Source organism: Nycticebus coucang, chromosome 20 (assembly GCF_027406575.1).
Source record: "Nycticebus coucang isolate mNycCou1 chromosome 20, mNycCou1.pri, whole genome shotgun sequence".
Classification (NCBI taxonomy): Eukaryota; Metazoa; Chordata; class Mammalia; order Primates; family Lorisidae; genus Nycticebus; species Nycticebus coucang.
The window spans coordinates 59,336,130-59,406,342 of NC_069799.1; the positions used below are offsets into that span (position 1 = coordinate 59,336,130).

Below are 70,213 nucleotides of genomic sequence, written 5' to 3' on the forward strand. Positions count from 1 at the left end.
CCCCCCCCCAAAAAAAAAACAACTCCAGGACCAAAAATGCAGTATCTATTTTAAAAGGGGAAGGAGGGCGCAGTAAAGAGATCTGCACCCTTATTCTCTGATGCTGGTGTCACATAGGACTTTGTGTGTCCTTCCAGATGATTCCGAGGCAAATCCAAGCAAGTCAACGACAGAAACATGCCAGGCCCACAAAAGTACCGTATCACACTAAAGAACCCAGTGTTCTTTCCAAACTTTAGGGCACGGAGAAAGGACATAAAGCCAGGGGGAGCCAGCATCCACCCGGTCTTCCAGGTGGCCTCACATTTGCCTTCACACCTAGATGAAAACCCCAGGGAAATGGCAAGCAGAACCTTTCAGAACGTAGCGTGCAAACGGTAACCCAGAACATTGCTGACCCCAGCATTTGCAAAACGCTGACCCAGTTCCTAGAAAAAAGTTTGGTGGGCCTTCCTCCACACCAGTTTTAAGGGAAGCCCTAAAAGACGTCGACTTAAATAAAGCATTTGCTTTATTTTTCATCAGCAATGCATTAGACCCTCGGAAACCCTCAAAGAAGTTATTTCACCAACCGAAGCCCGCCCCATCTCGACGTCAATTCAAACACATACAGTTGATCAGGTCGCCACGTTTACTGGAATGTGTGAAAGACAGGGTAACGGGGAAGCTTGTTTTTGGCCAAGATTTCCTACCAAGAGTATGCTCAGTGTTCAAGAAACTTTGCAGGGCACTTCCACATTTCACTGAGACTCCGGGCAGTTTCGAGGCCGAGCTAAACAATAGGAGGGAGAGTTGATGGGAGTCACCGCGCACCAAGCGCGCTGTGTTTTGAAATCTCTCCCTAGCGCAGAGGCCGCTTTTCCTGGGCTCCGTGGCAGATTGTTCCCGTAGCCATTGTCCTCCAGGGCGGTCAGGCGGCAACGCGCGGGGAGCGAGGGACAGCGTCCCGCAGAGCGCGGCGCGGTCCAGCCCGACCGGGCGGCGGAAGCCGTTCCCGGCCCTTCCAGCGGGCCCGGGCGCCAAAGGCTGCTGCCAATGCAACTCGCAACTTTTGAAATCAGTCCTTTTTGCATCATGCAACGGATGCCACCGCTCCTTGGGTTTGCAACCCCCCACCCCTCCCCCGAGACCAATCATTGCCGCGCTCGGGCCTGCACAGCGCCCCCGCCCCCTTCCCGGGCCGCAAGCAGCCACCGAGCCGCCCCAGCCGCGGCCCGCCGCCTCTTAAAGGGAGGTGGCCGGCCTTAAAGGACCCTTGACTCTCAGCTGGCGGGAGCGCAGCCGCCCGGTTGGCGCAGGGCCGCGCCGAGCCAGGCGAGCTCCCGCGGCGCCCCGGCGCAGACCCGGACCCCGCCGCCGCCGCCGCCGGAGCCGCATTTTTATTCAGGCGACGCTTAAGGGAGCCCGGCCGCGCCCGGTGCATTGTGGGAGCGGCCCGCGGCCCGCTCTCGGGAGGAGGCGGAGGGCGCAAAGCGAGCCGGTAAGCGGCGGGCCTGGCGAGGGGGGGCGAGACACCAGGCTTAAAGGGGAACATTGGTCCACAGGCCCGCGGCGGCCGTTGCAAATCCCCCTCCGGGCCGCCCGGGACCGTCGGGGAGCGGTGCACGGCCGGCTCCGCTAGTCCTGCCTGGAGAGGGGCAGAGCCGGGCTTGGTGGGGCCGCTTTAAAAAAGAAGCGCCGCCCGCGCCGCCGCCGCCGCCGCCGCGCGGGGCCGGGGAAGGAGGGAGGGAGGGCGGGGAGGAGTGGAGGGGAGGGCGGCGGCGGCCACGCAGGGGTTAATTTTTTCGCCCGCCGACATTTTTGCGCGGCGGCGGCGGCCCGTGCGCGCGGCTGGGGGAGCCGGCCCCGGTGTCCGGGGCGAGGCGCCCGGCGCCTCCGGGCCCTCCCCGCCCCCAAGCGGGCCCCGCCGGCCCCGGGAGCCCCGCCGGACCGCTGGGCCGCGAGCGCCTCGAGCCCTCCCCTCGCCGGGGGCCGCGCGCGCCTCCCGCCGCCCCCGGGCGCCCAGAGCGGGATGGCCGGGCCCGGGGCTTCGCGCCTCCTCCGCCGGCCCACCGGCACGCGGAGCCTTTAAAGGCGGCAGCCTGAGACTTAAGGTGTCCCCGAGTGTCATCCTCCCGCGGGCTTCATGGAGAGCGCCGGGCCCTGCGCCAACGCCGCGGGGGCCGCCACTTTGTGCACTTGCGGGGCCCGGGGGTAGGTAGGTCCTGGGCCGGTGGGGGTCGCAGCCATCCCCGGGCCGCTCCGCTGACCGGGCTCCCCGGCTCCGCGCTGGTCTGAACAAAATAGAAACGTCTCCGGCTGGCAAGGGTTAAAAGTTAGCTTTACATATTCATGTCATTGTTTTAAAGGTGTAAACATGTGGCTTCTGGGTCCGAGTTGACCATCTCTCATTTTGCACCTTCGCTCCCCTCTTTTTGTTTAATTTCTCCAAATTTCCCCCAAGCACCTCCTCTCTCTTCCCAACCGCTCCAAAAGTGTAAGCATTTGTTTTCTTTTAAGGTTGGAATGTGAGTCTGTGATTTCTGTCCCTTGTTGCATTTGGAATCTTAAAACTCCTGAGCACCTTGTTGACTGAGGGTGTTTAAGACTTTTTTTCCCCTTAAAACTAGGGAAGTTAGTCCCCCAAATTCTCTTCCTCACCTTTTCGAGGGTGGGGAGAGGGATAGGGCTGGGAGGTAAGAAAATAACTGGATACCTCGTGAGCTGGATTTGGTTGAGGCCGTGATAAATGCGAGGCATTTGTGAGGAAAGGACTTGCTGTTTTTGTTCCAACGCCTCCAAGTCAAAGTGGCATTCAAACTTTTTTCCTAACTTCTCAAGTCTCATCTCTTGTGACTTGCTTTGCGTGCTCCCTCTTTTCATGCAGGTTGTTTTGTGGGAATCCTGTTGGAGGGTTTGCCCCTGTCCATTTCCCCCTGGAATGCCTGCTAAGCTGCTCATCGCAAACTTGTTTTTATACCGAAGATGTTCTGAATGTGAGATTTATTTTAAATGAGCTATGTACTTCCCTGGGGATGGAAGACTCTATAAATGAGAATTATGTTCTTAATCATAAGTTTTATGAGGGAAGCTGACCCAGAAACTTGGGGTGTCTGTAATTCTATGCCCAATAAAGTGTGGAGGTTTGTAAACCCTAGGAGCACAGGCTGGCTTTTGCTTGAGCCCCAAAGTCTAAAAAAATGAAGAAGGTCTCATTCCGGAGACTCATGGTAGTACCCAGTAGTATAAATGCTATGATTTAGTATGGTTAGATTTATTGTTTTAGTTCTACAATGAAATGGTAACGAGCGCTAGCATCTTTTGTTAGTGATATGTGTACTGGTTGGTTGGGTGGCATGTTTGCTTTCTAGGAAATAGCATTGCATTATAATGTCAGAGGACTTCCCAAGTATTCCCTTGAAAAACACAAACTTTGCTGTGCTAAACATCCGTTCCAATTTTAAGTTGTGCCCTTGAGTGAAGCCTCCTATTAGGTTTGGATTATGTTATATCCTCCTGGCTCAGAGGCAAAACATGTTTTGTCTTAAATTAGGACTTAGTGTCAAAAGGAATTTAGTCCAAAACATTTGCATTATTGTCCTTTTCCACCGTTTCTATTGGGAGGTTCGTTTTTCCTACGTGAGATACCAAAAGATATCGGAAGGTTTTCTGGAAAAGTCACATTACTGAGGACCTCTACTTTGTGGTGAAAGGACCAGTGGTACAATTGTAATGCTGCACCGTAGAAGAAATTTTGAGACTTACTGTTCTAGGTGGCATGTGTCATGTGAGCCTGCTGGCCTGGCCTGCCTTCTTCAGAGGAAATCTTCCTTGCTGGCTCTCTTACCACAGTTACCCAGTATAACCTCACATCAGGTGTCAGATCTTTTCTGTAGGTGTCCACATTTTTTAAATGATTTATTTTGGCATGTGCATCGCTATGGTGAGAGATCAGTACCCCTGAATCACATCTACTTTTCCCTATCTTATGTTCACTTGACTTGTTGACAGTAGCATCAGAATTCTTTGATGTCTTTGTGTTTTGGCAATACCCAGGTGGATCTGTCAAGAACTCAGCCAGCCAGGAGAGGGAGGGGAGGGGCTGAGCGTGAGGAGTGGGCCCAAGAACCATGTCTACTCGGGAGTCCTTTAACCCGGAGAGTTACGAGTTGGACAAGAGCTTCCGGCTAACCAGATTCACCGAGCTGAAGGGCACAGGCTGCAAGGTGCCCCAGGATGTCCTGCAGAAATTGCTGGAACCCTTGCAAGAGAACCACTTCCAAGAAGATGAGCAGTTTCTGGGAGCCGTTATGCCAAGGCTTGGTACGTACACTGTTGTTTCTTTGATAGTCTGCAATCCATCAATTAGTCAAAAAACAGACTTCTATCCCACATTCCCTATTTTTTCCCCCTTTCAGATTTTGTAAGGATTCAAAGAACCATCAATGGTAACTTACGTTGTTGTAACTCATTTGGAGGAAGTACTTGTTGGATAAGCATCAAGATGCGTATAACAACAGTTATTAAAAAGCTGTGAAATATGCAATTGAGATAATTATACTATAGTAAAAGCATTTTTTAATTAAATCAGATTTTCTGCCTAGCAAAAGATTAAGCAGAAACTGCTTTATGTCCTGTTCTTGAAATGACCCCTCAAATATTTACGTTTTTTTCCTTGCCCCAGCAATGTTGGGGGAGTCCTCTGCAGTGTGCATTCATTGAAAATCTGCTACGGGGGTTGGCTCACACCAACCTAGCACTCTGTGTAATCCTAGCACTCTGGGAGGTCAAGGCAGGTGGATTGCCTGAGCTCAGGAGTTCAAGACCAGCCTGAGCAAAAGCCAGACATCATCTCTAAAAATAGCCAGGCATTATGGCCGGCACCTGTAGTCTCAGCTACTTGTAAGGCTGAGGCAAGAGAATCACTTGAGCCCAGGAGTTTGAGGGTGCTGTGAGCTGTGACACCACGGCACTCTACCCAGGGGGACAAAATAAGATTCTGTCTCAAAAAAAAAAAAAAGAAAAGAAAATTGAAAATCTAGGTGGAGGGAAGCAGAAGGAGTAGAGACTGGATGAATCTGTACTTGACTCCAGGGTGTCATCTGGAATCGGGGGCAGTTCTTTTTTCCTTACTAAATTCCCAATCAGTTGTGGTTTCTTTTTTCCTAAACACAGAGCTCAGAAGTTCTAAGTTCTTGGGATATGGTTTGTTATTGTTATTGTGTGGGTTTTTTAAGTACACATTGCATGACCATAATCATTTTGCCTGTGTGTGTTTGACTGTTCTAGGGGTTTAGATGTTCTGTAGTAACCTTGTGACTTGATCAGCTTTCTTACATAAGTTTTCATTTCTTTTGGCACATTATTTTGTTGTGAAGTCCTGTCTTACCACACTGGTTCTGAGCCCAGGGTACTCCTTTCTTCCTGGTATAGATAAAACGTTGCCTTGGTTGGGAAGGAGAAAAACTCACTCCCCAGGTTCCAGTGGCCTGTAGGACTGCACCGGCTCAGTTTGAAAACAGCCCTGCTTGCTTGTCAAGAAATGAGGGAAGCTCTTAGATACCTGTCAAGAAAAATAAGCTACTTAATGGTCAAAACAAATGAAATAGAAACTTTATAGATGAATTAATAATTCCTATTAGTAACTCCCCCCCTGCACTTTTGTTTACTAGTAGTCACTAATGTACTTAACCTCTTGAGTCTCAGTTTCCTATCTATAAAGAATAACTATTAGATACTGTGTGGGTACCAGATGTACCGTGTGCGTTTGTACCTGCACGCATATTAGTGTGTATGCGTGGACATGTATATACATATGTATGTTTATATTTTTAACTTTTTCCATTGAATGTCATATTTCCTGGATTAAGAGATGGTATTGATTGAAGGATGAACCAAAACAGCTTTTAGACGTGCACATGCTTACTAGATGTATCCTAACTAAAGAACTGTTACAGTAAGAGCATGTTAGAACCTGGTACATCTGTTGCCTGTTACTTTAGAGCCATCAGGTATTAATTGCTACTGCTGGTGGCAGTGGCGGTAGTGTAATTTATTTTTCTTGATGGGTAGTGCCCGTCTTGCTGGAAGTGTTCTGGAATTCCTCATTACCTCTTGATAATCAAAGGCCAAGGCTTCCCCATACTCCTTGGCCTTTTCCTGTTTGCCCTCTACCTGGACTGTCCCTCTCTTTCAGTTTGAAACCCTAGTTTTTCAAGGTCTGTGACCCATCTCAGGCTCATGCCTTCTCTTCCTTCCTTGAAATTTAGTAGGTGATTTCTAAACCAGTTGCTTTAGACCAGTGCTGTCCAAAAGAAATAAGAGACAAGCCACTGTGTAATTTAAATTTTTTCTGGTGGTCACATTACACTGTTTTCCAAAGTAAATAATATTAGACCCAGAATAACCAGGTGTTGGCCTTATCAATTTAGGGAGAATCCGTGGAGTTTAAAGTGTGATTCTTGTCCTATTTCCACTTAAGTGCTGAAGAGCATTGTTGGAAGTGACACATTTCTGAGAGGCTATGCCAGTACTGTTTACGTGAATTATGCATGTGCTCATCCGACAAATGAAAACAGATCACCAGTAAAGTATGTTTCTTATCTCAGATTTGTGAGATTTACTATTCTGAAATTAAATTCTGCATTCCCAAGCTGGGCCTTTCACCAAGAGTTTCTGCTTTGCGATCCAATTGAGTAAAAAAATCAGCCTGTCTTCATCGTCCATGGCTTTTTTTTTTTTTGGAATAATGAACATTTATTACATGAACTAAGACAGGAAAGAGGAAGGCTTCTTGCCTGTAGCACAGTGGGTACGGCGCCAGCCATGTGCATGAAGGCTGGTGGGTTCAAATCCAGGGCCAGCTAAAAAATGACAACGGCAACCAAAAAAAAGGAGAGAGGAAGAATTATTTGCCTTTCTGGGCCTTGATTTTCCTCAGAACTCCAGCTCTTTGCCTTCTAGCATATAGCCATCTGCTCGGCCACACTGGCCTGGTCTTGATGCAATGCATGCTAGAAGCTTGCCCTGCTGGAGCTGCTCCTCCAGAAGACTGCAGTCCATGGCTTTTTATTAAACTTAGTCTAACTCTGACACCCTCGCGTGCAGTGCAATGTCATTATTATAGCTCACAGCAACCCCAAACTTTGGGGCTTCAAGAGATCCTCTTGCCTTAGCCTCTCGAGGAGCTGGGACTACAGGAGCCAGCCACTATGCCCCGCTAGTTTTTCTGTTTTATTTTTTCTATTTTTAGTAGAGATGGTGTCTCACTCTTGCTCTGTCTGGTCTCCTAACTCCTGAACTTAAGCAGTCCATCTGCCTCAGCCTCCCAGAGAGCTGAGATTAGAAGCGTGAGCCTTTACACCCGGCTCTTTCCAAATATTTAGAAATGACTTTTATTTCTAAAATTTTCCCCGACTTGTTTAGCAGTTTTCTTTTTGATGGACAGAAGGTAAACTTTTTTATTTTATTTTATTTTATTTTTGGCCGGGGCCAGGTTTGAACCCGCCACCTCCCGTATTTGGGGCCAGCGCCCTACTCCTTTGAGCCACAGGTGCCGCCCAACAGAAGGTAAACTTAAGGCTAGTCCCTAAGTTAGTAAAAGTGGTATTTATAAATTTTTCACTAGGGGAGGGAATATTTAAGAGGAAATTTTAAGATTTCCTTTTAAAAAAAAGCTTTTGGGCTGGGCGTGATAGCTCATATCTGTAATCCTAGCACTCTGGGAGGCTGAGGCTGGTGGATTGCTTAAGCTTAGGACTTTAAGACCAGCCTGAGCAAGAGCAAGACCCTGTCTCTACTAAAAATAGAAAAACTAGTCGGGCATTATAGCAGGCACCTGTAGTTCCAGCTACTTGAGAGGCTGAGGTAGGAGGAATCTCTTGACCCAAAGAGTTTGAGGTTGTTGTGAGCTGTGATGCCACCGCACTCTACCCAGGGCTATAAAGTGAGACTCTGTCTCAAAAAGGTGGGGAGGGGCTTTGGGCGCTTATAAAACAAATGAATTGCAGAGGTGATAGAGTGGTTATATACATGGTTTTTTGTTTGTTTGTTTGTTTTTTTGAGCCAGAGTCTTAACTTGTCACCCGTGGTAGAGTGCTGTGGCGTCATAGCTCACAGCAACCTTAAATTCTTAGGCTCAAGTGATTCTCTTGCCTCTGCCTCCCAACTAGGTGAGACTACAGGTGTCCACCACAACACCCAGCTATTTTTAGAGATGAGGTCTTGCTCCAACTCAGGCTGGTCTTGAACCTGGGAGTTCAGGCAATCCACCCACCTCGGCCTCCCAGAGTGCTAGGATTGCAGGCATGAGCCACCTCGCCCGGCAATATATACATGCTTATTGGAAATGAGGACACCACTGATCTGGCTATGTCCTTTTCTTTTTTGTCATTTTAATACTTGACTAAGATGTAAAAATGAAAGCATTTTCTATGTAAAATATTTTACAGATTTTCTGTTGGGAAAACAGAACAATAGCTAAAGGTGTACGCAAAGTAACTCTAGGTAAAATAACCCAAGTTCTGTTTGTTATTCTCATCATTAAAGAAAGTCTGTATGGTGCCAGTCACATGATACAGTAATGCAGTCAAATAATACAAAGAAAACGCTACAGTAAAAAAGAAAAGTTTTATTCATCACTGAAATTTAAAAATTATACCATATTGAGATTAAGTCTTGGTGACTCCATTTGTGTGCGTATTTTCTCTCTCAAGCTGGGTACAGCTCAGTCTAGTTCAGTAACCCGTCTTGATAGGAAACACATGGGCTGGTTGTGCTATCCAGGGCTCTTCCCACTGAGCCCTGCGCTGACTGTTGTCTGGAATGGCTGTCCCTGTTCGTGTTCGGGTGCTGATGACTTCCATCCCCACAGGCATTGGAATGGATACTTGCGTCATTCCTCTGAGGCACGGTGGTCTTTCCTTGGTGCAAACCACAGATTACATTTATCCTATCGTAGACGACCCCTACATGATGGTAAGTTTGACCTGATGTGTTTCTGTAACTGAAGCTGCTTATTTGTTTGGGTTTTGGTTATGGCTGAGATTTTTTTGTCTATGTCTGTGGGTTGGGTTTTGGTTTTGTTTCTGTAACATCTAGATTACACTACTCTCCTCCCTCCCTCCCACATCAGGCTGTCTGACCCCTTCCTGCTCACACAGGGCTCACACAGGGCGTCAGGCAAAAAGCAGTTATGGTGGAAGCAGGGAAGTCGTTCTGCCGCTGCTGCAGCTGAGCCTCCGTGTGCACATGAGAACACCCGTTGCTGAGTGTCCGTGGGCTAACATCTCTGTCATCTCTCTCCTTCTTTCCTGGTGCTTTTTTTTCTGACGCTCCTGTGTTTTAGGATGGAGATGTTCCTATACTATGTAATAGGACTGATCCTAAATGTTCTTTCTAGAAATACAGGGCTCAGCATCTCGTCACAGTTAGACTTCTTTAACATTTATCCTGATACCCAGTTGTTTCCTTCTGTCTGGCCACACACGTACCCACCCACTGTGGTGTTACAGGCCACTGTGAACATACACATCTGGGCCAGGGGTAAAGCCCAGCTGCTGGCCGCACGCTGGAGGTGTGTTTCTCAGGTGTTCTCTGCCAGCCAAGAGGAGCCAGTGAACAGACTGAGAATATCCCATTTTCTTTTTTTCTTTTTTTTTTTTTTTTTTTTTTTTTGGTTTTTGGCCAGGGCTGGGTTTGAACCCACCACCTCCAGCATATGGGACCGGCACCCTACCCCTTGAGCCACAGGCACCGCCCAAGAATATCCCATTTTCTATAAAATGCCAGATGTCTTTCCTGGGAAGCAAGGACAGTGGGACAGAGCTGCACCCACAGGGACTTCACCATGAGGTGGCCAAATAGATGTTCACGTTTCAGGTGCCAGTGACAAGTAAACAGGTTATTAGAAACCTGTATTCCCTCTTCATCCCCATCTGTTCTCTCCTGTAGGGCAATACTATTGAGACTGGAAAGGTAAGCCACACCCTTGTCCCTCTTGACCAGGTGGAGAGATGGCTAGAACCAGATTCATCCTTTCTGCAGCATCTCTCAAAGTGAGAGTGCCCAGCGCAGAAGGGGTGTCAATCACTGCTGCCATGCTAAGCAGTGTCTGGCGTCTCCAAGTTGCAGACCATCCGTTGGCCTTAGAGATTAGCTTGGTGATACTGAAAATGTGTCTACAGCAAATCATAGAGTTGCATCACTGATCTGTTAGGAATTTGTAAGAGAGCAATGGGACAGCTGTTGGGTATGATAATATTTATCCTTATGTCAGAAGAAAAAATTGTCATTTTCTCTTGCTGTCTGTAAAAAATAAGGCAACTTAGATTTTTAAAAATCTTCAGTGACCGTAATAAAAACTTCATTACCATATTTCTATTGAATTATATTTTCAAGTTCCTAATAAAATGGTATCGCTTATTGGGAAGAGCGTCTCTTTTTCTTTAGAAATCAGTATGACTTCAGCTCTGGATGTTTTTTATTTTTTTGCTTCTCAAACAAGATGATTTTCCTGTTTATCTTCTACAACCTCAAAAAGAAGCTATAAGCATTTCTCAACCCAAGTGCACAAAACCATTTCCTTCTCTATAACCACTAAAATCAACATCTTTTAGAATCTGTTTAGGATAAGTGGCTGTTTCTAAGTTTGCTTCAGGACAGTTGTTTGTGGAATTTTCACTACATACCTCCCCTAGACCTCTGATTCTAGCCTCCTGTCATTACTCCCCCTCACAGCCTCCCCGGTCTAGGTAAGCTGCAGGCTTCTGGTAATATTTAGAATGGGAAAGAACTCTCTATTTTACATAAGAAGGAAGAGGTGGTAACAGGAACATCTGAGAAAAAGTGAGTGGCTTAGTGGCAGGTACCTGTGACCTGTCCGTAGCTGCTCCTCTTGGAAAGTCCCCAAGTTCTCCTTGGAGGTCACTCCGTGGCTTCACACTTTGTCTCTGCAGATGGAAACTCCCTGCTCATCCTCTCTCACATTTTCCCCTCTCTTCCCAGGGCAGAATAGCATGTGCCAACGTCCTCAGCGACCTCTATGCAATGGGGGTCACAGAATGTGACAATATGCTGATGCTCCTTGGAGTCAGTAACAAAATGACCGACAGGGTGAGTAGGAGGCATCCAGCTGCTCCCTGGTCCTCGATGTTGTGGTTGAGTTGTTGGACTAGGTTAGACAACGTCTCCCATCTGGAAATGAGGCGCCTGGGCCATATGGCTTCTCGGGTTCCTTCCGGCTCTCCACTTTTTGGCAGTTACCAATAAATTAAAATGAGAGTCTGGCCTGTTCATCTTTTCATTTCTGCCACCTGCTCCCTTTCTCTCTCCGGGTAGACGGAAACCAAGACATTTTTGTCTGTTTGTTTAATAAAGTTTCAGCCATAGTAATATTGTGGCTTGGTGCCAGGCCTGTGGCTCAGCCACAGCCCTAGGAATCCAGGACACGTGGCTCTTAGGCCCCGGCCCCCTGTTTGTTGGGGGCTGGGGCCATCCTGTGCTCGTGCCTTGGTGTCACTTTGCCTGGCAGCGTTTGTGTTCTTGCTGCCTGTACCTGTTCTTTGAACCAGAGATGAATTCCCATTTAGGTTATTCTTGATAGGTACTTGTTTTTGTTCAAAAAGACCCCAACAGTTTGCCCTGCCTTACAGAAATGCGAGTTTTCAGTAGGCCCTTTTCTGCCCTAGAATGTGTGCTGTGGTCATCGCTTGTGCACAGTGGCCTCAGCGAGGGCTTTGCGGGTGTGCGTTGTTCATAGCCCTCAGCCGATCTTCGCACTCCTTGGTAAGACGGAAGCCTCCTCGAGGGCAGGGGTTCATGTATGTAGTAAGCAAGTCTTGGGATTCATATGGAACGTTAGAGAGCTGACTTCTAGTGGCCATCAAACTTGGGGCCGTTCCTGCAGACTGAGTCACATGCGGTGTTGTCTGGGCTCGGTTCACATTGTTACCTAGAACATCTTCCAGCATTTGATAAAATGATCACAGTGTGAGATACTCCCTAGCTTTTGTTACCCCCTGCCCTGTCTGTAAACTTTCAGGGCTCCCTTTAGGACTTTACCATCCTTTTATAACTGCAAGTGTAGAACCCTTTTGCTGGGTTCTGAGAGGAACTATTTGACTTTTCATCTGTGTCCTTTTAAACCCTAGGAAAGGGATAAAGTGATGCCCCTGATTATACAGGGTTTTAAAGATGCAGCAGAGGAAGCAGGAACATCTGTAACAGGCGGCCAAACAGTGCTAAACCCCTGGATTGTCTTGGGAGGAGTCGCAACTACTGTCTGCCAGCCAAATGAGTTTATCATGTAAGCTGATTTTTGTTCTTTCATTCTCTTTCTTGCTTTCTTTTTTTTTGGCCGGGACTGGGTTTGAACCCGCCACCTCCGGCATATGGGACCGGCGCCCTACCCCTTGAGCCACAGGCGCCGCCCTCTTGCTTTCTTTTTAAAAATAGGTGAATTGAGGCTGGGCACAGCGTCTCATGCCTATAATCCCAGCACTTTGGGAGTCTTGCGGCAGGAAGGTGTCTTGAGGCCAGGAGTTGGAGGCAACAGTGAGCTATGATCGCACGGCTGCCCTCCAGCCTGGGCAATATAGTGAGACCCTGTCTTTACAAATAAAGTTAGTAAGGGATGATAGCACATGCTCGTAGTCTCAGCTACTAGGGAACCTGAGGCGGGAGGATCCCTTAAGCCCAGGAGTTCTAGGCACTAGTGAGCTATGATCACATGACTGCACTCTAGCCTGGGAAACAGAGCAAGATTCTATTTCTTAAAAATAAATAAATACTACTTGGGAGGCTGAGGCAAGGGGATCGCTTGAGCCCAAGGGTTTAAGGTTGCTGTGAACTATGGCACCATGGCACTGTACCCAAGGTGACAGAGTGACTCTGCCTCAAAAATAAATCAGTAAGTAAACAGACAAATAGGTGAATTGAGATATAATTTTTGTATCATATAATTCACCCACTTAAAAGTGTATGATTTAGGGCGGCGCCCGTGGCTCAGTCGGTAGGGCGCCGGCCCCATATACCGAGGGTGGCGGGTTCAAACCCGGCCCCGGCCAAACTGCAACCAAAAAATAGCCGGGCATTGTGGCGGGCGCCTGTAGTCCCAGCTGCTCGGGAGGCTGAGGCAAGAAAATCGCTTAAGCCCAGGAGTTGGAGGTTGCTGTGAGCTGTGTGAGGCCACGGCACTCTACCGAGGGCCATAAAGTGAGACTCTGTCTCTACAAAAAAAAAAAAAAAAAGTGTATGATTTAGTTGTTTTTGGTATATTCACAGAGTTGTGCAATTGTCACCAGAATTGATTTTAGAACATTTTTATTGCCCCAACAAGAAAACCTCCACTTAGCACTGCCCCTCCCCCAACCCCATCCCTGATCAGAATGTAATAATAGCATAACTTTTTTTTTTTTTTTTTTTTTCTGAGACAGAGCCTTACTTTGTTGCCTTGGGTAGAGTGCTATGGCGTCACAGCTCATACCAACCTCAAACTCTTGGATTTAAGCGATTCTCTTGCCTCAGCCTACCAAGTAGCTGGGACTACAGGCACCCGCCACAACGCTGGGCTATTTTTTGGTTATAGTGTCATTGTTGTTTGGCAGGCCTGGGTAGATTCAATGGACCCCACCAGCTCCGGTGTATGTGGCTGGCACCCTAGCAGCTGAGCTACAGGCAAGGAACAAGTAGCATAACATTTTTAAGGCTCATTTACTTTGTTGTGTGTCAGTACTTCACGCCTCTTCTTAAAGCGTTGTAGATTTTTGTTTGTTAGTTTTGGAGACAAGAGTCTCAAGCTGTCACCCTGAGTAGAGTGCCATGGTGTCACAGCTCACAGCAACTTCAAACTCTTGGGCTAAAGCGATTCTCTTGCCTCAGCCTCCCTAGTAGCTGGGACTACAGGCACCCACCACAGTGCCTGGCTGTTTTTTTGTTGTGGTTGTCATTGTTGCTTAGCTGGCCCGGGCTGGGTTCGAACCCGCCAGCCTCAGTGTATGTGGCCGTTGCCCTACCCACTGAGCTATGGGCAACTGCCCATTGGATTTTTTGTTAAAGTTTAATTCGTATAAAAACATTTGAAATAACATATAATTCAGCATTTAAAAATATATAGTTTGTTGGTTTTTAGTATTTTTTTTTTTGGTGGGGGCTGGGTTTGAACCTGCCTACTCCTTTGAGCCACAGGCACCGCCTTGGTTTTTAGTATTCACAGAGTTGTGTGACCGTTACCACTGTCCAATTCCAGAACATTTCCATCACCCCAAAAAGAAACCCCAGGTCCATTAGCAGTCACTCTCATTTCCCTCCTCCCCCATCCCCTGACAAATAGTAATGCACTTTTCGTCTCTGGGGATTTGCCTTTTCTAGACACTTTATATAAAATGGAATCATGTAATATGTGACACTTGGGTATAAGGCTTCATTACCTTACAGAACGTTTTTTCAGTGTTCATCCATGTTGAACCTTAAAAAATAAATCAGGACTTCATTCCCTTTTGTGATAATTTATGGTGGGGGTACACCACATGTTTATCTGTTCCATCAGGTAATGGGCTTTGGGGTTGTTTCTGCCTATTATGTTGCTCTGAACATTCAGGTGTAAGTTTTTCTTTTTTCTTTTTTTTTTGCCCTGGGTAGAGGGCTGTGGCATCAAAGCTCACAGCAACCTCAAACTCTTTGGCCCAGGCGATTCTCCTGGCTCAGCCTCCCAAGTAGATAGTACTATAGGCGCCTGCCACAATGTCACCATTTTTTGGTTGCAGTTGTCATTGTTGTTTGGCAGGCCCAGGCTGGATTCAGACCTACCGGCTCTGGTATATGTGGCTGGCGCCCTAGCTGCTGACTCACAAATTTGAGTGTCATCCTTGCGCAGGGGCCATGTTAATCTTTTCTGTATTGTTCCAGTTTTAGTATATGTGCTGCTGAAGCAAACACCAGGTGTAAGTTTTTCATGGGGACTTAAGTTCTAGTTCTCTTGGGTCTATACCTAAGAATGGACTGGGTCATATGTTAGGTTTCCAAAGTGGCTTTGCTATTTTACATTCTCAGCATCAGGGTGTAAGGATTCCAGTTGCTCCACCTCCCCTCCAATTGCTTATATTTTGTCTGTCCATGTGATTCTTGACATCCTGCTAGGTGTGAAATGTTATTCCGTGTGGTTTTCATCTGCATTTGCCTGATGACCAGCACTGCTGAGAGTCTTTTTACATACTTAACGCCCATTTGTGTGTCTTCTTTGGAGAATTTTCTCTCCTTTTTTATTTATTATATATTTTTTGAGACAGAGTCTCATTTGTTGCCCTCAGTAGAGTACGGTAATGTTATAGCTCACAGCAACCTCAAACTCTTGGGCTCAAGCAATCATCTTGCCTCAAGCTCCTAAGTAGCTGGGACTACAGGCACCTTCCACAATGTTAAACTAGTTTCTTTTTAGAGACTGTTTTGTTTTTGTTTTGTTTTTTTCGAGGTCTCTGTCTTGCTCAGGAAACAGGCTGGTCTCCCAACTCCTGAGCTCAGGCAATCCACCTGTTTCAGCCTCAGAGGGTTAGGATTGAGGATTGAGCCACCACGCCCAGCCAGAATTTTCTCTCATAACTGAAGTGGTCACTTTCCACAGTTGATGTTTTGTTAAGAAAAGCTACCTGTCCTGTTTTCTGAAGGAAGTAGAAACTTGAATTATTTTATTTTTTGAATAGGCACTAATAAGGTACTGTGTTCACATGGTTCAGAATTCAGAAGGTATGAAAATGGTCTGTGATGCAAAGGCCTTACTTGTGCCTGGGCCATCTCCCCCCCCCATTCCCCAACCCCCTGCCCCAGAGGCATCTCATTACTAGTCTCTATATCTCTAGCCACTTTTCTATTGACATTTACAATATTTTTAATTATTTTGACATTACGAATAACACTCCAGTGAATTACTACTTAGATCATTTTTTGCAAGTGTGAAGCTATCGGTGAGAAATTTTTTTTTTTTAAGACATTCTCATTATGTCACCCTCAGTAGAGTGCTGTGGCATCACAGCTCACAGCAACTTCAAACTCCTGGGGTTAAGTGATTCTCTTGCCTCAGCCTCCCAAGTAGCTGGGACTACAGGTGCCTGCCACAACACCCAGCTATTTTTTTGTTGTTGTCATCATTGTTGTTTAGTGGACTGGGCTGGGTTTGAACCCGCCAGCCCCCAGTGTATGTGGCCGGCGTCCTAACCACTGAGCTACAGGCACCGAGCCATATTTTCACTTTTTAATTGATGGGAGCTCCTTTCAGGGTTGGTATCTGACAGCTTTCCTGGTAAGGGTGTTGCACTTTCCTTACATCATGGTTTTATTTTCCCAGGGCATGTTTTATGTCAGTAGTTTTCAAACTTTTCACTTAAATGGGGGCAAAAGCCCTAAAAATTCTATCTATATCACCCATTCCAGTTTTCTGGTAGAAAAAAAAATGGTAATAAAAAACTTGGGGGGGGGGAATGACTAAACTAGTTTTAAGAACTTTTTGTTAATCTGAGCAAGTGCAAGACCCTGTCTCTACTAAAACAGAAAAAATTACCTGAGTGTTGTGGCAGGTGCCTGTAGTCCCAGTTACCTGGGAGGCTGAGGTATGATGAGCACTTAAGTCTAAGAGTTTGTGGTTGCTGTGAGCTATGATACCACAGCACTCTGTCTCAAAAAAAAAAGAATTTTTGCCAATGCATGTATGTTTACTTTGTAAAAGATAATGAGCCTGTGCACATAATTGTATTTTGTCTGATATTACTCACAAACTTAAAAATAACTGAATAGTTTTATTACACTGAATTGGCATGAATTCATAGGTTACACACAACCAGAGAAGTGCAAGACACCAGCTTCCCAGGATAGCTGAGTCTGGAGTGAAAGGCATTCACGTGCTCAGGTCTAGTTTTTGGAAAACGAATTTCTTGTGTCACAAGAGTATTTTTCAAAGCTGAGGGTGGGTACAAATAGTCCAGGTCGTCCAGGTTGAGCTGGGGAGCAAGGTGCTGGTGTGAAATCTGCCCCGGCCTTTGACTTTGGCGCGTAGTGGAGGAGTCTCAAGTCAGCCCGAGCTGCCACGTGGTAGCTCCTGGGGCTGGGAAGGGCAGAACTGGCAGATCTGTGTTCCGGCAGTGAGGACACAAATGCGACAGATGTTTTCTTTCTTTAGGGATCAGTCATCTTTTTAGGGTTGCCTTTGTAGTATTGCACTCTGTCACACTTTAGAGGGAGCTGAGTGCCAGGTAGGAAATGCATGCATGTTAGTCTGAGTTTGACAACCTGAATTCAGAATTACCAAGACATCAGACCCACGGGTTCCAGCCACATCCTATAGCCCTTCAAATCACACCTGAGTCTATCAGATAAACGATTATAAACACAGCAGTCATTGTCACAGAGGTCTGATTGCCTCAGTCCCTTTGGAACTTGGTGGGTCTACGTTGAAACTTACACACAAGCTCAGAGATGCCGGGTTGGGGGGTGGGGAATGCCGCTGATGGGACCTCTGAGGGCTAAGTGTTCGGCTTCTTTGTACACTTTTTAAAATCTTGTCAGTAATCGACTTATATGTGTAATGTTTTATTCCACAGTAGTCCTAGTATCAAGTTGCAAGGCACCATCACATGCGGTAGTTGGCCTAAATTTAAGTACAAAGACAAAATAGGAGCAGGAAAATTGTGTTTGAAACATTTAATAGTGATGAGTTTTCCTCCTTGGTTACTTGGACTAGAGCTGCCCGTTTTCTTTCCTTCAGGCCAGATAATGCAGTGCCCGGGGATGTGCTGGTGCTGACGAAACCCCTGGGGACACAGGTCGCCGTGGCCGTGCACCAGTGGCTGGATATTGTGAGTAAACCACTGTGTGCGATGGGCGGGAGCGTGAACAAGTTTTCAGGTAAATTAAGTGAAATTTTCAGGTACTGAACGCTTGATTAGAACAGGTAAGCCCCAGCTTGGGGGCTCAAAGACTTCTGTAAAGAATTCGGGAGGCTTTGTGTGTTTCTTTGTTGCCAGATAGCTTTCTTTCACCTCTTAAACATAATGAAAAAGTAAGGTGGAGGAGAATTTGTGGAAAGTGTAATGGTTTGAATATAAAGCTAGGGTTTTTGACACTTTAAATTGTTTTAGTGGGCAGCGCCTGTGGCTCAGTGGGTAAGGCGCTGGCCCATATACCGAGGGTGGCAGGTTCAAACCCGGCCCAGGCCAAACTGCAACAAAAAAATAGCCAGGCGTTGTGGTGGGTGCCTGTATGTAGTCCCAGCTACTTGGGAGGCTTGAGGCAAGAGAACCGCCTAAGCCCAGGATTTAGAGGTTGCTATGAGCAGTGTGACACCACCGCACTCTACCGAGGGTGATAAAGTAAGACTCTGTTTCTATTAAAAAAAAATTTTTTTTTTTGTTTTAGTCGTGGGGTTTTTGGTGGTTTTTGCTTGGTAGTTTTGTCTTTTTAAACTGATTAGTGACTCAGAACATTTTCATGATTAATTCTCTTATGGAGAATGAATCTAGAATATGAGGGTATTTCTCCTGAGCCATTTTTGCATTATACTGAGCTATAATCATACTTTACTTAAGATTGACTTAATTGTCATTGCCACAAGAACTCACAAATTAATAAGATTGTGGTATATTCACACACAGCATGGTGCATTTCATTTCTGTAACTGTGATCTCGAATTACTAGTCCTGAGAAACAGTTAAAAAGGAATAATCAATAATTTTAAGTAAATCGGGCACAGTGGCTCATGCCTGTAATCCTGGCACTCTGGGAGGCCAAGGCTGGTGGCTTGCTTAAGCTCAGGACTTGGAGACCACACTGAGCAAGAGCAAGACCCCACCTCTGAAAATGGCTGGGTGCTGTGGCAGGTGCCTGTAGTCCCAGCTACTGGGAGGGCTAGGGCAAGAGGCAAGAGGATTGCTTGAGCTCAAGAGTTTGAGGTTGGGCAGCATCTGTGGCTCAGTGAGTAGGGCACCAGCCCCATACACTGAGGCTGACGGGTTCAAACCCATCCTGGCCAAACTGCAACAAAAAAAAAAAAATAGCCAGGGGTTAATAGCCGGGCGTTGTGGTGGGCGCCTGTAATCCCAGCTGCTTGGGAGGCTGAGGCAGGAGAATCGCGGAAGCCCAAGAGCTAGAGGTTGCTGTGAGTCCTGTGTACATCATGGCACTCTACTGAAGGCGGTAAGGTGAGACTCTGTCTCTACAAAAAAAAAAAAAAAAAATAGCCAGGGGTTGTGGCAGGTGTCTGTAGTCCCAGCTACTTAGGAGGCTGAGGCAAGATAATCGCCTAATCCCAAGAGCTGGAGGTTGTTGTGAGCTATGATACCACAACACTCTACCGAGGGTGACAAAGTACGGCTCTGTCTCTTAAAAAAAAAAAAAAGAGGGTGGTGCCTGTGGTTCAAAGGAATAGGGCGTGGGCCCCATATGCCGGAGGTGGCGGGTTCAAACCCAGCCCCGGCCAAAAACTGCAAAAAAAAAAAGTTTGAGGTTGTTGTGAGCTACGACACCTTGGTACTCTACCGAGGATGACAGAGTGAGAATCTGTCTCAAAACAAAGAAGAGAAACATCCAAAGGGTGTACAGCTTAGTCATTTATTAGGAGAATACTATGTCCCCCTGGGTAGAGTGCCATCGTGTCATAGCTCACAGCAACCTCAAACTCTTGGACTTAAGTGATTCTTTTGCCTCAGCCTCCCAAGTAGGTGGGACTACAGGTGCCCACCACACCACCCAGCTATTTTTTGGCTGGAGTTGTCATTGTTTAGCTGGCCTGGGCCAGGTGCCGGGCCAAGAATACTATTTTTTAAAAGGGAGGGGAGGCCAGGTGCAGTGGCTCACACTTGTAATCCTAGCACTCTGGAAGGCTGAAGTGGGTAGATTGCTTGATCTCATGAGTTCGAGACCAGCCTGAGCAAGAGCAAGATCCCATCTCTACTAAAAATAGAAAAACTAGCCAGGTGTTGTGATAAGTGGCAGCTGTGATTCCAGCTACTCGGGAGGCTGAGGCAGGAGGATCACGTGAGCCCAAGAGTTTGAGATTGCTGTGAGCTGTGATGAGCACTCTACCTGGATGACAAAAGACTGTCTCAAATAAAAATAAATAAAAGGAAGGGGAGTGAGTGCAAAATTCAGAATAATTGTTACCGCTCAGGAAGTGATGAGGACAACAGGGGGAGGGTGGACAGAAGTTCAGGCCACTTCTAATGACTGCACTGGGTGGTAGATGATTGGATTTCCTTAATATTATTGAAAAGTAAACAGCAAATGCATGGGTTTGGGTGGTTAATGGACTGTGAGGCTAGTGTGCCAGGAACCCAGGACCACAATGCTCAATATTCTTTAAAAATCTTCCTCATTTAAAAAATGAGGAAGAAAGAGAATGACGGGGTCTTTTGGTACCCAAGGCTGTCCTCAGAGTGTTTGCAATTAAAGTTGTTTTCATTTCCACTGATTCAGTCAAGATAGTTTGACTCCAAAATTCAGTTAAGGTTAGTGAAGGTATAATTATAGTACGAAAAGTGAAAGCTGGCAGCTTAACAAAGGAGATACGGAGGAGAGGCAGAGGATGCTCAGAGCGGCTGTGAGGACAGGCTGCAGTGAGCATCCTGCTGGCATTTACACGCCCAGCAACCATGAGGCTTGATTACAGAAGTGGAATGAGAACTGAAGACACCGTACTGACAGTTCTAATGGACACTTAAAATACTAATCATAAAGTACCAAGAGTCAGAAGACTTAATTTCTCTTGAAAATTAGATAAATAAAACTCCCCAGAAAATGACTAGGAAAATTTTCTTGCTCTTTTTATCAGTGGCTAAAAGTAAAGATTAACGGCATTTTTCTCTTTTTTCCCCCTCCTGTATTCCTATTATTAGCCAGAAAAATGGAATAAAATTAAACTAGTGGTCACCCAAGAAGATGTCGAGTTGGCATACCAAGAAGCGATGATGAACATGGCGAGACTCAACAGGACAGGTAAGACGTGGAGGGGGCAGACTTCTCAGCAGCGCCAAGCAGTGAATGTTCCAGGCTTTGGGGGTCACATGTGGTCTCCATTGCATATTGATCCCCCACAACTCTTGAAGCATGTAAGAAGCCATTCTTAGGGCGGCGCCTGTGGCTCAGTGAGTAGGGCGCCGGCCCCATATGCCGAGGGTGGCGGGTTCAAACCCAGCCCCAGCCAAACTGCAATAAAAAAATAGCCGGGTGTTGTGGCGCACGCCTGTAGTCCCAGGTGCTGGGGAGGCTGAGGCAAGAGAATCGTGTAAGCCCAAGAGTATAGGTTGCTGTGAGCCGTGTGACGCCACGGCACTCTACCCGAGGGCGGTACAGTGAGACTCTGTCTCTACAAAAAAAAAAAAAAAAAAAGGAAGCCATTCTTAGCTGGGACACAGCCGCATGCCAGATTGGGCCAGTGACTTGAGACCATCTTCTGCTGGCACCTGTTTGGCTTTGTTCCATAGTTGGTGGTCCCCAACTTAACGATGGTGCACCTTGTGATTTTTGACTTTACTGCAATGAAGAAGCTTTACACATCAGTAGGAGCTGTGCTTTGAGCATCTATACAGCCATCCTGTCTGTAATTGTCTGTGGAGTATTAAGGGAATTCCATGAGATGTGTAACATTTTATTATAAAATAGGCTTTGTGTTCAGTGATTTTTGCCCAACCATAGGCTAATGTCTCAAAAAGAAACTGAAGGCAATTCACCTAATTCCTTTCTGTTGAGAGTAACCTGGATTTTTTTTTTTTTTTTTTTTTTACTGTAGAATTATCTTTTTGTTTTGGGTAAAAACCCACAGTCATTTTGAGGAGCTGTAATTAAGATTTAACAGCATTATAATTCTAACAAATAACTTAAATATCCTTGTGAGATAAATATAGTAATATTTTATGGGTATTTTGGAACCCGACAGTATTAAGACTACAAATCACACTAGCCTACATCTATCACCAATGACTCAGACTGCTTCTTTCTAATGAATTGACCATTACATTTCCAAAGTTCTGAAATGGCCAACAGACCACAGAAAGATAATTCTTTAGGCTCCTGCTTGAAACCAACAGCTTCAGCAAACTGCTGGCCTTGATTCAGGGCCAAGAGAGTAACCTGGATTTTAAGTCAGCCATTCTTAAAAAGTCCCGTTTGATTTCAGGACGATCTTTATAGGCTTATCTTCCATTGAGATTATAATTCCTCTGCACAGCTTTTTTTACTGAAAAATTACTATTAACTGAATCTTCTGACAGTTTCCAGGTGGTTCAAGTTGAAGTAAAAATCAGAATTTTACTCTGATTTGTATTGATGTTACAACATTAACATTCCCACTATTTCTGTGTGTCCTCTCCCTGACACATAAGGAATTTGCAGTCATGTAGGTGAGATATTGGGGTTGAGGAAAGGTGGTTTTTCCCTAGAGTCACCCCTGTGCCTTCTCTCAGCTGCAGGACTCATGCACACGTTCAATGCCCATGCAGCCACCGACATCACCGGCTTTGGGATTCTGGGCCACGCACAGAACCTGGCCAAGCAGCAGAGGAATGAGGTGTCCTTTGTGATCCACAACCTTCCCGTGCTGGCCAAGATGGCTGCGGTGAGCAAGGCCTGTGGGAACATGTTTGGCCTCATGCACGGGACCTGCCCAGAGACATCAGGTATAAGAACACTGGGCCCAGTCTGAAGAATAAACTAAGGAGGCTGCCAGAAAGTTCATGAGGAAGAAGCAGCCTAGCCCATGAGTAGGACCCCACTTTGTAGGAGGGCATTCCTGGAGGCCTGGGCTCCTCAGCACCTCAGCACGGGTTCCCCATGCCGCCTCCTGGGGTGGGCTGCAGTCCCTGTTGTCCTGGGTGTCATTGAGCGGTGTTTAAGTTGAGTGACCTGTACTCTCCTCTCTGATGTAGAAATACGGCAATGGGGGGAGAGGGAGAAGAGAGAGAAAATAAGGTCTTTATTCAGTTTTCGCTGGAAGCTTATCGTGTGAAATAAGCTGTAATACCTACAGATTACGTTGAACAGGCAGTTATTTTAAGAATAAAATAATATTTCAGGAACCCTTTATGGTTTTTAGTTTAAATTAAAGGAGACATTATTGTGGTGGGAATAAAAAAAAAAAAGAAAAGGGGCTGCTCCTGTGGCTCAAAGGAGTAGGGCGCCGGCCCCATATGCCGGAGGTGGCGGGTTCAAACCCAGCCCCTGCCAAAAACTGCAAAAAAAAAAAAAAAAAAAAAGAATAAAATAATATATTATGTCTTCAAAGTCCCATTTTTATCTTTGCCCTCTTTTTCTCTTCTCTTTACCTTAACTCTTCTGTTTCATCTTTTAAAGCGCCCTACCTTTTCTTCCTGGTTTTTAATTTCTCTCTTATTTCCATTTCCTTACCTCCAGAATTCTAGAGTGTTTTTTTTTGGGGGGGGGGGCAGAATCTCACTTTGTCACCCTCAGTAAAGTGCTATGGCTTCATAGTTCACAGCAACCTCAAAACTCTTGGGCTCAAGCGATTCTCTTGCCTCAGCCTCCCAAGTAGCTGGGACTATAGGTACCTGCCACAATGCCCAGGTATTTTTAGAGATGAGGTCTCACTCTGGCTTATGCTAGTCTCGAACCTGTGAGCTCAGGCAATCCACCTGCCTCGGCCTCCCAGAGTGCTAACTAGGATTACATGAGCTACCACGTCTAGCCCCCAGAATTCTAGTTTTTACCTTTGCAAAGTAATGGAATCACCTGGGAATTTTAAAAAGTCACAGGCCTAGACACAGCCCCGGGAAAACCTGGTATGATCTGGCTGTGGTGGGCCTGGGCCTCAGTCACAGTAAAAGCTGCTGGGGAGATTCCACTGTGGGACCAGAGGCCTGACCACACTGCTGGGACTACAAAGCCCTGCCCTTATTAGCCCTGTATCCTGGTGTGGGGTTTCAGAACCCTACTAAGCCATTCATAGACTCTAGAGAGAGAAGACCCTTTAAATTCCTGGTTTTCAAAGGTCTGTTTTCTTTTTTTTTTTTTGTAGAGACAGTCTCACTGTACCGCCCTTGGTAGAGTGCCGTGGCGTCACACGGCTCACAGCAACCTCTAACTCTTGGGCTTACGCGATTCTCTTGCCTCAGCTTCCCAAGCAGCTGGGACTACAGGCGCCCGCCACAACGCCCGGCTATTTTTTTTTGTTGCAGTTTGGCCGGGGCTGGGTTTGAACCCACGACCCTCAGCATATGGGGCCGGTGCCCTACTCACTGAACCACAGGTGCCGCCCCAAAGGTCTTGTTTTCTGGAAGTGAGAAGACAGAGATTGTTTTCCCTGCTGGTGGACTGTCTAGAGCAGTGTCTGCCATCTAGTGGGAACTGAGTGAATGTTGAATTAGTGAATATTACCATTCGTTTCCTTCATAAATAGGACAGTCTCATTTTATTGCCCTCAGTAGAGTACTGTGATGTCACAGCTCACAGCAACCTCCAGCTCTTGGGCTTCCGCGATTCTCCTGCCTCAGCCTCCTGAGTAGCTGGGACTACAGGCGCCCACCACAATGCCCGGCTATTTTCGTTGTTGTTGTTGCAGTTTGGCTGGGGCCAGGTTTGAACCCGCCACTCTACCCACTGAACCACAGACACAGCCCAAGTTTTTACTTTTTTGTAGAATACATATAAATATTTTTCTGCTTATGTTATTACTACTTAGAAATAAAATTTTTCAGCCTAGCTTCTACAAATAGCAACAAAGGTTTATTTAATTAATTGATTATTTTGAGTCAGAGTCTTGCTTTGTCACCAAAGCTGGAATATAGTAGTATGATCTTAGCTCCCTGCAGCCTTGGACTCCTGGGCTTAAGTGATACCCCTGCCTCAGCCTCCCAAGTAGCTGAGACTACAGGTCAGAGAGAGACTGTGCCTAGCTAATTTTTTAATTTTCTTTTTAAGAGGTAGGTCTCACTATGTTGTCCAGGTTGGTCTTGAACTCCTGGCCTCAAGCAGTCCTCCTACCTCTGCCTCCTAAAGTGCCGGGATTATGGGGATGAGCCACCGTGCCTGGCAATAAAAGTTTATTTTAATGTATTTTATACTTCTCTTCTGTTTTGAAGATAGTCAACAGAGTTAGGAATAGATTCCAGATACTCTGAGGCAAACGCTCTTTCATGAGTCTTAGAATTAAAACAAAAGACGGTAATATGAAGGAAGCCATGTGGAGTCAAATTGAAAAGCAAAAGTTCTTATGGCTCTGTGCCGTAGCACAGTGATTAGGGCATCAGCCACATACACCAAGGTTGACGGGTTTGAATCCAACCTGGGCCAACTAAAACAATAATGACAACTGCAATAAAAAATAACCAGGTAGGGCGGCGCCTGTGGCTCAAGGAGTAGGGTGCCGGTCCCATATGCCGGAGGTGGCGGGTTCAAACCTAGCCCCGGCCAAAAAAAAAAAAAATAACCAGGTGTTGTGGTGGGTGCCTGTGGTCCCAGCTACTTGAGGGGCTGATGAAGACAATCGCGTAAGCTCAAGAGTTTGAGGTTGCTGTGAGCTGTGACACCATGGCACTCTACCAGGGGCAACATAATGAGACTCTGTCTAAAAAAAAAAAGTTCTCCTTGTTTGTCAGCATTTCCTTCGGTGTAGCATGGAGGAAAGTGCCGCCCGGTGCAGTACCCAGGCCCCACACCCTACTCCTAAGTGGTTCACAGAGAGGTCATTTCTCATTGTAAACTTTGTTGGTTTGTGAGTACGTGTGTGTTATATTAGGAATTTACCCAAATATTGCCTGATTTCTTGGTGATTCTACAAAACAAAGCAGGCTTCTTAGTTGAACAAAAACAACTCACCAATAGAGAGCCACGAGTTGGTGATGGGACATGGATCTGTGCAGAACAGAGGCAGAGAAGCAGCTCTCATTTCACAACTAATGACGTTTCTTTTTTTTTCCCCCTTTGCCAGGAGGCCTTCTGATCTGTTTACCACGAGAGCAAGCAGCTCGGTTTTGTGCAGAGATAAAGTCCCCTAAATACGGTGAAGGTCACCAAGCATGGATTATTGGGATTGTAGAGAAGGGCAACCGCACAGCCAGGATCATAGACAAACCCCGGATCATCGAAGTCGCACCACAAGTGGCCACTCAAAATGTGAATCCCACACCTGGGGCCACCTCTTAATCTAGACAGAAATAGCTGTTTGGTTTTGTTTTTAAATAGATCTATTTCCTTTATCATCACTTCAATTAAAGACTATAAACAACAAAAATCTCATTGTGTCTCCACATCTGGTGACCTTAGGTCGATTTGTGAGTGGATACAATTAATAAAATAAAATCCATTGCCTTTTTTCCTGTTACATTAACTGAAGATGCACCTAATCTTGAGGCAGCTTCTGAGTTGAGAATTATATTGTTATCCAATACTGTTGATTCATTTTGAATCTTTAGACACTTATCTCTTGCCGCATAGGCTCTTTTCAAAGGTGCTTTCACATAGCACAGACATTACCAATAGTAGTGTCAAATAGCGGTCATGTCTTTTCATTTTATGTGTATTTATCATATGAGTCTCATCTTTTTTAAGTGTCTTGAATGGTATTCTGGAAAGACAGCATTGGTAAGTGGCATGGGACGGTCTCCCAGGAGTAGGAGGGCTGCATGATTCCTTGGAGTCTTTGATTTGTAAAGCCTAGTCTTGTCATTCAAGGGCAGCGTCTCGGACCCAGGACATCCTCTAGTAGTGCATTCAGTCCCACGAGGCAAGTGCTTCACGCTGCATGGAAAGCACTTGGAAGACTAAAAAGAAATCTTACTTTTTTTTTTTTGTAGTCTTCCTGATATTTACAGTAATACCATTAACTGTTTTCTTTGATAGCAAAAAAAGGATACTTTTTGCCATGTAATTAGATGTTCTATAGTGCAGCAAGGAATTGCCTTCCGAAAGGGGGCTCATGTATAATACTCATTTACAATTCAATATCTCATTAACTACACAAATAATTTTTAAATATAATCAATAATAAAGACTGTTCTGTGGATGGTAGTGTTAAATACATTTTATATTTTGTATAGTGATTTCAGGCCTTTTGTTCTCTCAAAATCAGTGGCTATTGAGCCTAATTCTTAGCATTATTTTGTCTTTTGCGCCAGCTACTTTTTCCGTGCACGCTTTTTGTGATCTGTGTTAAAAATCTGCATTGCCAACATTGCAGCTTGAACTTGTTATTCTAATAAATATTTAATTTTTTTAATTGCTCTTGTATAATCAGATGCCCCTTTTTAGTATTTTAGAAGCACTGGGAGGATTTTGCCTAAAGTACAACTTACTGGGGGAAAACTAGATTTTAGTTTTATAAAACTTTCAAGTCTTTCATGGGACTTATATTTTCTTGAATTAAATTTTGTAGTTCTAGAATAAATAGGCGATCTAAAAAGGTGTAACCTGTGTTACTTAAAACCAGAGGCTTTCTTATATTTTAACCTATTAAACAGCTGGGGGTGGGATTCCTGTCATTAAGCAAAAGGGCACTAAATCCTCAAGTGTCTGTCTTCGTAAGAGAAAAACCACCACGTCTTTCAAGTTTCTGAATGCTTCCTGCTTACAGGCACCAAAGCCGTACGTGTAAACCGATCCACTTCTTGCCAAAGGAAACCACCACTGGGAAGATGACGCTCCCTGGAAGAGGCTTTAGCATGGATTCGCCCTCCTCTCTCAGGACCCAACAGGCAGCCTTTATGCATGTGCAGCTGGACCTCGGGCCATCAGTGTGGAGTGCAGTACAGGAGAGGCTGCTGTGGAACTGAAATTAACTGGACATTTGATAGGAATTTAAACAGATGTTGGTTCTCAAAAGCTACAAACCAGTGGTCTGCAAAATAAAATGTGTTGGAAACCTCTGAGTAAGATAAACGTACTGTTGAGCTTTTTCTTTTTCCTTCCCCAAACAGTGATGACTGAATCTGAAGGGCTTTCAATGTGGATGCTAGCATTTTCCTTAGTGTCTGGCCTGGTGAAAAGAAGTGAGCTAAGTGGTGTATGCACTTTAAGGAAATCATCTTTATGAAGATGCATAATTATCAGGAAAAAACCGGGTACTTAAAGATGCATGTAATTCATGTGATATAGGGAGGAAGAATGTCTTTATGGTGATGTCTTTCAGAGAGTGGTCTAGATCCACCTGCCTTAGAATGACCTGGGGGCGTTTGTCCAAAGGTATGCTCCTGTACCTATTCTCCAGGCCTACTGAATGAGAAGTGAGTGGTTTGGGATAATCCACTGTTGTTGGAGAACCTGATCTCAAAATGAATGTTGCAGAGGAAAGGGAGGGAAAGAAAGTAGACTGGCTTTTGTAATATTTTGTTGAGATTTTTCTTTTAAATCTTGACCATTCTGTTTATTTCCTGTCTCTGAGTTGTGGTCCACCAAGTAAGGGAAAAAAAGACCTGTATCTTTATTTTTCTTTTTGAGACAGTCTCACTCTGTCACCCTGAGTATCGTGGCATCATAGCTCACAGCAGCCTCAAACTCTGGGCTCAAGCAATCCCCTTGCCTCAGCCACCAGAGTGGCTGGGACTACAGGTGCCTGTCACTACACTTGGCTAATTACTCTATTTTAGTAGAAACAGGATCTCTTGCTCAGGCTGGTCTTGAACTCCTGAGCTGAAGAGATCCACCCACCTCAGCCTCCCAGCGTGTTAGGATCACAGGTGTAAACCACCACACCTGGCTAAAAGACCTCTATCTTGAAAGTTCCTTGAAGAATCAGTTTTTTTCACTGAGGGTAGCATTTGAGTTAGTTGCAAAATTGGTGTGAAGTATTTTAAAATTCAATATTAACAATAAATAGATAACTACTTGATTTCCTGGTAGCACTTTAAAACTTCACATGGAAGTATATCTTGGTATACCGAATTCATCTATGACATAGTCGCATCCAAAAATGCAGTCTGTTAGAATTCACAGAATTAGCAAATACAGCCTAATCCCTTTTAGGCATCAGGAATGTTTTGCAAAGGAATATCAAAGCTTAGCTGGTTACTTGCACAGAATTGGTTGTGTCTCAGTCCAAGAAAAATGGAAGTATTGTGTAAGCAGTATGTACTTTTTGGCTCAGTTTTAAAAAATAAGTACATTATCGTCTTCCAACTTTCATATGCCTTAATGAATAAATCTGAATGTTTTAAATTGTTCTGTTTGTAAATGTAGGAGTCAGCCGTTTTCAGTTTTAATTTTGCATTCCCTTTAAAAGAGTTATATCTGAGTTCTAAATCATTTTCATTCATTAGCGATCAGATAGCTACACTATATGGTGTTTTTAGAAGTAATAGAGTAAGCATACACTTGTATGCAGATACAAACCATGCAATCATGTTAAATGAGCCAGAGTTCATAATGAAAATCTTACTAGAAGTTGAGCATGGGAATATCAGCTTGCTTATGCTTAAATCTTTTTTTTTTTTTTTTTTTTTTTGAGACAAAATCTCACTCTGCCCTGGGTAGAGTGCTGTGCCCTCATCAGAGCTCACAGCAACCTCAAACCCTAGTAGTCAAGAGATGCTCTTTCCTCACCCTCCCAAGTAGCTGCGGTTACAGGCATACATCACAATACCTGGGTAGTTTTTTTTTTTTTTTTCTTCGCCATTTCTGGCCAGGGCTGAGTCTGAACCTGCCACCTCCAGCATATAGGGCCAGCACCCTACCTGGGTAGTTTTTTAGGAGAGACAGGGTCTTACTCTTGCTCAGGCTCACCTTGAACTGAGCTCAAGTAATCTACCTGCCTCCGTCTCCCAGAGTGTTAGGACTACATGTGTGAGCCACGTCGTCCTGCCATCTAAATGAATGAAGATGGGGAGTGGATGGATTAGACGGGCCTTCTTTAAGTAGAACAGGGTGCTGCCAGGTGTCTAGACATGTTTGAGAATCGCTGGAGTCCCAGCTTGCCTTTGGTGCCATACGCTTTGTTGCATGCAGGGTAAACAGGTGTTTGGAGCTGTTCTCTGCGGGACTTCCTGTGTCTCACTGTTCTTAACTGTGACCTACAATTCTGTGAACACAGCTGATGTTTTCAATGGCCTCTTCTTTCTTTTTTTTTGCAGTTTTGGGCCAGGGCCGGCTTTGAACCTGCCACTTCTGGTATATGAGGCCGGTGCCCTACTCCTTAAGCCACATGCACTGCCCTAAAAAAATTTTTTTCTCACTATTTTTCCCAGGCTAGACTCAAATTCCTGGACCCACAGGACCCACCCTTCTCAGCCACCCAAGTAGCTGGGATTACAAGCACGTGCTAGCACACCTGGCTTTTCACACAGTGGTTTTTAATTGTCCTAGGTTCTATTGACTATAATTATAGAGTTTTAGGCTTAGGAGACTTGCATGTAATAAAGCCCATCAAAGCTTCACAGGAAGAAATAGAAAATTCCTTATATTACTACTGTATTTCTATATAAGCGTTAGGAGGATTTATGTTGATCATTATCCATGATCTACTATATTTTGCCTAGTTCTTAAGCAGAGTTGTGTAAAATTTCTCTTGAGAACATAGCCCTATTTTGGTTCCTTTTGAAAAGTTGAGAAAATTATAGTGTTGAACCCTTCTATTTTTACTTATTTATTATTATTTTGAGACAGAATCTCACTTTGTCACCCGCAGTAGAGTGCCGTGGCATCATACCCCACGGCAACTTCAAACTCTTGGGCTCAAGTGATTCTCTTGCCTCAGCCTCCTGAGTAGCTGGGACTACAGGCACCTGCCACAATGCCCCACTTTCTTTGACTCTGGCTCAGGCTGGTCTCACACCCATGAGCTCAAGCAATCCGCCCACCTTGGCCTCCCAAGTGCTAGGATTATAGGCATGAGCCACCACACTCAGCCTGTTTTTACTTTTTAAATAAAAGCTAGATTTCATCTGTAGTGTACTATGAAGTAATAAAAGAAATCTGAACGACTTACCTATAAATAGTTCACCTGCACAATTTTGAAAACTACAAAATTAAGCAGCCATGGCCCACCTCATGCCAAGTCAAAGCAGTCTAGTAGACCTGCTTGCATTAAGTTTCACAGTGTCCCATATCTTTTTATTTTGCAAAATTTTAGAGAAGCGCAAAAAATTGTAGGATGTATTCTCCTAAGAATGTAATCTCTTGATATATTTTACCACATTTGCTTTTTCCATGTCTGACATGAAGGCGCACATAGACAGGCACACATCCTTCCTCTGGGTAGAGCCGCTGCCTGAGTTTCATGGTCAGGGAGATGGGGGTATCCGTGCTCAGGCAGTAAGATTGCCCTGCACGTGGCCATACTGTTTTCTTGGCAGTTTTTATAGTTTTAAGGGAAGAATAAAAGAATTTATATAGAGAGTATAAAATAACTGAGGTGTGTAACACTGGAAGTCCCCAGTGAAGACGGGGACTTTGTAAAAATGAGCATCTACTGTATACTTCTGTGCCACTTGCTTCTCATTACTTATAGTCTGGACATAACCTTATTGTTGTATTTAAGGACAGAACTGTCCTCATTCATTTAAACCCTAGAATGGTATTTTACTCCATCCACCGTGTGACTGTAGGATCCTTGGTCCCCGAGGTATAGGGACTGAAGATGTTTCCGTGCCTAGTTCTCTCAAGTTTTGTTGAATTACAGGAATGTTGAGAACCTGAAGAGATGTTGAGGACTTGTATTTCTATGCCCTGGCTGGTAAATTTCAGATTTTTTTTTTTTTTTTGTAGAGACAGAGTCTCACTGTACCGCCCTCGGTAGAGTGTCGTGGTGTCACACGGCTCACAGCAACCTCTAACTCTTGGGCTTACGTGATTCTCTTGTCTCAGCCTCCCGAGCAAATTTGAGATTTTTTAAAAGTAGCTATTTACGTAGCCCGCTGTGGCAGAATGGATCTGTTCAACACAACAAGTGTTCACTGAACCTTGTTATCTGCTGGACATTCTATTTTGCTGGGTATTAGGATGGCCACATGAATTACAAAAAATAAAAACCAAGGGGCGGCGCCTGTGGCTCAAAGGAGTAGGGCGCCGGCCCCATATACTGGAAATGGCGGGTTCAAACCCAACCCTGGCCAAAAACTGCAAAAAAAACATAAAAGCCCGAAAACTTGGGTAACAAAGCTATTGAACTTCCTCTAAATTCTTCTCATCTTCTTTAGCAATGAAGTTCTTTCAAGCCCTAAAATCAGGGCTGAGGCAGTAGAGGCATTCAGCCCAGGGGTGGGTGGGTTGCAGTAGAGAACCGACTTGCTTTCTATTGCTGATACAGCGAATTACGACAAACTCACTGGCTTAAAACCACACAAATTTATCATGTCGCAGTTCATTTCAGTTCTGCAGGCCTGAAGGCTGAACTGGGCCTCACTCCCTGGACCAAAATCGAGCTGTTGGCAGGGTCAGGTCCTTTCTGCAGGCTGTAGGGAGCGTCCATGCTTTTCCTTTCCCACCTTCTAGTCAACCAGAAATCTACTGAGTTCCCCTTCCGGTGCCTCCTTCCTCCACCCTCAAAGGACCTCTGACCCTGCTTCCTTCTGCATATCTTTAACCACAACCGGGAGCAGTTTTCCAGTTTTAAGGACTGGTGATTATTGGGCTCACTGCTTAATACAGGATAATCCCCCATGTCAAAGTCTTTTGCCTTAATCACATTTGCAAAATCCCTTTTGCCACGTAAGGTAACAGCCACAGATTCCAGGGATTAAGATATGGACATCTTTCAAGAGGACCAATATTCTGCCTAACACAAGGCCAGATACCCATGGGGAAGATTTTCACAGCCATGAAGCAGAGCTGTTGGCCCAAACTCTATTCATCCCAGGAGGAAAGGCCACGAAAAGTACATTTTCCAGCAAGATTTACAGGTCCCTTTCTGTGCTTTTGGGCAATTTAGAATTAAAACAGCACCTCTCTCTTCCCCAAGCAGTCTGATTCCAGCCTCCTCACCCCCTCTCTCGCACATGCTCCGGTGCTCAGAGCCACCTGTCCTGTGTTGCTAGGGTCTTGTCTCGCACTGCCTCCGCACACTGCCTTTTACCCAGGTAGACTGTGAGCCCTTTGCTGACATGGATCATTGCTGTTCTATTTTCCCTTATACTATGCAGACAGCAAAAATTGTGTAAAGCTTTGCTCGTGGATTTATTTTCATTTCATGATAGATAATGTACCCTGGTCATCTTTATTTCTCCATCCAAATAATCCCATAAGTGATAATTTTATCTTTCACCTCCTCCCAGATATATACATACATTTTTTTAGTTTCCACTTTATGTTGAAAGATTAGAACTTCCTTTGCCCCACACGCAGTAGTAATTCTTCAGACTTGTTTTCATTATGGCTGACATCACAAATGGGGTTGGAGACAATGAGCTCTCATGTTTCCGTGCAGAAAAGAGATTTATAGAAAGTCTGTCTTACAACCACAACATACAGCTTAATTGTATGTGTGCCCTTAGAAATATCTTTATCCTATTTTTCTTAAATCATTGTTAGAAGATCATGATTTTTATGGGACAGATGCTGAAATTGTATTCCTATCCAAAGGAATGGCATGAATGAATGAAAAGTGTGTGCGTTTCTCTATGATTCCTTTCTCCCTACCACAACATACCTTATTTCAGTGGCTCTCAACAGCATAGGAGTGGGGGTAGGAGTAGATTAAAGTCACCAGAGAGAATTTTTGCTGGGTTTAAGGCCTATCCAGATACTCAGCAATGAGTTCATCTGGACATCCTTAACTTAATCACACCTGCAAAGACCTTTTTCCCAAATAAGATCACAACCACCCTTTCCTGGGAGTTAGGATGTGGACGTATTTGGGGGAGAAACCTCATCTTTTGTGGGGAGAGATCAGGAATTCTATTTTGAGGTATCTGTTAGAAATTTAGTACCAGTGTGAGGTAGACAGTGGGATATAGACTCCGGAGTTTAACAGAGTCCAGACCAGAGATATAAATAAGAGGATCGTCAGTTTGAAGAAGGAACATGAAGTCATAAGAATGGACTGGAGGGCGGCACCTGTGGTTCAAACAGTAGGGCATCGGCCCCATAGACAGGAAATAGTGGGTTCAAACCTAGCCCTGGCCAAAAAACTGCAAAAAAAAAAAAAGAAAGAAAGAAAAGAATGGACTGGAAAATGTGCTTCTGTGGCCTTTCAGAGTCAACTGAGAAAAACAGTGTTTAAAGAAAAGAAGTGTCCAAGGACAAGAATCCAGAGGTCCAGATAATCAGCAAGGAGGTGGTCAGAGAGCGGGGCAGAGGAAGCCTGGTGCCCTGAGGTCCACTCTGCCGATGAGCCAGGAAGCTGTGGAATGAGAATCATTCTGCACACGGTCATGGTGGCTGCTGGGGACCTTGACGAGAGCACCTTCAGAGAAGAGATGAGGGTGAAAGCTTGACTGTTTTCAAAGACAATGAGGCGAGAGAGACTGGAAGTAGTAAATAGATGCAATTCTTTCAGGATTTGCTGCAAAAGGATGAAGAAAATTATAAATGGTAACTGGAAGGGCAGTGGATCAAGAGAGACAGCATGCTTGTGTTTTGTTGTTGTTGGGTTTTTTTTTTTTTTTGCTGTTTTTGGCTGGGCCAGGTTTGAACCTGTCACCTCTGGCATATGGGGCCAGCATCCTACTCCTTGAACCACAGGCTCCACCTAATAGTGTGCTTGCATTTTGATGAGGAAGAGGAAAAGTGCTAGGAGGAGGTGCTCAAACGGGCAAGACTGGGATGGGAGTGAAAGTTCAAGCCCAGGGCGGGCTCTTACTAGGAGCACTGGACAGTCCTACGGAAGAGGAGAAGGTTGGTAGGCACAGACTTGGGGGTGGAAGGCGCAGGTGTGATTCAAATGAACTTTAAAACTTGCAGACAAATGATCTGCCCTACAGTCCTATCTATTCTTCTCAGAATTTTTTTATTCATAGAATAAAATTTTCTTAAGTGTGCATAACACTTGAACAATTTTATTTATTTTTAATATGTATTTTATTTTTTTACGGTTTTTGGCTGGGGCTGGGTTTGAACCCACCACCTCCGGCATATGGGGCTGGCACCCTACTCCTTGAGCCACAGGCACCGCCCTATTTTTAATATTTTTAACTATTTTTATTGTTTGGGATTCATGGAGGGTACAAAGAATTAGGTTACACTTATTGCATTTGTCAGATGAAGTCCCTCTTATACTTGTGTCCCATCCCCAAGAGGTGTGCCGTACACTGTGTCCCCATCTCCCCACCATCCTCCCTGCTCCCTCATTCCCCTACCCCACCACTTGTATTAGCCCATCTGCTGCCTCCATATTAGAAGTGAGTACTTTGGATTCATGCTTCTCCATTCTTGTGATGCTTTACTAAGAAGAATGTGTTCCACCTGCATCTAGGTTAATACAAAAGATTGTAAAGTCTCCTTATCACAAGTCATACATTTAAGGAAAACTATTCCTTAGATAATTTTGAAAATTGTTGTGTGTGTGGTTTTTTTTTTTTTTTTTGACAGTTTCACTTTGTTGCCCTTGGTAGAGTGCCATGGCGTCACAGCTCGCAGCAACCTCAAACTCTTCGGCTTAACTCTTGCCTCAGCCTCCCAAGTAGCTGGGACTACAGGTGCCTGCCACAATGCCCAGCTATTTTTTTGTTATAGTTGTCATTGTTGTTTAGTAGGTCTGGGCTGGGTTCAAACCCGTCAGCCCCTGTGTATGTGGCTGGCGCCCTAGTCACTGAGCTACGGGTGCCAAGCCTTAAAATCTTTTGAGCCTTTTTTTTTTGCAGTTTTTGGCTGGGTCTGGGTTTGAACCTGCCACCTCCAGCATATGGGGCCGGCGCCCTACCCCTTTGAAAATCTTTTAGTTTTAATAACACAATAACTAAAGATGCCTACGTAGGAAATTTCCAAATAATCTGAATTAACATTTAAAAGAAAATGAGTAACACTTGTTAGGGTGAAAGAAAATCAGGCCTAACTCCATTTTGTTGTAACTCTTATTCCTGAAAATCAGTGGGGAGGCAAAGCAGGCCTGACTCTATTCTTTTGTTCTATTTTATTGCTTGAAAAAAAAAAAACATTTCTGCTTGCCTCCCCACCCATTGCATGGTATTTTAAGTGCACCTGGTTAGAACTGTTAGAATTATTAGTATTATACAGAAAGTCACTAACTACCCTCATGACAACAACCCTGGTGTTTGTTAAGGTGGTCTTCATACCATCCGTATATTACATTGAAATGGTAAAAGAACAAGCTTGATTTCATTTTACTATTTATTCCCTTTTACCTTCAAAACTAGTTCCTCTTGTTTGCCCTCCCATTGTGTAACTGTAGATGCATTTACTTGTGATTGTGGCCCTAGGGATCATAGCTTTTTTATGATCATGCCCTTTATGCTCTCGTGATCATAGTGTTGTATAAAACAACTAAACGCCCTGCCCTAGTGATTCCCCCTACCCCTTTAACTGCTATTTTCACTTCTGTAGTAACGATTGCTTCCCCCCAGAAAAGTTTTACCAGAGCCACAGACCACTCGGGGATGCTCTCAGAAACCCCATGTGGGGACAGTGAGGCAGGCACCGGCCAGCTCTTCAATAAAAGGATTCCTCCTCTTCAAATTTGACTTGTCTGGTGGTGTGGTCTTGACTCCTGGGCATAACACCCTTGTTGAATTATCTCCTAAGGAGAAATTCTTAGTTTAATTCCCTCATGAGATCTTAAATAAAAAATTTTAAACCCTGCATTTGTCTATAAAAAGGCAGATAATGATTGAGGGCATTCAAGGATTTCCTCCCTGTCTCAGTAGCAATGATCTTTTGTGTAAATACCTTTTTCGCGCCTGTGAAAAGAGGGCGTTTTAAAGGTGCATAAAGAACGCTGCTGTGGGTAGCATCATCTCATTGGAATTTCTCCACTGGCCACAAGAGCCATTTTCAAGGCTTGTGACGGGTAAGGTCCCAATTTTTTTTTTGTTTTTTTTTTGCAGTTTTTGGCTGGGGCTGGGCTTGAACCCACCACCCCTGGTATATGGGGCTGGCGCCCTACTCCTTGAGCCACAGGAACCACTGGATCTTTTAATAATTCGGAGAGTGAACTGAATTCCTGTCTCCCGTTTTATCTCTTGTCCGCAGTGCCCACTTTTCACCAGGCGAGGGCAGAAAGGGGTCACCTAACAGCCTGTCCCAAGGCGCGGAGGAGCCGTCTCAGATGCAGGAGGAGGCGGACTCTTCCCTGCAACCAACCGCCCAAGGCCAGACGCGTCCCTGCACAGTGTGATAAATAAATGTGGACTCGGGGGCTCACGCTAGTAATCCTGGCAGTTTGGGAGGCCGAGGCGGGAGGATCTCTTGAGCCCTGGAGTCCGAGGCTGGAGTGAGCTGCGATCGCTCCACTGCACTCCAGCTTGGGCGACAGAGCGAGACCCTGTTTTAAAGAAACAAAAATAAATAAGCATAAGTGTCCCCTCTGAGAAAGAAGGAATCCTAGAAAAGGGTAAAGGGCCCCAAAGGAAAAGCGGAGGAGGAAACCAGGAAGCAGTTAGTGACGCTGGCTGCTGGCGGTTCTCTCTCCTGAACTACGTTCCCGTCACCAAGTTCCCTGTCATTTAAAAAAATGATAACGATGGGGCGGCGCCTGTGGCTCAAGGAGTAGGGCGTGGGCCCCCTTTGCTGGAGGTGGTGGGTTCAAACCCAGCCACGGCCAAAAGCTGCAAAAAAATAATTAAAAAAAAAAGATGCAAAGCAGACATTCTAAAAGGAGCTCTTTAAACACACATTCAGAGAAGAGATAAAAAGCCAAAAAGATGCTGTGTGAGAAGACAATGTAACTATGGAACAGAAAAGAGATCTCAGGAAGGATCCATTTTTAGTTCTATAAGAAATTTAGAACTATATTAGACTGTGTGAACCAGACTTTGGGGGAGTCGTTTGTTTCATTCACTTTTTTTTGATAATGACTAACCAAACTGTTTCTAACATCTGGGGCACTAAATGCAATGTCTCCTTCGAACAGCTTGTCAGATTTAGGGATGATCTATTTATTTATGTATGTATTTATGTATTTTTGGGGGGTCCAGGTGTCACTGGAAAGAACAGGCATGGGGGTGGGGGCTATAGAGTTAGGAGCGTGGGTCTCCTCTCGGCCACTTGTTTATAGGAGACCTCGCCAGGTCATGGAGCCCCCAGGCCCGAGTGCTGCAGGCGGGATCCTGGAGACGGTTAGAAACAGGGTGAGCGAGGGGGACGCCAGCCCAGCCCGGCTGCCCGGCGCGCTGGCTCCGGGAGGCCTGGGAGTCTCCGCGCAGCCCCGCAGGCCCGGATCGGAGGCGGCGCTGCTCGGAGTCCCTTCCGCCCAAGTCCTGCCCTTGGCCTCATCGCCCTCCCGAGCCGGGAGGCGGAGCCGCCCGAAGAGTTAAATGGGAACGGAGGCCCGCCCTCCAGTCTCGGCGCCGCCGCCATGTACCAGCCCCGCGCTGTCGTCCGCCTGCGCACCGTGCTGGGACACCTTGGTGGCCTCCCGGCCGAGGCCGTTGTATCCTTTGGGCTGCGCGGAGATCGGGCCGGACCCGCTGCCGCCACCGCCTCCGCGGTGCCAATGGAGGTGGCCCCGGCCAGCCGCCGGCTCTGCCCCTTCATCCTCTCGCCTGTCCCCGCAGTGGTGACAGCTTTTAAGGGAGCCCAAAGGAGAGAGGAGGAGGCTGCATTCCCAGGCGCCAAAGGCCCGTAAGTCCCCAGTGGACCCTTGCCGAGTCAGCAGGGGTGTGGCCGCCCTGACCTCGGTGGCCTATTTGGCGTCTCTCTGCCCTTCTGGGCTCACTTGGGGTCTGTGTTGCTCTCTTCACTTGTGAACAGTGAGGATGGGTGGTCCTCAGGAAGGACCTTGCTATTTCAGCTGCCTTGTCATTTTCTGCCCTTGGCCATGCGTGACCTCCGCAGCTGCCCAGGCACCTAATGTCCAGGCACAGTCGCACTGTCAACATGCACAGAGTTGCCTGGAAGAGACCGAGACAGGCCCGCGACAGGGGCGGGCTTTCCAGGGGGAGGCTAGGAAGGCCAGCCCTTGGTGACAGAACTGGACACACGCTACCAGGGCTGGCCTTCCTCCTGGCCTACAGCATTGTCACCAGATCGTCTACAGTCATCATGTAACAAGTGGTAGCACGCTACTGAGAAGTGAATTTCCCAGAGGAACTCTTTTTTTTTTTTTTTTTGTGGCTTTTTTTTGGCCGGGGCTGGGTTTGAACCCACCACCTCTGGCATATGGGACCAGCACCCTACCCACTGAGCCACTTTAACCTACAGAAACAATGAGATCCGCACAACGAAAGAAACCACTCGGGGCTATGTCAACGAAGGAGGACTTGCTAGAAAAGACACCTTACCCAAAGAATTTCTAGTTCTTTAAGATATTCAAAATTATTCTTAACTGGGTGGATCAAGCTTTTCTTGGAGCCATTGTTTATTTTACAGACTTTTTTTTTTTTTTGAGACAGTCTCACTTTTTCCCCCTGGGTAGAGTGCCTTGGCGTCACAATTTTATAGACTGTTTAAAATGCCAGCCAGTTTCTAATACTTCTCCCACTAAATTAAACACCTGTTGTGACTAGCAGGGGTTTCTCCTTTTAGAAACACTAGCAGGTGTTTCTCATTTCAAATCGAACGTTTGAATGTTTACTTGTTCAGCACTTAGTGGAAGGGACAGTCCCTTCCAAGCTTGTGGAAAACAAGTATGAAGCTATGGAATGGAGTATGGGTCAGGTCCCCTGGGTGACCTTGGCCAGTTATTGAGCCCTCCAAGTCTCAGTTTCTCACTCCGCTCGGTGAGGGTGGTAAGGACAGCTCTGAATCTTCCCACCACCTCCTAGGCCATTGTGAAAATGAAATGAACAGAAGTAACAGGGCCTTAGCCTGTAACTCTGTTGTCTATTTAGGAAAACTCCTTTCTTAGGAGAACCAATCCAGGGCAGGCTGTTGTTTCTATTAAAGTTTGGCTCCTATATTTTAAATTATTTGCCTTAATTCACATCCTAGGTAGCTCACTCCACTTCAGGGACTATTTCTTCTGCCAGTTTCCAACCTCAGAACTTCCAGTAAGTAGATTGAATTTTAACTTTGAAGTATAATACGTCCAGTAGATAAAAAGGTTTTGGAATGGTAGCTAGAATAGAATATGTAATTCTGTGTTCCAAGATTTATTCTAATTACTACAATTGTGAAAAATGTTGAAGACCCTGACTTTAATTTTACATATATGTGAAATTTCAGAAGGAAGGAAAAATACCAGAAAATACATAATCTGACTTTTAAATTCAAGCATGATATATTACTTTTAAATTAGCTTGTTGTTTGTTTATATTGCCCCACTGGCTACCATCTTTGACTTTTCTTGAATCACCGTTATAGGGGAAGACCTTAATCTTCATAAGTCTTCTCATACAGCCATGATTTCAATCTTAAGGAAAGAATTGGGTGATCTGAGTTTGTGGGTATGCTATATACTTATTTGGATTTTGTTACTTTGCTTACTTTTGAGAATGCATCAACTGGACAATTAAAAATATAAAACTTACTAAATTTGTTTCCCATCTGAAAAACCATACATATTTATTATAGAAAAATCTTAAACATCAGAGAAGTAGAAGAAAAAAGATTTTTTTTTTAAAGACAGGCTTCCTGACTAGAGTGCCGTGGCATTATAACTCACAGCAACCTCAAGTTCTTGAGCTCCCGATCCTCTTGTTTCAGTTTTTCTATTTTTAGTAGAGATGGGATCTCGATATTGCTCAGGCTGGTCTTGAACTCCTGAGCTTAATCAATCCACCCACCTTGGCCGCCCAGAGTGCTAAGATTACAGGCATGAGCCACCTCGCTTGGCCAAGACCAATTTTTTTTAATTATTCCTAATTCCATTACTGAAAGACAATCACTTTTTTATATTTGCAGAGGGTGCCAAAGAAATGTGTACACAATATTAAGGAAAAAACTGTATTAAATTTGTAATACTCAAGTCTTGTTTGACTTCTGCAATTACATGAGGTGCTCAAGGTAACTTGTAGTCATCTTTTGTTACTGGTATATGTTGAGTATTATAATTTTAATATAGTTTTTTTCCTTTATTAAAATGTATATATATCTTTTTTGCACCCTGTGTGTGTATGTGTTTTTTGTTTTTTGGTGTATTTCTTTGCAGATTTTTCCCCAAAATAGTATCTTGGTTTTACATCATTATAATCTTTTTTTTTTTTTTTTTTTTTTTTTCAGTTTTTGGCCAAGTCTGGGTTTGAACCTGCCACCTCAGGCATATGGGGAGGGCGCCCTAGTCATTTGAGCCACAGGTGCCGCCCATTATAATCATATTTTATTACAATAAGCATTGTCAACCCTATTATATGCCTTTCATTTTTTTTTTTTTTGTAGAGACAGAGTCTCACATTATGGCCCTCGGTAGAGTGCCGTGGCGTCACACGGCTCACAGCAACCTCCAACTCCTGGGCTTAAGCGATTCTCTTGCCTCAGCCTCCCGAGCAGCTGGGACTACAGGCGCCCGCCACAACGCCCGGCTATTTTTTTGTTGCAGTTTGGCCGGGGCTGGGTTTGAACCCTCCGCCCTCGGCATATGGGGCTGGCGCCCCACTCACTGAGCCACAGGCGCTGCCCTATATGCCTTTCATTTTTAGCACCTGAAATCATTTTCTATCCAGTGGATGTAACTTCATTAATTTTCTTCCACTAATGTACATGTTTTGGGTGACCATAGGTAGTGTTTTGAACTTAAACCTTCCTTTAATTTTTCAGATTGTTTCCTTAAAGTCTTAGAAATAGAAATACTGAGTAGGAATATTTCTCAGGTCCTTGATACATACTGTTAGATTGTAATTGAAAAATTGAGCTTATTTGGATATTTTTTTCTCCTTTAGATATACTCTGGATAATAATGTTCTAAGCCTGGAACAGAGACAATTTTATGAAGAAAATGGCTTCCTTGTCATTAAAAATCTGGTATCTGATGTTGATATTCAGCGCTTTAGGTATGCTACTATTTGGTTATTTTCCAAAACTGTGTATTATATGCATGTTATGGAAACACAGACTAGATCAGCTCCTGCCTAGTCAGATAATTCTGATAATTCTGGAGCCAGTTTGGCTTGAATGTCAGCTCTCCCACTTACTGTTGTATGTCCCGGAGCAATTCCCCTAACCTTCCCTGCTGGCTCTGTTTCCTCATCTATAAAAAGATAATCTTAGTAGTTGTGTCCTACTGCTGTTGTTAGAACGAAATCAGGTGAAATGTTATACATGGAGACCATTTGAACAGGGCCTGGTACATGGTGTCATAGAAGTATTTACTATTATTATAATGTTACCAAATCATAAAAAGATTTCCCTACTGGTGATGCTAAGCTAAGGAATATTTCAATTCTAGTAAGGAATTCTAGCTTGACAGAAGCCGGGAATTCTGAGTTGGACTTTTTTTTTCTTTTCTTTCTTTCTTTCTTTTTTTTTTTGAAACAGAGTCTCCCTCTGTCTCCCTGAGTAGAGTGCCACAGCATCATAGCTTACAGCAACCTCAAAGTCTTGGGATTGAGCAATCCTCTTGCCTTAGCCTCCCAGGTAGCTGGGACTACAGGCATAAGCTATTATGCCTGGCTACTTTTTCTATTTTTAGTAGAGATGGGGTCTTGCTCTTGCTCAGGCTGGTGTTGAACTCCAGAGCTCAAGCAATCCACCTATCTTGGCCTCCCAAAGTGCTAGGATTACAGACCTCAGCCACCTCACCCAGCATTCCCCCCACCCCTTTTTTTGGTTTGTTTTTGAGGCAAAGTCTTGCTCTGTCACCTACGTTGGAGTGCAGTGTGCTATAATAGCTCACTACATCCTCGACCACAAGTGATCTTCCTGCCACTCAAGTAGCTGGGACTACAGATGAACACCACTACACCTGACTTATTTTTTTCTAATTTTTTGTAGAGACGGGCTTTTGCTATGTTGCCCAGGCTGGAGTTGGCTGTTTTTTCCTCCCTTTCATCAGAATTAATTATACCAAGGTCTGGAGGCCAACCCAGTGCAGGGAAATCACCCCTGAACTCTGTGGCTCTCTCTACAGGGTAGGGCCAGGCAGGTGCTAGGAGTCAGCAGTAATGACACAATTTGCAAATTTAATTTTCTTTTTTCTTTCTTTATTTCCTGTCATTTTGTTTGTTTATTTTATTTTTAGAGACAGTCTCTTTTTGTCACCCTAGGTAGAGTGTCATGGCGTCAAGCTCACAGCAACCTTAAACTCTTGGGCTTGAGCGATTCTCTTGCCTCAGCCTCCCAAGTAGCTGGGACTACAGGCGCCCACCACAATGCCCGGCTATTGTTTTGTTATTGTTGTCATTGTTGTTTAGCAGGCCCTGGCTGGGTTCGAACCCACCAGCCCCTGTGCATGTGGCCAGCGCCCTAAGCCCTGAGCTGTGGGCTCCGAGCCTACTTCTATGGGGTCTCACTCTTGCTCAGGCTGGTGTGGAACTCCTGAGCTCAAGCAATCCACCCACCTTGTCTAAGATTACATATGTGAGCCACCTCACTTGGCCTTCTTTATTTTTTGTTTTTGAGACAGGATCTCAATCTGTTGCCCAGGCAGGAGAACAGTGGTGTAATCATAGCTCACAGCAAGCCCTACGCTCCCTGGGCTCAAGCAATCCTTCTGCCTTAGTCCCCCATGTAGCTGGGACAATAGGTGCACACCCTGTGTGTTCCGCCCATTTATTTTTTATTTATAGATATTCATGGGATACGAGTGCAATTTTGCTACACTGGTATCTTGCGTTGTAGTGAATTGAGGGCCTTCAGTGCATCCACCTGCAAATTTAATTTTCTAGGGATGAGTTTGAAAAAATCTGCAGAGAAAAGGTGAAACCATTAGGATTACATGTGATGAGAGATGTGAGCATTGCAAAATCAAAATATCATTCAAGCGAGAAAATGGTCTCGAAGATCCAGGATTTCCAAGAAGATGAGGAGCTCTTCAGATACTGCACCCTCCCCCAGGTTAGAGACCATCCTGAGCTTTGTTCTATATCCTACATGCAAAGTGGTTCTTAACTGGAGGTGATTTAGCTTCTGGAGATATTTTTTTTGTTGTCATAGCAGAGAGGAAAGTATGCAACTGGTTTCTAGCAGGTAGAGGCTGGGGATTGCTGCTACTGGGCCCTGAGATCCTAGACTGCACCAAGCAACCGCCTCTGTCCCCCAAAAGGTCAACTGCACCCAGATGGAGAAACCTTGCCACAGAGCCTGCTGAGTCTCATTTGTTGAAAGAGATCTCTCCTAACACTCAAATGAGCACATCAGCAGAGGTGAAATTGCTGAGGCTATTATTTATAAATCCATTTCTTTTTTCTTTTTATTTTACATATCTCATCAGTAGAGGTGTGGGTTCTTGTCTGGATAGCTGTATTTTGTACCCCTTGCTGGATGCTTCTGATTCCCATAAACTTTGTTCTGGTTTTTGCTTTGCTGTTTCATAGATTCTGAAATATGTGGAGTGCTTTACTGGACCCAATATCATGGCCATGCACACGATGCTGATAAACAAACCTCCGGATTCTGGTAAAGGGCTCTTATTTCTTAGGGAGAAGCAAGCAAACAATTGTTTCATGAGAATATATAAGGTTGATGCTCTAACGACAGTCATATGTATAACCACCAAACTCTAAATAAGTGAGTGTCTTATAAGTCTTAAGTCTTACTCTTGAAATAGCTCACTTTGCAACCACATAGAAGGGTGATAATGATTTCAGATGTTAAACTGTAGGGTTACTGCTGACCTACTGTAATGTAGGGTTACATTTCAGATGGCCGACTCCCCCCAGAAATGCAGTTTAACAAACATAGCTGTTCATTTGTCATAAGGCTTCTGCTATTCAATGTCTTTAAGCTTTATCGATAATTCTTAGCTGTGTTAGTGTGGATTTTGCTTTTTTTTGAGACAGAGTCTTACTCTGTTGCCCAGCCTAGAGTGCCATGGTGTCATAGCTCACAGCAAGCTCAAACTCCTGGGTTCAAGCAGTTCTCCTGGCTCAGCTGCCCAAGTAGCTTGGATTATAGGTACCTGCCATGATGCCTGGCTTCTTTTTCTATTTTTAGTAGAGGCAACATCTTGCTCTTGCTCAGGCTCATCTCAAATTCCTGAGCTCAAGCAATCTACCTGACTCAGCCTCACAGAAAGCTGGGATTACAGGCATGAGCCACCACACCTGACCTGGAGTTTGCATTCTTGATCTGGAGACATTATTATTACTAACAAGATTAAAATTATTATGAATCACACATAATAGTTGTTCTTAAAATGCCTTATACCTAGAATCTAAGGTCTCCCACTCTGAAAGACTAATTCAGAAATAGAACCCAGGTCTTTGCATCCCAAAGATTCTCGTGCAGGGGGCTCGGACAGCATTGGGGACCCCTTCTTTACCTCCAGTGAAGCACATGAGAGGGTCTTTCATCCTTTCCTACCTTTTCTTCCTTCCAATGGCAGGAAGGGTTTGTGTGATAGGACCACAGCTTAGCACCATGTCCTTTCCTCCCTGGATGTCCTGCACGGCCAGGGGGAGGTGTCAGTGTGGTTCGGTGACATTGCCTGGTCACTGCTCACAGGATGCCCGAAGTTCTATAGGGAAAACCTCTTTGAGCACTTTTCTTTTTCACATCAACCAGTTGGAAGGGGAACTTAAGCTGACTCTGTACCATTCTTTTCGATTTAATTAATTCAGCTGCTTTTACAATATTTGCTGTGTGCTAGACTCTGTGACAAACCCTGAGTCCCAGAGGAACAAAGCCCAGTAGAGATGATGTGCTGAGGTAGCGCAAAGAAGTGTTTGGCTGTCGGCGATCCCGTAGTGCAGGGTTTGGGGCCACCATGCCTACCTGATTTTTTTTTTGAGACAGAGCCTTACTATGTTGCCCTGGGTAGAGTGCCGTGGCATCACAGCTCACAGCAACCTCCAACTCTTGGGCTTATGCGATTTTCTTGCCTCAGCCTCCCAAGGAGGCGCCAGCCACAACGCCCAGCTATTTTTTGTTGTAGTTGTCATTTTTGTTGTTTAGCTGGCCCGAGCAGGGTTCGAACCTGCCACCCTCGGTGTATGTGGCTGGCGCTGTAACCACTGTGCTATGAGCGCTGAACCCAGACCTGATATTCCAGTCTGGCACTTATCTCTCCAGGCTGATTTTCTCTGGTGTTGCTTCTTTTGGTGGATTTTTTTTTACAGGGATACAACATTCTAGTTTTTCAGGCAAAGCATCTTTTAACAGCAGGTTCCATTTCAGGCAAGAAGACGTCCCGACATCCCATGCACCAGGACTTGCACTATTTCCCCTTCCGGCCCAGCAATCGCATTGTGTGCTCCTGGACGGCCATGGAGCACATTGACCGCAACAACGGCTGTCTGTCCGTGATCCCCAGCAGCCACAAAGGCTCCCTGAAGTCTCACGATTACCCACAGTGGGAGGTAGGTCTGCCTAGCAGCGGAGTCTTGATCACAACCCCTTTCACTGTTATTTTGCATCAGTCTACACAAGGGACTTACAAATGAGATCCCATTGCATTTCCTGGCAAAATATTGTCCTGAGATTTACAGTCAGGATCAGGGAAAGTTCAAGGATGTCAGAGAAAACTTTTTCATCATAGTTGTTCTTTACACGTGCGTTGGAAAGCCAACCAAGGTGGGGAACTTGGGCAGGTGCTGAGTATAGGATCTGAGGTTGTAAAGCCTAATTGCAAAGGAAAGACAGAATCATTCCATCCCCAGACGCAGGTGTGTGATAAGTGGCATGCGAGTCTTGCTCCCTCATGGAGGCTCTCAGAGTACAGATGAACGGGAACGGGAAGGATCCAGGGAGCTCACAGTTGAGCTGGGGGTGCATTTGGTGGGGTAGCAGAGTAGATGAGCCTGGAAAGGTACATTAGGACCAGATTACAAAGGATGTTGTTTGTTATACTGATGAGTCTACAGCAGTGGTTCTCAACCTTCCTAATGCCTTGGGCCCTTCAATACAGTTCCTGTGGGTCACGACCCACAGATTGAGAACTGCTGGTCTACAGTTTTTCTGGGGGAAAAACTGGTGTACTTTTTTTTATGATGCTAGAAGAGCTTTTAATTAAAAAAAAAAAGTTTTATTGAGTTAAAATGAGAAAAATTAGCTGGGTCTGGTGGTACACATCTGTCGTTCTAGTTTCTCAGGAAGCTGAGGCAGGAGGATCACTGGAGCCCAAGAATTTGAGGTTGCTGTGAACTGTGATGACGCTGACATAGTCTAGCCCAGGCAAAAGAGCCAGACCCTTTCTCAAAATAACAACACGAAAACCTGAAATTGTGAAGTTCAGCAGTTAAGATTTGGGTAAGGTTTGGTGCAAGCAGCAGCACTGGGCTCTGGCTGATGGTTTTGGGGGCTGTGAGGGCATTGAGAACAGAAGGCAGCCTGATTAGCTTAACTCGGGCCACATATCCACCTTGGCCAAGCCACAAGGGAGCCAGGTCAGAGTCTCAGCACTGTCCAGGAGGGAAATGGTCATTCCCCAAAATGAATCTGGGACACTCAAGAAGAAGAAGCTTATAAACTTCAATTACTTCTAACTTCTGTTTCTTCCATAAAAATGTAACCCATTGCCTAAAGCAGAAATCAGCTTGGGAAATAGTCATTATAAACAAGCACAATGTTGTAGTTTATTATTTTTCATTTTTCTGGATGTGTTATGAGTGCTTTATTTATTTGTTTTAAATTTAAATTTAAATTTTTTTTAAGACAGAGTCTCACTCTGTTGCCCAGGCTAGAGTGCTCTGGAGTCAGCCTAGCTCACAGCAACCTCAAACTCCTGGGTTCCAGCAGTTCTCCCAGAACGATAGGTACCTGCCATGACACCCAGCTATTTTTTTCTATTTTTAGTAGAGATGGGATCTGGCTGTCACTCAAGCTGGTCTTGAATTCCTGAGCTCAAGGGTTCCTCCCACCTTGGCCTCCCAGAGTGCTGGGGTTACAAGTGTGAGATATTGCACCTGCCCCTCAGCCAACTTTTTAGTTATGGTGCATCTTCCAACATAGACTCAGCTCTGCTTCTCCTCCTAGGGGGGAGTTAACATCATGTTCCACGGGATCCAGGACTTTGTGGACAGTGGTGCCCGTGTGCACCTTGTGATGGAGAAGGGAGACACCGTTTTCTTTCATCCTTTGCTGATTCACGGATCTGGTCAGAATAAAACTCAAGGATTCCGGAAGGTGGGTATTCACATTCCTGCACTCTCTGAAGACGAATGGGTGAGAAACAATTGTAAGATATATTAAAATGTAAAAGATTTGTGACTTGTCACAAAATCGAACTTTCTCCACCTTGTGCTTGTTTTTCCCTGACTCCTAAGAAGCCAGGCAGCCTCAGGGTCCTACCCTTGTCAGTAAAGCATCGTGAACATTTGTGGAATCACATCTGAGCCACAGTCTGTGCCTTCTGAGGCAAAAACAAAGGCTGAAATACTAAAGTACCACAACTGGGAATTTCTATTGCTCATAGCAACCACAGCAAGAGTAGAGTTTATAATATCTTCACTGTTAGGAAAAATAGTATTGGCCTAATACAAAGGTTCTAAATTAGCTCCCCAGAAATCAGATTTTGGGGGCTGGACACAGTGGCGCACGCTTGTAATTCCAGTACTCTGGGAAGCAAAGATCGGTGGATTAGTTGAGCTGAGGAGTTGAAAACCAGCCTGATTCAGAGTGGGACCCCCATCTCTAAAAATAGATGGGCGTTGTAGAGGGCTCCTGGAGTCCCAGCTATTCAGGAGACTGTAGTAGAAGGGTTGCTCAAGCCCAGGAGTTTGAGTTTGCTGTGAGCTGGGCTGAGGCCATGGTGACAGAGTGAGACTCTGTCTCAAAAACAGGAAAAAAAAGAGTGTGGCTCCAAGGAGTAGGGTGCCGGCCCCATATGTCAGAAGTGGTGGGTTCAAACCCAACCCTGGCCAAAAACTGAAAAAAGAAAAAAGAAAACAGATTTTGCAGATAGCCATGTTTTATTTCCTGCCACTTAACCTCGGAATATTCTAAATTTAATGACATCAGTGCTTACATTTAAAAATCAGCAAAATTCTATGTAAATGCCCCTATTTCTTATTTCTCTTAAATTCAGCAGATCTGGCAGAACCTTGGGCTCACACTTCCTGCCGGTAACGTGGTTCCATTCTAAATACTGGGGCTCCTTTGGGAGCTTAGTAAGGTCAATCTATTTATTGCCATTGAAATAACAGACCATCCCGAATTCACCTGGGTAAATAATTTTCGGGACTAGGAAGTTGATGAACCATGATGGAATACGGTCTTTTTTAAGACTTTGGGATGTCCACTCATTAGGAAAATCAAATGCTAAAAACATTAAAGACACTTACATACACCTTTTGGAAATAAATATCACAGACAGTTAAAAATCTTTTGTAACTTCTTTTATTTTTTGAGACAGGGTCTCAAGCTGTTGCCCTGGGTAGAGTGCTGTGGCATCACAGCTCATAGCAACCTCAAACCCTTGAGCTTAAGCAATTCTCTTGCCTCCACCTCCCAAGTAACTGGGATTACAGGTGCCTATTTTTTTTTGTTGTAGTTGTCATTGTTGTTTTAGCTGGCCTGGGCCAAGTTCAAACCTACCATCCCCGGTGTAGGTGGCTGGTATTCTACCACTGAACTATGGGTGCTACCATTTTTTTGTAACTTCTCAATTAGCCATGAGCTGGGAACAAAAAAAAGAAAAAGAAAAAGAGAGAGAGAACAAAGTACAAAGAGACTGATCTGGGATATTTTGTATCAGACTTTGTATTTATAAACAGTGAGGGAAAGGAGGATCCTTTCTTGGTTGCTGGTGTTAATGGGATGCTTTTCCCCAATGTCTGTTTCTGGCCTTTCACAGGCAATTTCCTGCCATTTTGCCAGCTCGGATTGCTACTACATTGATGTGAAGGGCACCAGTCAAGAAAATATCGAGAAGGAAGTCATTGATATAGGAAAGCGATTGTACACGGCTGAAAGTAGCTTCACCTTGAAGGTATGTTTGTGTCAAAAAGCAAGGTAGAAAATCTGGGTCTTTCCTTCAGATGCTTCATAATTCTTACACCCAGTTTAATGGGAAAGCAAACAGTACCTGGGTTTAGAGGTCATTCTGCAAACATTGCTGGGCCCCCACTGAGAACAACAATGGCATTTCCATTGGCACTCCCTTGTGGGAGACCTTCGAACTTGGGCTGTCCTATACAGGCAGTCCTGGACCCTGCAGGACAGTTAAGGGGAAAAAAATGTAGATTCAGAGAAGACAAAATGAAGGACAAAACACTGCCTTCTGAAAGCACAGAACGAATCTTAAAGGTTTAGGATTTCGATCGTGGACTGCCTTTATGCATTAGGAAATCCAGTCAGACACCCAGAGACTTAATTCTCAAGCACCATTTTGTTCTGGTAAATTTGCATCTGGAGTTTTATAAGAGGCCTTGTTTTTACCTAGTAGAGGTTAACAATCACTAATGCATATTGATAAGGAGCAGGAGACAATATTTTATATGCTTTTCTAATTGATACATGTTAGTTGTAAATTACAGTGGAACCTGTGTAAGTTGACCACCCAAGGGACTGTCACAAAGTGGTCAACACACTGAGAGGGTCAACATAAGAAATTAGATCTACTGGACTGATACATACATGTGATGCATTTGTGGTCTGTGAAAATTAGGTCAACTGAAGGAGGGGGTCAAGTACGGAGGCTCTGCTGTATTTGTTTTAAACTAACAGTGGAAATTCAATGGTGCTTATCAGCCATTGAAAAATTATCAGTCAAAAAAAAAAAGGGTGGTGCCTGTGGCTCAAAGGAGTAGGGCACTGACCCCATATGCCAGAGGTGGAGGGTTCAAACTCAGGCCTGGCCAAAAACTGCAAAAAAAAAAGAAAGAAAAATTATCAGTCAAGGCAGTAAAGTAAATTTATTTACTTTATAGAATTTGCATATCTTGGCCTCTGAACCAAGAAGCAGATCATGTTTTTTATTTGTATTAGATAATCATAAATACACGCCTACCCGGCTTGGCACCTGTGGCTCAAGCGGCTAAGGCGCCAGCCACATACACCTGAGCTGGCAGGTTTGAATCCAGCCCGGGCCCGCCAAACAACAACGACGGCTGCAACCAAAAAATAGCTGGGTGTTGTGGCGGGTGCCTGTGGTCCCAGCTACTTGGGAGGCGGAGACAGGAGAATCGCTTGAGCGACATCGTACTGATGTCACAGTACTCTACCCAGGGTGACAACTTGAGGCTCTGTCTCAAAAAATTTAAAAAAAAAAAAAGCCTGCCCCTGGAACGACTGAGGGCGGTGCTCACGATGCGCCGGCCACTAGGCTGCAGGTCATTGCACCGCCAGGGCTGTGTTGCTCACGCCCCTGAGAACCACCTTCCTAAACACCTTCCCAGCTCAAGAACTTTGCTTCTCCCTTACAACGTAGAAATGTGGTTGATTTCGCATTTCAGATCCGGGACTTCTCCTCCTTCTCCACTTGTCTAGTATTTAAAATGCCTTACATATCCAACATATTTTGCCATTTGGGACTTTGGTCCAACACCCTTAATATATATTTTTAATTGGTTTTGCTTTTTCTGAGACAGGGTCTTGCTCTGTCCTCCAGCGTAGAGTGCAGTGGCATCATCCTAGCAACCTCAAACTCTTGGGCTCAGGTGATCCTCCTGCCACAGCCTTCAGAGTACCTGGGACTACAGGTGCCCACCAGGACATCGCATTTTTTTTTTTGTTGTTGTTTGTTTGTTTTTTAGGAGACAGAGTCTCACCATTTTGCCATCGGTAGAGTGCCGTGGTGTCACAGTGCACCCCAGCCTCCAACTCCTGGGCTTAAGCGATTCTCTTGCCTCAGCCTCCCGAGTAGCTGGGACTATAGGCACCTGCCACAATGCCCATCTATTTTTTGGTTGCACTTGTCATTGTTGTTTAGCAGGCCCTGGCTGGGCTTGAACCCACCAGCTTTGGTGTATGTGACTGGTGCCCTACTCACTCAGCCACAGGTGCCAAGCCTGTTTTGTTTTTCTTAGTAGAGATAGGGTTTCTTGCTCAGGCTGGTTTTGACTCCTGAGCTAAAGCAATCCACCCACCTCAGCCTCCAAGAGTGCTAGGAGTACAGGCGTGAGCCACTGCACCTGGCTAATTTTTCTATTTTTTGTAGAGACGGGATCTTACTTTTGCTCAGGCTGGTCTGAACTCCAGGCCTCAATCAATCCTCCCACCTCAGCCTCCCAAAGTGCTGGGATTACAGGTGTGAGCCACCAAGCCTGGCCTAATAGCCTGAATTTTATGGCAGAAAAATAAAATGTGTTTATTGTGTTTGAGGTTTGTCAAGGCTACACTAAATGAATACCTCCTCTATTTATTTCAGGTACTGTGGAGGTTATCGTTTGCTAGGTTTACTTAGAATAACAATACCAACTTCTGCTATATAATTCTTTGTAGGATACAAAGTCACTTTCATAGCCCTCTCCCTACTGTCTTCACGAAAACTCAGTAGAGCTCTGTGCTCTTAGTGAGAAAGTAAATGAATCCCAGAAGTTGCCTAAGTTACACAATGACAGATTCAGGTCTAATTTGAAAATTATTCTCTCTACCATTCCTTATTGTTTGCTCAAAAAGAAACAAAAACGGTCAGGCACAGTGGCTCCTGGCTATCATCCTAGCACTCTGGGAGGCGAAGTGGGTGGATCACCTGAGCTCAGGGATTTGAGGCCAGCCTGAGCAAGAGGGACATCCTGTCCCTACTAAAAAAACTACCCAGGCATTATGGCAGGTACCTGTAGTCCCAGCTAGGCCAAAGGCTGAGGCAAGAGGATTTCCTAAGTCTAAGAGACCGAGGTTGCTGTGAGCTATGATGAGAACACAGCACTCTACCCAGGGTGACAGAGGGAGACTCTCAAAAAAAAAAAAAAAAAAATTAAGAGAATATTTAGATTGGTTTATTAAAAGCAAAGGAAAGGGCTCAGCACCTGAGCTCAGCAGCTAGGGTGTCAGCCACATACATCAGAGCTGGTGGGTTCAAATCCAGCCCAGGCCTGCCAAACAATAATGACAACTACAACCAAAAAATAGCTGGGCATTGCGGTGGGTGCCTGTAGTCCCAGCTACTTGGGAGACTGAGGCAAGAGAATCGTGTAAGCCCAAGAGTTTGAGGTTGCTGTAAGCTGTGACACTATGGCACTCTACCAAGGGTGATGTAATGAGACTCTGTCTCAAAAAAAAAAAAAAGACCAAAGGAGAAAAACAAGTAACCTGTGACACCATTTTCACAATTGTGATGTAATCTCTTTAGTTTAGTTATCACTATTTTACATGTTGGTTAAGTAGATTAATTGGAGACTCGGGGTATGTTTTATTTACTAATCAATATATGTAACTATTATGGGGATTTTTCCTATGTAACCTTTTGGAGAGGCTAACAATCTACTTTTGCCTGTTGATGAAACTGAAGGCAAATTGACATGTTCCATGAATTCATTCTCTTTGGCATTATTTCCAGGATGTTTGGAGGTTTCGGGCTCGACTTGTGCAAGGAGAAAGAACCAACCTTTGAAATGGTCCTTTGCTATGATTCTTTTAAAGAAAACCAAAATGAAACAAGCTGTCAAAGGAAAATGTCTCCTTGGTGGGACGAAGTCATCTTTTCTATCCGCTTGTTAACAAAATCTCAAAAAACACCTGTCAGGTACTTCGTTGCATGGAGTAGTTAATTTTGCAGCACAATGGTCTTGCTTTAATGGAAGTAAAACAGTAAAAAGGAAATATTACTATTTTAAAGGAAACTGATTTAGGGTTGCAAATAGTAAAGATGATTGGCATGTGATTTAAGGATGTTGGATCAGTTTCTGTCAGTTAGCTCTTTACCGGAGCAAGAATGAATGCTTGGAAATGCGGGATTTGAGTTTTGTACCCTCTGTTGGTAAACCCACAACGTTTTCAAATCTAGAATAATGTATCATGGATTCACATTTAATGGAGGGCATAAGAAGGACAGCATGGCCTCCAAATAAGGGCGGCTATTCATGCTCTTCAAAGGGTTCTTCAACCTACCCCCTCTGCCCATGAACAAGCCAGCTGGGTCTTACCCATCCTTTCCTCCACTCCTCATGAACAAAGACCAGGGTAACTTCACCTAAAAATGTTAAGAATTCATGACGTTTTTAGATTCTTATCCCCAGATCTGGAGTGAGCATGGCCCTGCAGAGATTTATTTCAAAATAGTACCATCCTTCCAGACCACCTGAGGGCAGCAAGAAGACTCATTTTTAAAATTCGGGTTAGGAGTTTTAGTAAGAGAGAAATAACAAAGGAGTTTGTATTCTGCTAAGCACTGGTATTTCCCAAAGCGAGTATTCCTGTGTTTGCTGTTTTTTTTTAGACAGAGTTTTACTCTGTCACTGGGTTAGGGTGCCAGAGGGTCCCAGCTTACAGCAACCTCAGTCTTTTGGGCTCAAACAATCTTCTTGCCTCAGCCTCCCAAGTAGCTGGGACTACAGGCATGTACCACTATGCCCGGCTAGTTTTTCTATTTTTAGTAGAGATGGGGTCTCACTCTTGCTCAGGCTGGTATCGAACTCCTGAAATCAAGGGATTCACCCACCTGGGCCTCCCAGAGTGCTAGGATTATAGGTGTAAGCCACTGTGCCCAGCTCATAGACTAGTCTAAAAGGAGTCTATGAGGTGTTTACACAAAACAAAATGAATAGGTGGCGCCTGTGGCTCAAAGGAGTAGGGCGCTGACCCCATATGCCGGAGGTGGTAGGTTCAAACTCAGCCCCGGCCAAAAACTGCAAAAAAAAAAAAAAAAAAAAACCCAGGGCGGCGCCTGTGGCTCAACGGGTAGGGTGCCGGTCCCATATGCCGGAGGTGGCGGGTTCAAGCCCAGCCCCGGCCAAAAAAAAAAAAAAACCCAAATAGCAGGGATCCCCTTCCGTGAATTTTAGGACTAACACTTTAGGGAAGTAAAACAAGCCCTTGCTCCTTGTGTGTGCCTAGAGCTACCCCGCCCCCTCCATCCTTGCTTTTATTCCCTGTCCTTTCATTAAAACTGTGGCTGAGCAGACACAACATAAAATTTGCCATCCTCATCATTCTTCCGTGGCATTAAGCACCTTGTGTATCCATCACCCACCACCGCCCTCCAGAACTCTTTCATCTTACAGAACGGAAGCTTTGTACCCATTAAACAACAACTCCGCAAGTCTCCCTCCCCCCAGCCCCCCCAGCAAGGCACCATCCTCCCACCCCCTTCCATACTGTGCTCCTTGGAAGGAATCTTAAGAAGTGAGGATGTATGTTCCCCTTCCTTGAGGGTGAAGTATCTACATGAAATATTTAGAATTCTTCTGCAAGGGCGATTTATCTCTTCTCCCTCACTTATTTATTTGATCCTGTCTTTTCGTCAGTAAGGACTCATGGGAATAGATTTTATGTTTGGGGTTGTATAATGTAGTTCTACTTTATTCTGTTTGGAGTTCAGGTTGTTCTGGATTTGGCCACTGGAAGCTCTTTCAAATGGCGCCCAGGGCCCTCTGATAAACCCCCCACAGTGGAGGCTTTGCTTCCTTTTTATCTGTCGACACCACCTGCTTTCTGGCACTGTAAGGTGCTCCAGTGTCACCTTGTATTTCTGTCTTACAGTCAGCCATCTTCCCAAGAAGCCCCGATTCCATTTATTGGATAATGGTTTTAGAAACTGAGATCTGGGAATGGGGTGCACCCAAAATGTGTTACCAAGCTCCTCTGCTGATTCCGCACCCCCATCCCAGAGTTTCTAGAAGGTCTCAACCATTTAGAGACTTTCGCGCTCTGGTCTAGAGGTTTATGTTTGCATTCAGAAACTCTGGAGTCCTCCGGGGTCCTCTGAACAGTTCAGACTTTGTATCCATTCTCCTTGAGGACTGGCGTTCCAGGAACCATGGCATTGGGGGTGCGGGTAATGGGAGTAGAAGAAAATAGACTTTTTTCATTTATTTGATTTTGATTTGAATGGAGTGAAGGTATTATCCTTTCAGAAGTCACAATAAACCTTTTTTTTCTTTCTTTTTTGAGACAGAGTCTCACTGTCACCCTGGGTAAAGTGTCATGGCCTCAGTCTAGCTGACAGCAACCTGAAACTCCTGGGCTCAAGAGATCCTCCTGCCTCAGCCTCCTGAGTAGCTGGGACTATAGATTCCCACCACAAGGCCCAACTAATTCTTCTGTTTTTAGTAGAGACAGGGTCTTGCTCTTGCTCAGGCTGGTCTCGAAACCTTAGCTCAGGGGATCTGCCTGCCTTGGCTGCCCAGAGTGCTAGGATTGCAGGCTTGAGCCACCATGCCTGGCCTACCATAAAACTTTTAATGAAAATAATAAACAGGACTAGATTGAGAGTGATTTAGGAACCAGACGCTCAGGGGCATGAGCAAAACTCCCAGCCTGGTTGGGTATTTCGGCACTAGGTCAGAAGTCAGCTACCTCTTTTCTGTCAAGAGCCAGAGAGTAAATATTTACAGATTTTTTTCTTTCTTTTTTTTTTTTTAATTTTGCAGGGTTTTTTTGGCTGGGGCCGGGTTTGAACCTGCCACTCCAGTATATGGGGCCAGCGCCCTTACTCCTTTGAGCCACAAGCGCCACCCCATTTGTTTGTCTTTGATTTTTGAAACACAGTGTTCCTCTCTTGCCCTGGGTAGAGTGCTGTGGCATCATCACAGCTCACAGCAACCTCAAACTCCAGGCTCAAGCGAGCCTCCTGCCTCAGCCTCTCAAATAGCTAAGACTATAAGCACCTGCCAGGACTTCTGGCTACTTTTTCTACTTTTAGTAGAGACAAGGTCTCACTAATGCTCAATCTGGTCTCAAACTCCTGAGCTCAGGCAGTCCACCTGCCTCGGGCCCCAGAGTGCTAGGATTCTAGGTGTGAGGCATTGTGCCTGGCCAATATTTACAGTTTTGCAGGCTGGACCATCCCTGCTCCTCACTGTGCCATCACAGCAGGAATACGGCCAAAGGCAACACACAAGCAAATGAGCGTGGCTAGAATCCAGTAAAACTGTATTTACAAAAACAGGCAGCTGCCAGATGTGGCCTGGATTTGCTCGCCCCACTCTCGATGAATGAGCACATTCAGTAAAGCAAACAAGTGCCTTGTGCCTTGGGCCAGAAGCCCCTCGCACCATTGGAGCAATGCTTCAGGGGCCCCACACCTTGGCTGCTTCTTAGCCATGGATGGAAGGTTCTGCTCCCTCTCCCTGGTGCAGAGACAAGCTTGCCTACCTGTGTGATATTTTGTTTTCTTGATATGGCCAATTTTTAATCTAGACTAAGTTTGGTACAACATGTTAAGACTCATTCCCTGAGATCGCTCTGGTGTAACTTGCAGCACAGAAAAAATCTGCTCTCAGGTGTAATGTGAGATGTTGGCATGTTCACTGATTCCAATTAAACGTAGGCGTCAGTGGCAGTCAGAAATCTGGATTACAGCAACACACACTGACTCTGACCTAGAGAAACACCGAACAAACCATGTCAGAGGGCTCTCTGGGACTCGGGGACAGGTGTGCAGAGGAGCAGGGCACAGCACAGAGGGAGCATTGGGCCGATGGATTTGGAGATGGGTGTGACCTCCACCCCAATCCCGTCCCTGGGGCACCTGCTATGAGTCCAAGCTCTGGGGACAGGCTCTGCCAGACAGTGTAAGCCACGTACTGACCACTGGTGGCCACTGAGGCGGACAGAGATAATATGGTGAGACTATGCCACCATCTCCACCAAGACCACAGTTGTGGAGCAGAGAGGGCCCCAGAGCAAAATCGTGTTGCAGAGAGGAAAAGGGCAGCATAAATACCAGTCGCTATGGAGCACTCACACATGCCTGGTTGGGCTGCAGGTGCCCATTCTGAGCTTGAGGACGCGGAGACAGCACTGTGGTAGAGGCACGTGCTAGGTGAGGGAGTCTTCCCTGAGCCAACACCCACCTTCTCAGTTCTCTCTCAGGGACCCTGTCTCCTACATGGCACAGACTCATCCCTGGCATTGAGTCAACCTTTGGAACCCACTCAAGTGGGGACTCATCACGGATATCAACTTAGTGGATGATAACCCCAATTTTTAATGTATTTAATTTCATTTTATTTATTTTATTACTTTTGACACAGAGTTTCACTTTGTTGCCCTCATCAGAGTGCTGTGGTGTCATAGCGCACAGCAACCTCAAACTCTTGGGCTCAAGCGATCCATTCACCTCAGCCTCGCAAGTCTCTGGGACTACAGCTGCCCGTTACAATGCCCAGCTATTTTTTAGAGATGGGGTCTCATTCTTGCTCAGGCTGGTCTTGAACTCCTGAGCTCAAGCAATTCTCCCACCTTGGCCTCCCAGAGTACTAGGATTACAGGTATGAGCCACCACACCCGGCATAACCTCTATTTTTAAATAAAAGATTAAAATGGAATGAAAAATAAAAAAGATCAGAAGGCTCCACACATGGAAAGGGAAAGTGGTGTTCAGTTTTAAATATTTTGGGTCATGATGCAAAATGAAATTTATTAATGTTGGGTGTGGTCAAAAAGCATGAAGTTCATGCCTCACACCATGGTAGTTTGCTTGGGCTGCAACCATCAGGGTAAGGGGGCTGAGCCGCTCGTGATGTCTAAGGAAGGGTCAGGTCTCCCAGCTGTTGGCATGAACACAGCACAGACTCAGCATGCCCCTGCCAGCTCTGGACTCTGCTCTGCTGTGTGGCAGCCTGGTCCTCTCACCCACAGCCCAGCTTCTCCTGACCCCCAGCTGGTGTTGAAATAGGCTTCCATCAGCAATGCTGGAATCTATGTTTCTGCTTTCCAAGGGAGGAAGCAGACTATGGAACTTTCGTAGTTTACATTCCAGATTACTAGGGAACAAGCTTGGTGGCTCAGGTGCTCTTCCCTGATCTAATTTTTTTTTAGTATTATCAGCTTCTTCCTTAAATAATGGTCGAAGTAGCTAGTAGTCCCAAATACTCGAGTGTGTGTCCCTGAGAGAAGGGGTGTGTGTGTGTGTGTTGGCAGGCAGGGCTGGGGGACAAAGGTGTGTGTGTATTAGGTGAGGGTGGTACAGGGCAGAGAACTGATCAAAGTACTAGTGGCCAGTACAGTCTGGATTTTGGGCAACACATATTTTTAAAAATATACCATCAGGGCCGGGTGCAGTGGTTCACGCCTATAATCTCAGCACTCTGGGAAGCCAAGTGGATTGCTTGAACTCAGGAGGTCAAGACCAGCCTGAGCTAGAGCAAGACTCCATCTCTACCAAAGTTAGAAAAACTAGCTAGGCATGTGTGGGCGCCTGTAGTCCAGCTACTAGGGAGGCTGAGGTAAGAGGATCACTTGAACCCAAGAGTTTGAGGTTGCTGTGAGCTGTGACACCACAGCACTCAACCCAGAGAACAGAGTGAGACTCAGTCTCAAAAAAAAAAAATAATTCTATCTATTCCAGCATTGTCATTTCCTGGTGGCTACATAAAAGAATTGAAAGCAGGGTCTGACAGAGATATTTGCACATCCATGGTCATGGTAACATTACTCATAATAGCCAAAGGGCAGAAGCAATGGATGGGTGGGTAAAAAATGTGATCTATACATGCTACGGAATATTACTGAGCCTCGGAAGGGAAGGACATTCGGACACGGGCTACAATGTGATTGGGCCCCACAGACATTATGCTAAGTGAAGTAAGCCGGTCAAAAGGACAATTACTATACTGATTCCACTTATACCAGGTCTCTAGAGCAAACTCATAAAGATATAAGGCAGAATGCTGGGTACCTGAGGTTGGGGGGACAGGAAATGGGGAGTGCTTGTTGATGGGCACAATTCAGTTTTACAAGATGAAAGTGTTCTGGAGAGGGGTGGTGGTGAGGGCTACACAACACGGTGAAAGTGCTTAATGTCATGGGACTGTACACTTAAAAATGGTCAATATGGTGGCAGTGAAAGTGCTTAATGTCACGGGAGTTTACACTTAAAAATGGTTAATATGATGGCAGCTCCCATAGTTCAGAGGGTAGGGTGCTGGCCACATACACTGAGGCTGGTGGTTTGAACCTGCCCAGGCCAGCTAAAACAACAAAAACAACTGCAACAAGAAAAAAAATAGTCGGGCGTTGCGATGGACGTCTGTAGTCCCAGCTGCTTGGGAGGCTGAGGCAAGAGAATCACTTAAGCTCAAGAGTTGGAGATTGATGTGAGCTGTGACACCATGACATTCTACTGAGGGCCACAAAATGAGACTGGCTCAAAAAAAAAAAAATGGTTAAGATGATATATTTTTGTCATGTGTAATTTTACCACAATTAAGGAAAAAGGACATAGGAAAAAAGAAGAGAAAAGGAGGTATATGCCAAGTACATACGAGGAGCAAAGGTCTCTTCTGGTTTTCCTAGGCTGTCAGTGTGCAAAAGTCATAGAAGGGGATCTTTGCTCTTTCTTTTGTGCCTTATGTGAGTGACAGTCCTGTTAGATTGGTCTCTGGTGAAATGAACAGGACTCCAGGACAAACCCCCTCCCACGCCCTGAGAAGCCGGACTGCTCCTCAGTCTGCTGAGATCCGGTGGAATTTCTTTCCTGGCGCTTCATTTCTTGGTTCTTCGTGAATACAGTTCAGCAATGGTCCCGGAGTTTGGGCTTGGGCCTGGGTGTGTGGTTGCAGGGGCTGTGGCTAGCCTCGGAGGAAACACAGCTTTCTCTCCACCAGGTGCCTTCCAAACTCGCCTTCTGGTCTGAAATCTGCATGTCCTGGTCTGTACTTATTTCCCAGACCTATAACAGAAAAACAAAAACAGATCCCCAAACAAAAAACAGTCCCCAGTCCTCCTTGGGGACTCCCGTGCATGGCCCCTCAGCCAGGCTTCAGGTTAAATCCCAGCTCCATGACTGACCTTCTTGGCAAGTCACCAAACACCTCTAGACCTCATTTGTTCATTTGCAAAATGGGGCTTCATGAGGTGACTTTGCAGAGTAAGTAAGAATAGTGGGGATTTTTCTTTTCTATTCTTATAATCTGTTGAAATGACCACTCAAACATCACTTGGTAAAGATCTTAAAAATGAGTCCGTGTCACCACTGAATAAAATAAACCCACCACTGAATGGGTCATGACTGTCTCTGGGATGTTGCTGGAACCTGGGAGGCAAGAGGAGTGCTCTGGACAGCCTGCAATCTTGGGTTGGTCCCTTGTTGCTCTGATGGCATCCAAAGCGACACCCAGAAAAACATCCCCACCTCCTCCATCATCAGGCGCTCCGGAGGCCCTGGGCTTCTCCCCACATAGCACAACATTACAAGAGTGAATGTATCAAACACATTTTTTTTAATACCTGGGTTACACATGTAACAGGTGCTGATCTCCTTAATTTTTAGGGCAATCTGCTTCATTAGATTCTGGTGACAAAAAAGGGATGGGGAAAACGTGGGCAGGGCCAGTGGGAGTGAAATAATTAAAGGGTTGGAAGCTGGGACTTCCTAATTGGCAAAGAGCAGCTATGGGGAAAGCTCGACGGCAGTTCAAAATGTTGAGTGATGAGAAAAATGAAGTGAGTTTCTTCTCCTCTGCTGCCTCAGTTCTCAGAATTTCACTCCCAACGGGCTCACAGATAACCCCACCGCTCGAACAAACCCCCTTTCATGGCTCCCTGCACAGGGGACTCCCCCACACAAGCCCACATTCACTCACTTGCCAGCGCTTGTCCTGTCCACACAGATGCTCTTTCATGTGCTCCCCCGGCACAGAGGTCCAGACCCAGTCGTCACGTATGTGTGCACCCTGTCACCCACACACCGCACCCCAGCTTTCCAGCCCTCCTTCTTTCAGATCTGTTCCCGCTTTTTCCAGCTTTCAGCCGGGTTCCCCACATCAATGGTTTTCAGTAAATATTTACTGAGTGACCACGACCTGCTGGGCACTGTGGTGAGCCCTGGGGGAGACAGAGCTGAACGAGGCATGGTCTTTGCTCTGAAGGAGCTCACAGTCTGCTGGAGAAGGGTGATGGGGAGAGAGAACAGCCACGTGAAAAGCTCTGTACATGCAGAGAGACTGGTCGCGGAAGTGACGCAGAGTACAGGCAACAGGCGGACAGAAGGAGGAGAAGGGGGTTAGGGACAAGGATAAGAAGATGGCTTCCGCCTGGACAGGACAGGTGCAGGAGGCATGGCAGAGAAGAGGGTGATCCGGAATAGTCTTGGAGAATTAGGAAGATTTTGTCAGACAGGAAGGCCGGTCACCAGGGTGTGAGGAAAGCGTCCGTCTGCGTGAGTGGCGGGACTGTGACATGCCAGAGCACAATGGATAAGGTGGTGGTGGGGGGTTGAAGAGAACAGAAGGGTCAAGTTAATAGAAGCAGAACGTACAGCGGAGTTTTTCAGAGGTTCAGGGGAAGGAGAAATGGGCAATTATTTAATGGGCACAGAAGTCCAGTTTCGCAAGATGGAAAGGGTTCTGGAGACGGATGGGGGTGATGGTTCCAAAACATGAATGGACTTAAGGCCACCAAACTATACATTTCAAAGCAGTTCAGATGGCGAATGTTGCGTTATGTGTATTTTACCACAATAAAAATAACTGATAAAAAGACAAAACATTACTCCCTTAAACTTCTGAACTTTATTGAGTTCCATTCCGCAGGGAGTAAAATCGTCCAGGGCTGTCTGCTTCTGAGGAATGTGTGGTGACAGCAAAGTAAGAACAAACATCAGGGGTGGCGCCTGTAGCTCAGTGGGTAGGGCGCCAGCCACATACACTGAGGCTGGAGGGTTCGAACTGGGCCGGGCCAGCTAAACAACAATGACAACTGCACCAAAAAAAAAAAAAAAATAGCCGGGCGTTGTGGTGAGCGCCTGTAGTCCCAGCTACTTGGGAGGCTGAGGCAAGAGAATCGCTTAAGCCCAAGAGTTAGAGGTTGCTGTGAGCTGTGATGCCATAGCACTCTACTGAGGGTGACATAATGAGACTCTGTCTCAAATAAATAAATAAATAAATAAATAATAAAAAGAATGAACATCAGGGCAAAGCTGTGGGCAAGAGAGATCAGCACGTCTCGGACAAGCCCACAACTGGGCTCTGTGTCTTACCTTTTTACCTTGAAGCAGAAGTTAGAAGTGAGATGGATGTCACAGTAAATGTATTAGCAGATTTATTTAATTTCAAAAATAAAGATAAAACTGGCTTTGCAATGTGGTTAGGCGGCAAGCTTTCTTCTAAAGGAATCAGCAAAATATGCAGCTCCAGTGTTGATAAAATATGTTTAAAGTATAGTTATGATAACATCTTTGTTAAAAATATTGTATGAGTGAGTGTTTAGTAATAATTTTAGAAATCTTCACAACATCCTTTTTTTCTTTATTTTTCTTTTTTTTTTTTTAGAGAGAGTCTCACTTTATTACCCTCGGTAGAGTGCTGTGGCATCACAGCTCACAGCAACCTGGATTTAGGGGATTCTCTTGCCTCAGCCTCCTCGAGTAGCTTTTTTAGAGTCTAGTTTAATTGACATTTACAGGACTACAGGCGGCTGCCACAATGCCCAGTTATTTTTTGTTGCAGTTGCTAATGCTGTTTTCGCTGGCCAGGGCAGGTTCGAACCTGCCACCCTCAGTATATGGAGCCGGCACTCTACCCACCGAGCCACAGACACTGCCCAACAACATCCTTCTTATTCAACTTTCCAGAAACTGGGGAAGCAAATGACTTTAATGACAGGTAACACATCCTTTTTCAACTCTGTCATTTCCAATTCTTTGCTTTTATCCAACTTGAAAGAATATAGATTAGACATGTCAGCTGATAGGTGCTTATAAATAACATTTGATGATAGGTCATTAGGTAATTTTTGGCATGTAAGAAAACTTTTAAAGAATTGAACGACATCACTATAATAAAATTTTTTTTCCTCGTCACCTACTTATTCATGAGAAACAGCGACAGGTATATAATCTAATTCATAAACAACTACACTCATTTCATTAAGAAATGTCTAATGATTATTAAACATTTATAAAGAATTTGTTGTTTGTCATCTAATGCATAATCATTAGGTTATTTGACCAGTGAGACACTAATATTAATTGTAATGACAACTCAATCCAGAAGAAAAAAATTAATGCTAGGAATTATGGTCTCAGAAAAAAATATGTACTGGCAGAGAAGCATGACAAGGTGATAAATCATATGCTTACAAGATTGATTACATGAGGAAAATAGGGGAGTGTGTGTGTGAAGAAGTGGGACAGAGCAGCCCTTGCTATTTTATCCAGTGGACTGGAAATCTGAGTTCAAGGAGAGAGGAAAATATGTCACTTTTTGAACTGTTAAAGAGAAGTCTGTTCATGTAGTTCTAAAAAAATGGATGATGGTGGCTACAAAACTACTTTTGTATTTGGATTCTAATGCCTACAGTATGTCTAAATTTGTCTGTAGTTATTTAAACTTAGAATCAAACTGTAGGTATCAACTTAAAATGTGTAAGCAGAACCATCGTTTTTCAAAATTTTTTCAGAGTCTAGTTTAATTGACATTTACAGGACATTATGCTCAAAAACTGCAGAATATATATTTTTAAAAACAAGTGCACCAAATGCTGGTCATAAGGACATACCCATATGCTCGTCATGAAACAAGCCTCAGTAAATTTCAAAGGACTAAAATTATACTGCTATGGTTTAGATGTGTCCCCTGAGTTCACATGCTGAAAACTTAATCCCCAGTGCAATGGTATTGAGTGGTGGTGGCTTTATGAGGTGATTAGGTCAGGAGGGCTCCACCTCATGATGGATTAATGCCGTTATTGAGGGAGTGGGTTCACTACGGGCATGGGCTGCTTATAAAAGGATGAATTTGGGCCCCTTCCCTCTCCTTCTTGCTCTCCAGCCATGAATACTGCAGCAGAAGACTCTCACCAGGTGCCAACACTTTGATGTTGGACTTCCCATCCTCTAGAATCATGAGAAACAAATTTCTGTGGGTTATAAATTACCCGGTCTGTGGTATTCTGTTATAGTAGCACAAAGGAAACCAAGACACATATTAAGTATGCTCTCTGACCATAAAATTTATCCAGAAGAGATATCTGGAAAATCCTCAACTATTTGGAAATTAAGCAACTTTTAAATAAGGCATGGGAAGCTAGACATGGTGGTTCACACCCGTAACCCTAACACTCTAGGAGGCTGGGGCAGGTGGATTGTCTGAGCTCAGGAAATCGAGACCAGCCTGAGCAAAAGCAAGACCCCCATCTCTATTAAAAATAGAAAAACTAGCTGGGTGGGGTGGCCAGCGCCTATAGTCTGAGCTACTCAAGAGGCTAAGGCAAGAGGAGCTCTTGAGCCCAAGAGTATCAGGTTGCTGTGAGCTATGATGACACCACAGCACTCTGCCCAGGGCAACAGAGTAAGGTGCTGTCTCAAATAAAATTAAAAATAAATAAATAAATAAAGGCATGGGTTAAAGAAGTTACAGGGGGATTAGAAAACATTTAGAATTGAATGAAAATAAAAATACAACATATCAGAATTGTGGTATGAAAACATTTACAATTCAATGAAAATTAAAATATAACATATCAAAATTGTGGTATGAAAACATTTAGAATTGAATGGCACTGAAAATGAAACATACCAAGATTTGTGGTATGATTACCATGACTTTAAATGCTGCTGTGAGAAAAGAAGTATGCTTAGATCCATGATTTAAACTTCCCTTTTTTAAGAAGCTAGAAAAAAAAGACATTCCCCAACTAATTTTATACCATCAGCATTACTTTGATACTCAAACCAGTAAAAGATATTATAAACACCAGACCAACGTCTTGACTATACATGCAAAAATCCCACACGAAATATAAACAGCAGAATGCAGCAAGAAGTGACAAAAAGTGACAAGGATAATTCAGCATAACCAAGTAGGGTTTTGCCCTAGGAATGCAAGGTTGGTTTAACATGTGAAAGTCAATCAATGTAATTCTTCACATTAACAGAATAAAAGAGAAAATCATGTGATTATCTCAATAATAAATTTTGTCCAAGTAAAAGCATTGGACAAAATTTAACAACAACAAACCTCTCAGTGTATTAGGAATAGAAGAAAACTATCTCATTCTGTTAAAGGACATCTACAAAAAGCCAAAAGCTAACTTTATGCCTAGTGATAGGGGACTGAACACTTTCCCTCTAAGATAGTGATTTCCCTCTTCTGTTCAATGTTTCATTAGAGTCTTTAGAAGATAAAAGAGAAGATAAATAAAATGGGCACAGATTAGAAAGAAAGAAGGAAATCTGTTTTATTTACAAATGACATAATTGTGTAGATATGTAAAAAAATCCTGAAGAATCTACAAAAAAGCCCAACTATAACCAGTAAGAGAATTTAACAAGGATATAGGGTAAAAGGTCAATCTACAAAAATAAATATTGTTTCTCTATATTAGCAGCAAATAGAAGTTAAAATTTTTTTAAAATTCCATTTAAAAACCATAAAATACTTAGCAGTAACTTTAACCAAAGATGTGCAGGACCTATAAACAGTATAAAACATTCCAAAGAGATCAAAACAAATGGGGAGCTAATTCATGCTCATTGATTAGAAGACTTAGTATTATTAAGATAGCAATTCTCCACCAACTCTTTTTTTTTTTTTTTTTTTTTGAGACTGTCTCACTTTGTTGCCTTAGGTAGCATGCTGTGGCATCATAGCTCACAGGAACCTCAAACTCTTGGGCTTAAACTGAGAGTCAAATGTGGTAATTGGTGTCCCGAGATTTGAAGGTGACCAGTCTTAGGTGAGTTCCCTTCAAATCTCTTTCCTCAGGTGGGGACACTGTGCTTGGGAAGTTCTCTCTCTGCTCCCTTCAAGCCACTCTCTGCTTCTCTCCCTTCCTGAATATTTCCAGAAGGTCCAGAGCCTCCCAGAGCAGCTTGTTCCCAGCCAGCTGGTCAGTGCTGCTTCTCTGCCCCAACCATGGGTCACTGTCCTGCTCGTACTTCTGCCAAAAAACTCAAGTGGCAAGAATTTCAAGGATTTCCCCCTTTTTCAAATTATGATAATTTCACCAGAATTGACAACTCACTCTCTTAAGACACCATAAGGTCTTGGTGTTACCATTCTTTGTTGTGCTTTGGTGAAAACAAAAAACAAACAAACAACAACAACCCAAAAAACCCAAAACGGGAGGTGCCTGTGGCTCAGTGAGTAGGGCGCCGGCCCCATATGCCGAAGGTGGCGGGTTCAAACCCAGCCCTGGCCAAACTGCAACAAAAAAATAGCCGGGCGTTGTGGCGGGCGCCTGTAGTCCCAGCTGCTCGGGAGGCTGAGGCAAGAGAATCGCGTAAGCCCAAGAGTTAGAGGTTGCCGTGAGCTGTGTGACGCCACGGCACTCTACCGAGGGCGGTACAGTGAGACTCTGTCTCTACAAAAAAAAAAAAAAACCCAAAACAAAAAAACCCCAAACACAAAAAGGCCATGCTCCTCAGCTAGAAAGCAACCAGCCTTTCTTGGAGACCTGTACCGGGAAGCAAAGCACAGCCTGATGATGGGGGCCACTTGTCCTGAATCCTAACACAGATGACAGAGACCTGCAGGGATGAAGGATTGTGCTCCTCTAGAGGGGTGCCCAGGGCTGCTGGTTTTAGGATGGATGTATCATTGGATGCTTAAGGTTTGGTGATATGTAAAGGGAGGATGATTCTGGAGCATCGTGCCCCATGTTGAGCTGTTTTCCAAAACAATGCTAGTCAGAGTCTAAGTAGGCCGTAGGACAAGAAGGCATTTCCCCCCAAGTTTCCTCTGCTCAGAAGAACTGACCTTGAATTTAGAACCTTTCCAATTTGGCCCAAAGCCAAATGCATGAACAAAGATCGTTTTCCTTCTTTTATCTGTTCCTCTCCACCTCTGGCCTTCTTTTCTTGGTCTTCTTGCTTTTTCAAAGATCAGACCAATATTCCATATCCCCAGTTGAGGGGGTATCCCTTGCTGTGGCTCCTGAGGCACCTTGTGGCTTTCCTTCAAAGACGTGGGTCTTGCCTTTACATGGGAACTTTCTTGGAAGATTCTTGCCTCTCTGTCCCTTAGACAAGTCTTTGTATCAATGGTTTTGGTATTCACAGTGTACTGTATTAGCATTTAAACAAGCTGTCTGCAGTGAGTACTATCTTCCTAATTGGACAGTATATTATTTAAAGGCAGAGACACAACTATAAAATACTTATTAAATTACACTTTTTTTTGGCCAGGTGCCCTGGCTCACGTTTGTAATCCTAGCACTCTGGGAGGCGAAGGCAGGTGGATTGCTTGAGCTTAGGAGTTTGAGACCAGCCTGAGCAAGAGAGCGACCTCCCATCTCTACTAAAAATAGAAAAACTAGCTGGGTATTGCGGGCAGGCACCTGTCGTCCCAGCTACTTTAGAGGCTGAGGCAAGAGAATTGTTCAAACCCAAGAGTTTTAGGATGCTGTGAGCTACGATACCATAGCATTCTACCCAGGGCGATAGTTAGATTCTGTCTCAAAAAAAAAGAAAAAGAAAAGAGATCACACTTTTCCCTGAAAATTGAATTGGACTAAAGATGATTCTGAATGTGGACTTTCTTGCCATAAAATGACCAATTCATATCTTCCTAAAGTAGGCCAGGAGTTGATAAAGATGACATGGTTGATTAAGTTTGGGAAATACAAACCAAAATGACATGGATTTTCTAATTGCAGGACTTATCAGAGCCTTTTAAATATGACTGCATAGTAAGAATCTGGTGGGGAGGAGGAGGAGGACAGAGTCTATAGTAGTTCCCACATTTTTTTGATCATAGAATCCTTTCATCATAGAGCATCTTGTAGTACAACTGTCTCCAAATTTAAGGGGAAGGTATATCCTAAAATATATATCCCTAATGCTGGGGTGTGACTGGGAATTCACATAGGACGACTCATGTCTAACCAAGTAAGATGCATATTGACATCTAACAGGAGGAGGGGGGTCAAGTGTCAGACCTGCCCTTCTCTAGTTCTTTTGGGTCCCAAAGCCCATCATTTAGACAGCAGTTCTCAACCTGTGGGTTGCAACCCCTTTGTAACAATGAAAACACATCCCAGCATTAGGAAGGTTGAGAACCGCTGGTTTAGGAGTTAGCCTAGCAGAGCCTCTGCACAAGGCTCACTTTCAAAGCCATTCCCGTGAGGATAATAAGAGTGAGACCTGGCCTCCTTTGGCACAGCTCAGCCTCTGCTCAGGCTTCCTGGGGTGACTCAGTCCTCACTCAGAACACAAGCCATACATTCACTGGATTTCTAGACGGCCAGGGACTCCAGCCAACCAGGTCCACATTTCTTATCCCACAGACTTCATTTATTGCTCTTCCGAGGGCCTTGCCAACCCGCCTTCTTCTTTCCGTCCCTATACAAGGTTCATTATGAAACCAGAAAGCAGCCCTGTGTTTCTTCTCCAGGGAGACAGGGGGTAGAGGGGTGACTTGCGGAGTGGGGGTGGGTAAGGGCGGGGGGAGCCTTTGTTCAGGGAAATGGCCACCTCGCCAGGTTCCAGCTCAGGTGCAAGTTATCAGTAAGACCTCTGTACCGAGCCCTGCTTCCTGCCAAGGTGTGCCGGACCCTGCCTTCCAGGCCTCCCTGGCTGGAGAGAGACATGACACCAGCACAGACAAAGAGCAAAGTCTTTGCAAACTGTCAGATTCCCTGGAATGATCTCAGGCCAGGAGGAATTCAGAGGAGGAAGATAGCAGCGGGGAGGTAGTCAGGAAGCTCTCACGGAGAGAACGAGCCGCTTCTGGAAGCATTGGTGCAATTTTTTTCTTTTAAATACCACCTTTGGGTTTCTTCCTTCCTAATTATAAAATTATTGCATGACCACTGTACAAAATAAAGACCACTTCTATTACAAGTGTTTTTTAATGCATGTATGTAAAATTGGCTGTTTGTGTGTGTTAGTGGCTCGTTATAATTACACCAAATGTTTGTAACAAATACTGATCCCTAAGAGTTGGAGCAGTTTAAAGAGCTGCAGCTGAGGGAGTCACGGCCACTCGTGCTTGCTAACTGGCCTTCACAACTCAGCAAGGTGCCCCCCAAACTTAGGCTGCTACATTTCCACAGAGACCTGAGATGGGGTGCCATCTCCTGACATGTTCATGGATCAAAAAGTTCCCCGCTCCTTGGGAAAGACATCTCTTGGGTTGTAAAGTTGGGAGAAGTTGTATATGGTTCAAAGGAGCAGAGAAAGGGTTTATAATTG

General features: G+C 44.9%; 2 protein-coding genes and 2 non-coding genes across 11 annotated transcripts; 2 read left to right on the forward strand and 2 right to left on the reverse strand.

The window, feature by feature from the left end:
* The first annotated feature begins 598 nt into the window (after positions 1-598).
* Positions 599-29,118, forward strand: SEPHS1 (selenophosphate synthetase 1). 7 transcript variants are annotated; one of them, XM_053572648.1, is made up of 10 exons: positions 601-1,480; positions 4,036-4,302; positions 8,852-8,955; positions 10,984-11,091; positions 12,129-12,283; positions 17,729-17,819; positions 20,853-20,952; positions 22,419-22,631; positions 25,898-26,082; positions 27,539-29,118. In XM_053572648.1, the coding sequence occupies exons 2-10, from the start codon at positions 4,110-4,112 to the stop codon at positions 27,557-27,559; spliced, it is 1,170 nt and encodes a 389-aa protein (XP_053428623.1). In that variant the 5' UTR covers positions 601-1,480; positions 4,036-4,109; the 3' UTR covers positions 27,560-29,118. The 7 variants fall into 7 exon arrangements, with proteins under 7 accessions (XP_053428624.1, XP_053428618.1, XP_053428623.1 ...); XM_053572645.1 differs by lacking the exons at positions 601-1,480; positions 27,539-29,118 and adding exons at positions 1,839-2,197; positions 2,867-2,975 and having other exon boundaries at positions 25,898-27,181; XM_053572646.1 differs by lacking the exons at positions 601-1,480; positions 27,539-29,118 and adding exons at positions 1,839-2,193; positions 2,867-2,975 and having other exon boundaries at positions 25,898-27,181.
* LOC128573184 (U6 spliceosomal RNA) lies at positions 14,807-14,913 on the reverse strand. Its single transcript, XR_008376353.1, has one exon. It is a non-coding gene; the product is annotated as a U6 spliceosomal RNA (small nuclear RNA).
* LOC128573221 (small nucleolar RNA SNORA2/SNORA34 family) lies at positions 21,941-22,077 on the reverse strand. Its single transcript, XR_008376378.1, has one exon. It is a non-coding gene; the product is annotated as a small nucleolar RNA SNORA2/SNORA34 family (small nucleolar RNA).
* Positions 29,119-38,301: 9,183 nt separating the features above from the next.
* Positions 38,302-53,800, forward strand: PHYH (phytanoyl-CoA 2-hydroxylase). Of its 2 annotated transcripts, XM_053572799.1 has the most exons (9): positions 38,302-38,437; positions 39,937-39,995; positions 41,823-41,933; positions 43,767-43,935; positions 44,415-44,496; positions 46,216-46,397; positions 48,013-48,162; positions 49,832-49,966; positions 53,477-53,800. In XM_053572799.1, exons 1-9 carry the CDS (start codon positions 38,363-38,365, stop codon positions 53,528-53,530), a joined length of 1,017 nt encoding a protein of 338 aa, XP_053428774.1. In that variant the 5' UTR covers positions 38,302-38,362; the 3' UTR covers positions 53,531-53,800. The 2 variants fall into 2 exon arrangements, with proteins under 2 accessions (XP_053428774.1, XP_053428773.1); XM_053572798.1 differs by lacking the exon at positions 39,937-39,995 and having other exon boundaries at positions 38,338-38,628.
* The last annotated feature ends 16,413 nt before the right edge of the window (positions 53,801-70,213 follow it).

Bases quoted from the DNA above. Each gene is read 5' to 3' on its own strand.
- SEPHS1 (XM_053572643.1), top strand. From the start codon at position 4,110: ATGTCTACTCGGGAGTCCTTTAACCCGGAGAGTTACGAGTTGGACAAG. The intron at 4,303-8,851 runs GTACGTACACTG...CCATCCCCACAG, and splicing joins AGCCGTTATGCCAAGGCTTG to GCATTGGAATGGATACTTGC. The intron at 20,953-22,418 runs GTAAGACGTGGA...GCCTTCTCTCAG, and splicing joins GGCGAGACTCAACAGGACAG to CTGCAGGACTCATGCACACG.
- PHYH (XM_053572798.1), top strand. From the start codon at position 38,363: ATGTACCAGCCCCGCGCTGTCGTCCGCCTGCGCACCGTGCTGGGACAC. The intron at 38,629-41,822 runs GTAAGTCCCCAG...TTTCTCCTTTAG, and splicing joins TTCCCAGGCGCCAAAGGCCC to ATATACTCTGGATAATAATG. The intron at 41,934-43,766 runs GTATGCTACTAT...TTAATTTTCTAG, and splicing joins GTTGATATTCAGCGCTTTAG to GGATGAGTTTGAAAAAATCT.